This window comes from Fundulus heteroclitus, chromosome 7, assembly GCF_011125445.2.
Source record: "Fundulus heteroclitus isolate FHET01 chromosome 7, MU-UCD_Fhet_4.1, whole genome shotgun sequence".
Lineage (NCBI taxonomy): Eukaryota > Metazoa > Chordata > Actinopteri > Cyprinodontiformes > Fundulidae > Fundulus > Fundulus heteroclitus.
In genome coordinates this window covers 23,153,332-23,225,420 of record NC_046367.1, presented here as the reverse complement: position 1 = coordinate 23,225,420, position 72,089 = coordinate 23,153,332, and the positions used below count along the sequence as shown (strand labels likewise).

The 72,089-nt window shown below is 40.1% G+C and overlaps 2 protein-coding genes across 2 annotated transcripts; both read right to left on the bottom strand.

Moving 5' to 3' along the window:
- Positions 1-4,028: 4,028 nt before the first annotated feature.
- Positions 4,029-10,597, bottom strand: rpe (ribulose-5-phosphate-3-epimerase). Its single transcript, XM_012879965.3, has 6 exons — positions 10,400-10,597; positions 9,993-10,072; positions 9,751-9,890; positions 7,899-8,033; positions 4,839-4,925; positions 4,029-4,754 (listed from the first exon to the last, which is right to left on the bottom strand). Exons 1-6 carry the CDS (start codon positions 10,594-10,596, stop codon positions 4,632-4,634), a joined length of 762 nt encoding a protein of 253 aa, XP_012735419.2. The 5' UTR covers position 10,597; the 3' UTR covers positions 4,029-4,631.
- A 43,503-nt stretch (positions 10,598-54,100) lies between these two features.
- ackr3a (atypical chemokine receptor 3a) lies at positions 54,101-62,548 on the bottom strand. The gene is made up of 2 exons (XM_012879966.3): positions 62,290-62,548; positions 54,101-57,129 (listed from the first exon to the last, which is right to left on the bottom strand). The coding sequence occupies exon 2, from the start codon at positions 57,069-57,071 to the stop codon at positions 55,932-55,934; it is 1,140 nt and encodes a 379-aa protein (XP_012735420.2). The 5' UTR covers positions 57,072-57,129; positions 62,290-62,548; the 3' UTR covers positions 54,101-55,931.
- Positions 62,549-72,089: the final 9,541 nt, after the last annotated feature.

The following is a 72,089-nucleotide window of genomic DNA, read 5'->3' as shown; positions in this document are numbered from 1 at the left end:
GCTTTCAGTGTAAAACATTTGCTCATAGTCACAAATTTATAACAAACCTTCACAGTTTAATCACGATTCCTCACACGGGGCATTCCTCTATCGATATCTGTACAAAGTTGCCATCTAGTGTATGAACGATGAAATGGCTTGAGAATATCTCTGAAGCATTCAGGTGTTATGCTGCATTAAAGTCATAATGAAATTACCTCATTACATGGTAAACTATTAACTGTAGCTGTTGATCAGCTATTTAATGCCTCATCGAATAAAATATATTATTCCTCAACGATCTATGAAAACTCTGCCAAATGGGTGAAATTCTCTGTCAGGGAGGCAAAATTGAAATTGATGAATCGACTGCGGAAACATCTTGTGAGAATATATCAATTTAAATTGAACGGTTTGACTGGATATATTTATCAATGGAATAAATAGTTATAACTGCTATTATATGATAATAGACTTATAACTCTTTCCTGTTGTATATCTTGTTCAATTTAAAATCTCAGTGCTGACTTTTTGAGCCCTACAGTCTCCTGCCTTCATCTGTGACCTAATTAAGCCCCACAGCTCGACTCGGAGTCTGAGGACGTCTGGACAGAACCCGTTATGGTTCCACGGACCTGCTTTAGAACCAGCGGTGATCGTTAATTTAAATGCACCGCTCTTCGACTAACCCCTAACATTAACTTCCTCTTAAGCTGCTCTCTCTGGACTCGGTAGAAAACCTACTTGTTTAGAACCGCGTTCCAGTCCTGACTGACCCAAAGTTGCCTCTTATTGGACTGTTCTGTTTTATTGTGTTTATTTCTGTGAAGCCCTTTGTGACTGTCTGTGAAAAGACATTTGGAAAAGAAGCTTACTTACTTATAAGCAATCATTCTAATATATTTCAGTTATAAAATAAACTTAAATAATCATGAAATCTAACTACTGCCCTGCAGTCTGTGGGGAAGTTTTGGGAAGAATTCAGACAATTCAAACAGAAGAAGGCCGACGAGGTCCTGATGTCAGAAAAGAGGACAACAGGACCTCCAGCCGGGTTCAGTTGCTCGCAGTTATCTCGGGGTTCAGCTTGGGGTCCGTCTGCTCTCGGCCCCTTGGCTGTTTGTCTTGGCCAGGAGGGTTGTCGACATTAGCTCCATAGCTGTTCTGTCGGCTCGGGGAAAGCAGCTTTGAGCCTGGATGTCTGCATTCAGAGCTGAATCGTGAGCGGTTGTAAATCTTGCTTTGTTGTCTCTACGGCAAGCGCACAAAGACAAAAACAAAAACAAAGCTCGGTGGAAGATTAGATCATTACAGCGATTAATACCAACACAAAGGACTGAATTACCACATTCATCCAGTCAACATGGCTATTCACTCTCATTTTCTGTTGTCTTTCTTCAGCTTTCACTGACTCAGTGCCCCCCCAAACCCCCCAACCCCAGTGCTATCATCAGGTGCAGAAGGGTTCAGTGCACTTATGTTTGGAACGCATTCACGTTACTAACGCCACACACAGTCGATTGTTGTTTCAAACCTTTTCTTAGCATTGCTCAGCTGGAAAGTTGCATGATAATGAAGAAAAATATATGTAATATATATTATTATAGATTCAAAAGTCCGTCTGGAGTCTATCCAAAGCCTGAGCCCTAAGCCCAAAAGATGAACGAGTACATTTCGTTCTCAGTTATCCCGCAGCAGTGAGATATTACCTCAGAGAGCATTGTTTGACATGTACTGACATGCGTCTAAATAAACAGATTATCATAAGAGCTTCAGGTCAAAAACAACGTTTTTTTTGGTAATCTTAGGAGCACAGTCCTGTGAAATACAAAAGGATTACTTCAGCTAAACCCGAGGTCATGACTCATGATAAAGGCCTTTCGTGCCGTCTCCACCAGTGTTGTATTCATGTGTGAAGGTCATCGTCTGTGAGTTTCTCAACCCTACAACCTGCTAAGATAGTTTTCTAATACCTTTTGCCTCGGAAAAGCCTTGCTATTAGATGATTTTATTTTCCCAGAAATGCAGTAAATCCTGGCTTCGAATTAGGGTTAATCTGAGGAACAGCAGTGACAGTAAACAATCAAAGTAGGTATATTTAGATTTAGGACACTGAGCTTTCTCTGAATTGGCTCCTAAGAACGGCGCGTTGATCCGTTATCGGACACTGACGCCATTTGCCAGGATTTGCCTCTTCATCCCACAATGCACTCCTTCGAGATTTTCATTCAGGGGTTTTAAAGAATTATTGCAAGGAATGATAAACACTTTCAGTTTTGACACAAATGTGACAGATTGGTAAAACATTATCTGCGGGGGCGGAGTTAGCACACATTCCTTATTAGAAGGAATGTCGTCCAATCTGGGCGTTTAATGATGTATCTGAAACGTTCTTTTTCCAGGGAAAAATTATTTTACAACGAGCATCTTCAGTGAATTAGAACAAGAATTGTGTGTGAAAGCTAATCTTCTCATGCTGGCTCAGAAATATGCATACACCCCAACTAGGAGCTGAATGTTTTAGGGAGATGGATTACATGGTTAAAGAAGACAACATTGGAGCTGCCTGGCCACAATAGTAGTAATTTAGTAACATTTGGAGCAACGGTGATTCATTCAAACTTAGGAACACTGGTCAAACTGTCCTGTAGAGCGGTGGTGGCATCATGCTGAGGGGCTATTTTACTGTCAGTGAAGTTCTTCAACTTTACTTCATACTGACACCTAGATAGCTGAACACTGAAGTTTCATTAGGAAAATGATTGTATACACGTCAAATACTGATTGAAAAGTGGTTTTGGAATGGATATATCATACTACTAAGCTTCTGGAAAGCCACTTCACTCAATCCTGTTGAAAATTTATGAACAATGGTTAAAAGCCTGATCGCTGCCAGGAAACCAACCACTTAAAGGCCCTGTACCATTTTGCAGTAGAGAAGTGGTCAAACAAAAAGCTTTTGGTTTCTCTGCAACTCAATTAAGGGAACGTATCCAAATATTACTAAAAGTGCGTATATGCAAGATAATAATATTGCTTTGTACCAATAAAAAAAATGGGAGTTTAACGAAAAGGTTTAATACCTGCCTGAAGGTAGTTTCTTTTTCAAAAGGTACTTTTGATCTCACAAACGAGCCTCTTAGGAATGCATTTGTAATTTATTGCATATATATATATATATATATATATATATATACACACACACACACACACATATACATAGTGTGCCAATTAAACAACTAAATTAATAAAAATTTGTGCACTCCAGTTTTCAGATTTCCTTGTATGTTGTTTCATCATTCCTCTATGAACAACAAATACATCAAATACATTTCCGAAATTAATGCCGTTCACATCAGTGAAATGATGTAAACCTCTGACCGGCACTATACTCGACTAAATCCCTGACAGCCTTGGACAATTGCACATCAATAAATATCTACGGCTCCTCCTTCAAGACACTCTGTAGCGTTCAGTTGTCATTTGTGGGACCGTCTGCCTGAAAACATCTTAATTTTTTGTGGAATGTGTCCAAATCTTTAAAAATCTTTTTTTACATGATTATGGTTCCAGGTGATTTAATATATCAAAATATTACCTGGAAGCATTCCCTAATGACACAGTAAAGTTTAACCTTTGCCTTTTAGCTCTCTCGTTGATTATCTGTGATTTGTATCTGGGTGTAAACTTTAAATAAAGATAAACAGACGTATTGTAGAGCGGAAGTCCTCCTTCCTTGATTATATGTTGTGAGGGAATATGTTGTATTATCTGCAGTGGACCTAAAACTTCCAGTAGATGTTGTATATGAACAGTCAGAAATATTTTAGGTGTATTCCACAGCCGTTTCTAAATATAATCAGAATAAGTGCAATGATATGCCTTTAATTGTTTTTTTTATAAAAATCAACCCCCCCTCTCTTTTTCAGATACATTCATAAATTATTTGAAACAAGCTGCTTACAAATACATTGAAAGTTTTAGCTTAACAAAGCTACCTGATCATATTTCATGCGATTGCATTTGACTAAGAAATCACAGCAGGTCTATAAACACTTGAAAGTTTTTAATCTGCAAAACAGACCTTGTGGAACCCACCATTGTACAGTTTATGTTTTCAGTAGTACAGTCAGTACCTCATTATATCAACAAAGCAGAGAACAAACCATGGTCCTAGTTTCTTTTCGGGGATCTTTGGAACAATATTTCAAATGGAAAGGACAAGAAAAATAACCTTTGGAGCTGAAGGCAAACCGAAACGGCTTCTGGGGGCATATTTTGTTGTACACAGAATCCTGGAATGTTTACGGAGTTTATTGGCGTAAACGTTTAGCTCGGCTCCTGGAGTTGTTTCCTGTGCCGAGACGGGGCTCGGTTAGGTTTGACCCACTTCTGGCACGAGAGGGTAAAACACATGCGACGCAGCTTCAATCACATTACATCGATTGTGTTTTGGCTGTAGGCAAAAGAAAACTAAAAAAAAAAAAAAACAGAAGCCACTCGCTCTGACCGTGACCCCTCCACCTCAATTTCTCCCCCAAATGTCCACGTCGAGTCGTTTCCTCCGGCTGCTGCGGCTTGTTGCCGTTGTGAGGGGGCAGGTGGAGCGTCTCTACGGGGAGGAGGATGGACTCTCACGAACACGAGACGTATCAGCGGTCCAGCGAGCGTTTCTGGATTGCTTCGGCCACCGCATCGCGCAGCATTTTGATGACAGATCGCGGGTCGTCGCTGCCGATCACAGCGCTGCCCGACACGATCATGTTAGCCCCGGCCTGCGGTGAAGGAGAGCACGCACTAATGCAGAGAACTACACAAAACATGTAACTTAATGAATTTGTAAGGTTTGCATCCTTTACCTCGGCACACTTGTGAATGGTGTCAGGGCCGACGCCTCCATCAACCTCGATGTCTAATGAGGGAAACTGACTCCGCAGCCAGCTCACCTGGATGACACACACACACACACACACACACACACACACACACACACACACACACACACACACACACACACACACACACACACACACACACACACACACACACACACACACACACACACACAGAAGCAAAGATCAGGAACGTCAGTCAGTGCCGAGGGTCAAATCAATCAGGACTGCTTACTGTGAGGAGGTAAACAGACGCTTTAAAGGAAAGTGATTCTGACGTGTGAAGCAACATTTTGTGCAGCAGTATTTTCTACAACCTAATGGTGCGTTCGGTGGATTTACATATTGTCTCTATGCAAATGTGGCAGTGATGAGCGGTGAAGCAGCCAGCGGTGAATTTCACACGGTTAGAGCGGAGCGGTGACTTTTGCTGGAGTTAAAAAAATCTGAACTTTTCAGTCAAATCGCATCGCAGCAACCAACCAATCAGGGGCTGGTTGTGGTTGTTACACACAGTGAAGGAGCACAGTGGAGACAAAACATTTTTTCAATCAAAATAGGAGATCTAAAAATTATGAAGGAAAGCTCTTTAGAGGTTTTTTGGCTGGCTTTAAAAAAAGCCATTTTAATTAAGCCCTTAAAAAGGACTTAAATCATTCATCCTCCTCTCGTAGCTCCAGAACTGGGCGGGCCAGCCGTTGCCTCAGCAGCCGGGTTGGGAGCTCAGTCTGTCGTCCTCTTGCTCTGCTGCTTCTCGCTGCCTCTGTCTGAGCTATATAACAGGGACGCCGGCGCCGTTGTTTGGTTTTCCCCATTAAATGCAGCACGGTGACTTGCTTGGTAAAATCCTGGTCCACCATGTTGAGTTGAACAGACAAGCGAATAGAAGCTCCTCCTATTTGATCACGCGGTGAAGTCGGTGTCCCCCGCTGTGTGTGCGAAATGTACAGCGGTGAACACAGCGCGGTGCAGCCGGAAACTTCGTAGTCAACGTGGTCGGTCCGAACGCACCATAATAAATTAGTTTTTTTAAAATCACACACAGATTTGACCAAATTATACATCTTATACCTCAGCTTTTAGAACGCTTTCTGACCGTTTCTATAAAAGCTTTCAGATATTTCTGCAACACAACCTCCTCAGTAAGAGCTGGGCATCTACGTCATCATCGACAGGCATTGTTTGTATGTCATAACCCCCTCAGGACCTCCTTATCAGGAGAGGATTTCACTGAGTCATCTTCTAGCAATCACGTTTTACACCGTATCAAAGGTTCTGTCCAGCTGCACACGTGGCACTGAAACACATCCCCAGAGCTGTGGCATGGGCTTCAAGAAGCTAAGCTGCTGACTGAAATTAGCATAATCTTTTTTTTTTATTGAAAATCATTTTCATAAGTATGCATAATCATAAGGTAGAAGAAGGGGAAACTTTTGCTTTTGAGCACATATGTTAAAGCCTGAACACAACGAAACTCCCTCAGTCTCATCAGCTGACTGTTGACTAGACCATCTGTCGAGAAAGTGAATGTTTCTTCAGCTGTCGGAGGTTTTACTGATCTGAGAGGATCGAGTCGTTAGTTACACAATCTGTGTTGCTTTTATTCAGTGGTAAAAAAATCTACTTATGTGGCTACAATGTAAATATTTAAAATAACATTTTCATCCAGGTGTAATGAATGCTTTCTCTGCAGCTCATCGTTAACTCCAGAACCACCAAGGAGCCAATTAGACACGTGTTTTCCACTCTGACTAACCGGCTAAAATTTAACCTTCAGTGGCTCGTTCTTCATGACTTTTCCTAAGATATCTTTCTTTATCGTCTCTCCAACTGTGAAATGTCTTGTAACACAAGAATTTGGACCCTGCGGAGAAAAGCTGAGGGGAGTCGTGTTGACCCCACAGAACCTAGATAAAATGGGTAACTCGGGGCTTAAATTTGACCAACTCAGAGTCAATAATGAGCAACGAAAGCAAAGAATTAACAGAACATAAATTTTGGAACGACTCCAGAACATCAGTGTGCAGGATTTGGTTTGGGAAGGATTTGGCCGTTTTGCCGGGAGGAAGTGAAGGAGGTCAGTCATCAGGAACTGCTAGATTAAAACAAAACTAAGACAAATATGATGAGAAACATTTCAGTGAGGCAGCCAACGGAGGAGTCCCCTCCTGCAACTTCCTGCATCTTTTATGACCCAGAATAATTTGATCTACGAGTTCTGCGAATAAATCCGCCACTAGAGCGTCTTCAACCCAACACAGAAGAGACCCGAGATGCAGTGAGCAAAGACTGTGGAGTGAAACGACAGAGAAAAGGAATATAAAACCCACGAATGCAGCGCAGGGACAGCTGCTCACTGTCTGTTGTGGCCAGTTTCAATCTCCAACCCTAGATTAGACGGGGGAACTGTGCCACCGAATGGTTTCTGTGAGGCTGTTTCTGCATTTTTAAACAAATGTCAGCAAAATAATTTAGACTTTGGGTCTTGGCTGACTCAGTCGGCTTCAGGCACGGAGTTACTACCTATTACAGTTCAAAAGCTCTACAAACATGATCTAAAAACAACTAAATCCTATTCTACTATGAGTAAAGTAATAGTGGCAAATGGTGTAAAATTCTATTATTTTATGCCTACAGCTGCAAACTAAATCATTGGGGCTAAAGAAGTTTTTGTGAAATTGATTTCATGCCCCAAGAAGGTTTTATTTGTTGTTGTTTTTGCTGCTTAACTCTTATTCAAATCAGAATTAATTACACAGGAAAAAAGCAAAAGTAAATCTCATTTTTTCCCATAGTTAAGGCAATTCTGACATGGACTCAAAACGACTCCACCTGGAGGCTCTGGTGTTAAATCACTGAATTATCCCTTTTGATTAGTTCATTTTTAATGAGCCTCGCTGTCAGAATGAAACCATTGATAAACAGCCATGTTCATGAACATTCTCCAAGTGCATATTTAAATATCAGAGCATAGATCACCCCTAATTGCTGGTGATGTCTTACTAAATATAACTTTCTATACTTTACCTTGGGCATCATGTCCTCCATGAACTTCTGTCCTCCAAAACCAGGCTCCACGGTCATGATCAGAGCCATGTCGATCTGATTGGCCCAGGGCGCCAGCTCTTCCACGGTAGTACCAGGCTTAATGGCCAATCCCACCTGTGACAACAGCCAACAAATCCAGATTTTTTCCCCTCGATCACAAATGTGAACGGACAAGGTTTTATAAATGCATTTCAAGATTAATTATTTTATTTTTTAAGTGATACCTGCTAAAACAAGATGAATGAAACAGCACCTGAACTTAGACCGGAGACTAAATAAGTATGTTTTTTTTTTCCTTTTATATTTCCACCACAAAAATATTAAACTCCTTTAAGGTAAAGACATTGCTTATAATTCCAACGCATGGCTGCGAATCAACAAAAGAGATGTGAATAATCACAGTTGTCATAAACTCAATACAACTAGAATGATAAGATAAAATCGAAATGCATTTCTTAAAAGCTAATACCCATAAGTGCATTTCATTTCTTCTTAAAAAAAACGGCACACTGGTAATAATTATAGAGCTGGGTAATAAAGGCTGTATTTCCAACCCAAAGTTTCACTAAGCTTGCTTGTTTTGTTTTTGGTAGGGGTTGTTTTTACCTCGATTACATGATTGTCAACAGAACAGCTAAACAAATAGTCAAACCGACAAACAAAACCACCCAGGAAAGTGGCTTTTATGCATTTTACTGAAAATAAAGGCTAGCAGCTTTAGACACCTGACAAAGCTGCAGCACAACCTAAGTGTACAGTCAATGTGAGCAGTTAATCACAGTAAATCACATAACCCTGCACGGTGCAAGAAGGAGAAGGATTTGGCACAGGTGGTGAGGACAGCGCAGGGGATTGTGGGATGCCGTCTGCAGTTATCTGTGGACTCGGTTTATGCTGCACAAGTCCAGAGAAGGGCCAGACGCGTTGCCACAGATCCCTGCCACCCAGGCAAGGCCCTGTTTGACCCACTTCCATCAGGTAAACTCTTCAGAAACATTAAATCAAAAACTAATAGACCCAGAAAAAGCTTCTTCTTCTTCTCTGTGGCTCTACGCTTCATCAGGAGGAGTGAATGCTGCTTGCAAAGACTTTGATGCAATCAACTAGGTTCCCTTTTATAGGACACTTTCTGACCAATCAGTATAATCTGATTGAATCTAACTTTGGAAAGTGCCTTGAGATGTAATGTTTCATGAATTGGCGCTATATAAATAAAATTGAATCGAATTCTTTCCTAAAGCAGTAAGGGCCATCGCCCCCCCTGCTGAGACATTCGTGGTCTGTTACATGTTACAATCACACAACTGGTAATGCCTATTGGCACATTGTCTGACTGCACAGTTCTGTAAATGAAGGCTTAAAATGACTGCTCAGCATTTACTGCAGGCATGAGTGCATAATCGAGTTACAACATAGTAATATATAATATTTTGCGAAGGATCTGATATCAGACTTTTTGGATACGAACGTCATCAGACCCTAAAGACCATTTGCACGCTTTACACTTCTCAGGGGGCATGTTTGGTCAGTGCAACTGATTTAGTTTAAAAACAAAAAAAGTGTTGCAATATTATACCTCGCTGTGTCTGTGTGCCATATGTCATCTGTGGACAATTTCACTACGGCAACACACGGGGACAATAAAGATCCTCTGATACTTCTTGAAGCCATAACTGAGAACATGCAACCTGCAGTAGAGCTCTGTGTGGTGGCACGCATGAACTATTGAAAGTTAACTATTGTAACCAAAAGCAGTATGGGTGGAAGGAGCGCTGCGTTGTTATATGCCTGACCTCGTTTTGCAGACAGGCCTGAGAGTATGTTCTCCCACCTTCATGGCGCTCTCCCTTATCTCCTTGATGAGGTTCCCAGGGTTGGTGGTGGCCTCCAGATGGAAGGTGTACTGGCTGGCTCCCGCTGCGGCCATGGGCTTCACCCACTGCTCCGGCCGGGACACCATCATGTGCATGTCTGCAAACATCAACACAGCCATGTGCAAAGAGCAGCCGCAGACCCCATTCTGGTTCATAATGCGAAGCACATGTTTTGTGTTTGGGAGGGCTCCTTCCTCACCGAAAAAGGGATCCTGGCCCACAGTCTTCCTCAGACACTCCACCATGGGGTGTCCGAACGTGATGTTGGGGACAAAATGCCTTAAAAGGTAAGAAGAAAAAAACAGATGTTGAGCAATTTCCCAATAGTGCGTAATAAGCTGTAAAGTTAAGCAATTCCCCTGTAAAGGTGGACTCTGCTGCTTAAGGTGGAAAATATTTAAGATTTATTTATTTTTGTTAAAAAAAAAAGTCAGCACGATATTCTAAGTATATTTTAACTAAAGAATAAAAAGGCGTGTTTTCACGGCTTAACTTTTGCTGGGCTAGCTTAGCTTTCTGATGGTTAGCCAACTTCTGCTCTCAGAGCTGCTAGCTTGTTAGCTGTTAGCACGCTGGCTAACCGAGCCCCGGCCGGAACCCACTGACCCGTCCATGACGTCCAGGTGCAGGTAGTCCGCCCCGCACTCCATCATCCGCACGCACTCGCTGCCCAGGCACGACAGGTCGCTGCTCAGGATGGACGGACCTATCTTCGCGCTGTACGCCATGCTGTGACTGCTGTTGGTGGGACTCGCATGCAGCCGGGACAGGCTAACTGCCAGCAGTCTACCTGCACGTAACATGCTGGTGCTTCCGGGTGGGAACTTCAAAATAAAAGCAGTCAGTCAAGATAAAAAAATAAAGCAACTACTGTACCCGCGAGAAGGGCCGAACCGATATCAAAACGTTTCCCTAAATTAAATGTTTGACAATTGCATCAGTCAGTTTTTTTGTCCTTATTTAAAATGTAAATATCACATGGGATAAGCTTTAAATAGATTGCAGAAACTAGGTTATTTATTTATTTTCCTCATTTGCTGTTGCTCTCATTATTTATCTAGTGTACCGTATTACAATAAAAATCCAGTAAAACTGGGGAGGACAGACCATATTAATCCGTGTTTCATTATTTCGTGCACATTTAGTAATTTAAATGTGTGTGCAAAATTAGTAGTTACATGTCTGGTTGCATGAAATGTGATGCAAAGTTATTAAACTGCCTTGGAAGCATGAAATTAGGATTTTACAAATATAGCTATAACATAACAATTTATTTTGTAGCTTTACATGTACAAAACAAATTCTTGTGAGACTTCAAGGGCACTTGGGAAGCCCCCTGCTGAAATAGAGACCCTTAGCAGGGGCCAGCACTGTCAGGTTAACAAGTTTGTCCCCTTTTGATTACTATAACCAAAAACGGCGATGCAACATGTCGTCTTTGATTGGATGCACTGCCACCTATGTATTTATAAACTAATAATTCTAAGCTATGAGAATGTTTTCATTTTTGATGCGACTACTATTAGACTTTGACAGAATATGTATTTATAAAAGTAATACTTGATTTTTGCTAATAAAAAGCCAAATTTGTTACACACTGTTCCTGTAAAGAAAATATATTATTTTTTAAAATTGGTCTGTAGCTATAATAGCAAGCAGGTGGAAGAGAGGTGGAGGTATGGGAAGTGTATTAATTATACAGGTGAAAAAAGAGCGTAGGGAGGGCAGAGTGATCAAACACAAAGGGTTAGAAGTGAGTTGTGACAAAAGATAGTGAAGAGTGGTGGTCGGACCTGCTATGAATGTAAAGAAATTCATTGTCATTAAAATTTTGAGACAAAGTTGGAGAGACAAAGCTGAGAGGATTTGGATGCAGGCTGCAGAAATGTAGCAGACACACTGGACAAAGGCTGCTCAGAGAGGATAAAGACAGGAAGGCCGGTGAGAAAGATGATGGGAGTAGAGAAGGGGAATACGCAGACAAAAGGTTCAACAGAGTAGGATGCAAAGAAAACAGTTAGATGAAAGTAGATAAATCGTTGTGGCGAGCCCTAAGGGGTCAGCCGAAAGCAGAAGAACTCTGGTGGGAAACACCCACTACTCTGAGTTAGGTATAAAATAGGAGGATGGATGGATGGATGGATGGATGGATGGATGGATGGATGGATGGATGGATGGATGGATGGATGGATGGATGGATGGATGGATGGATGGCAAATCTTTTGAAACAGCCATTTTAAATAGATATATTTGTCCATCAAACAACTGATACAACTACGTCTTTAACATGTTTCACTTCGCTTTAAAGTCTAGGAGGTTTATTGTCAACCTATCGATTTCTTTCATCTAATTTTCAAGAGTTTTGTTTTAAAATAAAAGTGTAACTTCCGGTTGCACATTGACCGTCATGACTGAAGTTTCTCTGTTCCTTCTGTTTATCACACTTCTCTCAAAATGAGCTGAAGCTCCCATTTGAACACTAGATGGCGCCAAACTCATGTGCCTTCGACTGTCCATCTGTACCTCAGTCAATCTTGATTGTAAATGAACATGACAGTAAACACGTCATTAAAACAACATAAGAAGAAAGAAAAAAAATAAATTTTTAAAAAGATATAAAATTTGATGACAATATTTTCACATATTTTTTTGGATGATGTAACAACCATGAAACTGCTAAGCTTCTCAGTTTTGTCCCAGCTTCTGTTTTCTCTCTGGTTTGGTTTTATTTTGAAATACTATTATACAATGCCAGAATTTCCTCTCGGTGACCACTTTGTCTATAAACCACTGTGTTGTTTCCTTAAATTATAAGGCAAAATGCAACACTTGTCACTTCTCCCAAATCTATTCTCATCTATGTTGCTTTTTATTTTTATTGGTATTTTATGTCACAGAGCAACACAAAGTAGTGCACAGTTTTGAAGCGGGGAAAAAAGCTATACACTGTATTTTATTACAAATATAATTCAAAGAAATACAACACTTTACTGCAATAGCTGCTCGGTGAAGGCTTTTGAGGTCCGTGAACAAATAGTATGATGTAGTTCAAGGAACACAGGAGACAGGTCCAGGATAACACTGTGGAGAACACAACATCCCAAGCTTTGGACATCTGGATGAGCACTTTTTAATTCACTGTGTGGAAATGGAAAAAGTGGAGTACAACTGCCAACTTATCAGGACATGCCCGTCCACCTAAACTGACAGGTAGGAGAGGGCAGTATTTATCTGAGAACCTGCTCAAAGCATGGCAACTCTGGAGGAGCTGCAGAGATTCACAGCTCTGGTGAAAGAAACTGCTAACGTGACAGCTGTTAGTCACGGGTTTCACAGGTGTGGCCTTTGTCTCGAGAAATAAAAACGGTAGATTTGTGTAATTAGTAAGCCGGAATCTCCATGACCTTGTTTAGCAGCTCCACAGCAAATGCTGTGACACCATAGCTCGAAAACGAAGTAGAAAACAGAGGAAGCTGAATGGCTTGAAAAATATGGCCCAAAAAGAATCAAAAGATTTTCATCCAGCACCTGGACATACTCCAACTCGATTCACGTTTTTTCAAGTACACAACAAAATGTAATTAAGGGCTAAAAAAAGGTGAATTATTCATGATATGTCCTGTTTAACATGGGACATAATTAAATACTATGGAAATCTAAGCTATGAAACTTTATATGGAAGACTGTGAGTGACAAATTTAAAGTTCTACACATCATGACAATGTGAAAAATATGTAGAACTATTCTAAAGTGATTTCATATTTCATACTGTGGATTACTGCCAGATTCCTCCACAGTGACTTATATATCAAATCAGCAGTAAATTGGTTTGGACCTGGGTCTTAATAAAATATATGCAAGCTTTAATTAACACCAGGTTTATAATTGATGGGGCTTCACCTCCTATAATCTGCTGTCTTCATTCCTCCTCTTCATGGGATTTTTTTTCCCCCCCTTTCACCTTCCCCAATCTTGGCTGCACCCCCTGTGGAATAGTTTGAATGTTTCTCAGAGGGGAGGTTGCAGTGATTTAAGGGGCAGGGGAGTTAGGGTGTTAACAAACTCTCTGCTGGGAGTCAACCCGCAAAGAGAACCACTCATTTACCCAGGCAGCCGGAACAGATTTGGACGTTTATGGGTTTTCGCTTGCTTCTTGCATTACTGCGGGGACGACGTAGGCACTGGTAGCCTGGAGTGCCTTAGCAGGAGGACAGACATGAAGTATGTCGTCTTTAAGCGGAGCTGAGACAGAGTGGGATGGCGCCACAGAGAATCTGGGCCTCAAGGGACTCTTAGGAAGATAGTAAAAAAAACAAACTCTTTGGTTCTTTGACAGACATATTGTGGTGTGTTGCTATAGCTGCGGTTTTACGGAGCGTTGCTAACAAAAGTCCTTCAAATTGGCTCTGATTGTGCAGAGACAGAGTCGAGGATAGATGATTCACCGCGGCTCATTATGTGAATTTGAACAAAATGAAAAATGAAGGGGCGTTTGAATGACCTGGGTCACGCTCAAAGCCGATGCACTCCCCAGCCCGACTGATTAGAGCGCAGCTCACATTTACTTCAAAACACTTCTAGCACTTCATCCAGTCAGCTCTGTTTACTTCAGGCCATCATTAAAAACACCTCACCCCCCCCCCCTCTTTTTTTTTGTTTACGAAACAGAGACAGACCATGTCAGGAATGTGACTCGCACTCATTTTTCGGATGTTTTCAGGCTGTTCCCCGTTGTTCTCTGTTGACACAGTCTAAAAACACTTTCCTATTCGAATCAGTAGAAGTGATGTCAGGTTTGAAGCATTTCCTGTTCCTGACGACACACGCTACGACATTTTACAGAAATCCAGAGGGACAAATCAATGAGAAAAAAATGTCAACTGTTCCAGAATGCAAAGGGATTATTCAAGATAAAATGTGAGATATGGAAATATTTTATACTTAATCATGCAAAGATTAAGTATAAAACAACAGAAGGAGGGTGGTAGTAGTCCATAGTTGATTTCCCTGCATTGAATTATTAGTTGTACCTGCAGAGGGTGATTTATTTTACTGAAAGCTGATTTAGGACCTTTATGCATGATGAAAAGCCTGAAAATATGCACTTTTCTGTTGGAAATAAATCTTTTCCAGTCATAATGAGCTTGAGGATTAAGGCTTTCACGCTACATGCATTCCTGCAACTCAGTCATCTGTGCGACAGTTAAAAATGTGTCTTTAGCAGCACATCAGGACTATAGTATGTGCTGAAGGGGACAAAATCTACAGAATAATCAATCCCACCCACTTTTTTAAACTCTGCTTGTCAACTATTTGCAGCCATTTTTAGGAATTTGCAGCTATTAAACTGCCGCGGCAGATGGCAGGCTTGTTTATTTCCCTGATCCAGAACTTTTAAATGAATATTTGTTTATTAACCGTAGTCCATCAAGATTCAAGCTCCTGTTCGCTAACCTACTAAATGACATCGTCTAGGTTTTCAGGTTTTCTTTTTTGGATTTTACATGTGACTAATGGCTTTGAGCATCACAGCACCCTTCACACTTATTGGCACCGCTGAGAAAGTTGTGCAAATGCCTCGACTTAAACATATTTTGTATTGAAAAGACGTAACGTCGCTCTACGTTTCATTGTAGAAAATTGCAATATTTGTTTTAAAGAATAAGTATTTATAATTTTCTTTTGTCGTTGTTTATTACCAGAATCTTTGGTGCCTCCGGTAGTGGGACTCCTGCAGTTTTAATGCTGTTTTGGTAACAGGACTGTTTAACCATCTTCTGTAATATTACAGCGTTGACAGAGAGAGAAAGAAATCTTTCTGTGCTCTCTCCTCTTATGCTCACACCACAGCTTTCAATTTCTAATTTCCTAGTAAGTGAAAGAGCCCCCGATGCCGACAAGATGCCAAAGGCCTTTGGGAGCAAATCTGGTCCACATCATGGAACTGCCTCCAAGCTTAAAGCCCAGTACTTGATTAAAATAATTTCTATGGGTCTTAAACATATCATGTTGTGCTCGATGAATAGTACATACTCTGGATATAAAGTTATGTAACACTAAAGAGTAGAAGGTTACTCTCTAGTATGCTTTGTTGCTTCCACAATCACTTCACATGGGTCGGATATAGATAACTTGCTGAATAGTGCAGCAAGTGACATGTGTCAGTGTTCTTCTGTTGCATTCGTCTGTCGCAGCAGCAGTCCACATGGAGCCGATTTAACTTAACTGCCAGATATTTTCTTTCACACCAAAGATTTAGTCTAAAATGGCTGGTAAATGTGAACCTGGCCTAACAGTTCTTAATGTGAGGTTCTTTCCAAGACATTACTTCTTTGTTTTACACCAGACCCACATAGACTGGTGCAGAAAAGCTTGATCATGTTATCTGAAAGGTAAATGCGTGAAAGCTTTAGCAAACTCTCAACATTTGCGTTTTTTGATGGTAGGACAAAACCTCTTGCAGACAAGCAGTTTGTACATGGATATAACGTCTAATGTTGTAATGGAGAACCCCGAGACCTCCCTTCTTTGCCTCCTTCGTCCTCTTCACCGTGTGTTCTGAAAATATGCACTGCAAAAACTAAAATAAAAATAAGTCAAGTTTTCTTGAAATTAGTGTATTTGTCCTTGATTTGAGAAGGTAAATAAGATGATCTGCCAATGGAATGCGTATTTTGACCCCTAAAATAAGATAATTAGACATTCTGCCCTCTAACTAAGATGATGGAGATGAGTTATTCCTATTTTAAGTGGAAAAATCTCATTCCATTGGCAAATCATCTTATTTACGTGCTCAATTCAAGGACATCTACACTACTTTCAAGAAAATTTGACTTATTTTTATTTTAGTTTTTGCAGTGTGGGGGTAGGTGCCTATCCCAGTGGTGACTGAGCGAGAGGCAGGGTTCACCTTGGACACGTGTGTGAGATTTATTTTTCACCAAAATAAAAATCCTCAAATTAAAGGTGGGATTATGTTAAAAATATGTCAGTGCAATATTATGCAGATGCAATACAAGATAAATGATGAGGTTGCTCTATAACTAAATCAGCCGACTGAATTAATGTCATGTTTTAAAATCTGCTTTTTGCCTAGCTACATAAAAGTATGCGTTATATTTTACAGATTTTTTTTCAAAATTTCATTATGGTTAAATAATGACAATAAAGACTCTTTATTCTAAAGCATTTATGGAAAAGGATATTCCTGCCCCTTTTTGTCAGGAGGTTTATTTGATCTTTCACCTGCACATAAAAACACATGAACAATAAAGGCATGGATGCTGCTCCAATCTTTTTCTTTTGCACAGGCGTGGATAATTAGGACATCCGCACAAACCCCTTTTTAGTGTTTTCTTGAAAAATACCTTCCTCTTTTTTTTATTTTTACATCCGTAGTGCAATCTGCACGCCTGAGCAAACAAACAGCGAAGAACGAGACTCAGATGGTCAGATGGAAAGCATGTCTTTGTAGCCTCACCGTGGCAGGATTTTACGTCATTCAGGTCAGGGTCCATGGCTGGAAGAGGATGGGTGGGGTGGCAGATCCCTCCCTTCCAGGTTAATGATCAATTTTATATCTTTTTTGTGCACACCATGTTGTTGACCCTTTGGCATGAAGACACTTACAGGAACCTCCATGGGTCACTGCTTAATGGGGGATATCCGCGATTCGAAACAAGATCAGCATGATTTTCTTTGCTTCCTTTAACTGCTAATCTTCTGGTGGAAAAAAAGGTGGAGCCAATTATGATGTGGAAATGAGCCAAGAAAACAATGAAAGACCTTAGAGTGTAACTATGCACTGGGTTGTGTGCGTTCAGATGACTCCCTTAATTTAAAAATGTAAAAGTTTTCCCACATGTAATTTCTGTTACGATCTCATATAATGGCTTTAAATTCATGTAAATAACAATAAGTGTTTATCATCAAGCTCTAAAGAATGCAGCCGCTGTAAAAAGTCATAAAGGTTTTCTGATGTTTAATGATTACCCACAGAAGTCTTTGCATCAGAACTGACAAAGTTGTCATTTTGTGCTCCCGTTGAATGGGTTTCCTTTGCACGCTCAGTATAAAACAAAGCATGCCTCAGGATATGCTTCTGAAAAACAGGCTAGAGTTTTGCAAAAGTGGAATGCATGAAGTCTTGGTGTTGTATAGATGGAAAAAAAAAAAAAAAAAAAAGAAATAACCTTTTTACTGAACAGCACAATTGTCTAGCTAACATGTATTCTATCTTATTCAATATTTATTCTCTCTCTCTGTCTCTCTCTGTCTCTCTCTCTCCCTCTCTCTCTCTCTCCCTCGCTCTCTCTCTCTCTCTCGCTCGAGAGAGATAGATAGATAGATAGAGAGATAGATATAGAGATATAGATAGATAGATATATATATACCACATATATACATATATACATATATGTATATATATATATATATATATATATATATATATATATATATATATATATATATATATACATATATATATATATATACCCTGTCGAGTCCTACCCTTGCCCTGGGTCTTTCTGCATGGAGTTTGCATGTGAATGCGGAGGTTCTCTCTGGGTACTCCGGCTTCCTCCCACAGTCCAAAAACATGACTGTTGAGTTAATTTGCCTCTATAAATTCTCCTTAGGTGTGAGTGTGTGCAAGAATGGTTGTCTATGTCTGTGTTGCCCTGTGGTAGACTGGCGACCTGTCCAGGGTGTACCCGGCCTCTCGCCCATTGACAGCTGGAGATAGTGTTAGAAAATGTGTGTATATATATACATATATATATATATATATATATATATATATATATATATATATATATATATATATATATATATATATATATATATATATATATATATATATCTGAGTCAATATTTTTAGGGTCACTCTGATTGGCTCAAACTTTAACTTGATCGTTCTCATTCTATGTCATCATAATCTCTCTCACTGTTTAGATAATTATTCACCAACCTACCAGTTCTCTACAGTCTCCTGCTATTGCGCTGCATCATTATACAGTCTGCCAATAGTCAGATATTTAAATATTGTGTATCTACTCAGAGTTCTGGTTGAGCACATTTTCATCCAAAGCCCCAAGGTGTGTGAGTCCTTTAGGCTGCTTGTCCTAATGCAAAGTATTGACTCAGTGGATCTGTGCATACAAATGCGCACCACACTTTTCAGTTTTGTTGTTTTTAGGGATTTTTTTTTTTTTGTAAAAAACATGAGAGCTGCAGCTGGACACTAACTTGCACCGGACAACGTTGCATCGTGTATAAATAGTTTTAAAAGGTATCATATCCTTGATAATATCCAAGGCGGGTAACTGAAAGGAGCAGGTGAAAACTTTCAGATTTTACCTTTCTATAGGTGTTTTTTTATGTGTATTAAATTTACTTTCTTTTATTTTGGTTTTATCGACTGGTCTGTGTTTCCCTCCAGCATCATCTGTAAATGCAAGCAGTTTGTAAAATGGTTCTGGTGCCAGTTTCCCAAAATATGATGGTTCAGCTCCACCTGTTCACAGAGAAAAGGCCTTCTGTTTTTATTGAGTTTCACACAAAAAAAATCCTCCCCTATATTCTCTAGATTTAATCATTCGCTCAGATGTTGCTAGAAATATTTGGTTTCAACACTCCACTGTGCTGATTCTACCCGGGGCGGAGTTTATTTTTTTTCAAACAGGAAATTAATTTTACTTTCTGTCATTGCTGGAGGGAGTATCTCTATGTTTGTAGGACTTTCAGACCATAAGTTTAAAAGATAATAAAAAACAAATGAAGAAGAATGAATTCCTGCTGCAGTAAAACACGGAAAGCTGATTTCTTAGTACAATCTGTCACCCATGTCTACCTCCCAACAAACCCCCATTTGTTGATTTATAATCTCTGTGTTCTTGTGCAGATCTTAACTGAATCTTTTTTTTCTTTTTTGCCGACCAATGAATTATTCCCCATGGGAACACGAAGCATGATGAATCCTTGCAAATATGTGTCTGCTACCAATACTATGACTTACAGAAGAAGGCAAAAGCAATATACTGTCCACATGCGTGAGAAAACATATTTAAATGTTTTTTGTTTTTTTTAAAAAAGCTTAATCTTTAACTTCAACAACAAGATAAATTGCATGTTCTCCCTAAACCTTGCTGTCTGTTGTTGTCATTTGTGTAAATCCTGTAGCTTTCTGTCAGTTATTTCAATGGCAATAATGATATTTTATGTCACGCTGCGTGTTGTTTGCCGTGACCTTAACTTTTAAATCTTTGAGTGGCCAGCATGTAACGGCCTTTGAAACTTTACTCTGGGGAGAAATGAACCACTCTGCCCATTATTATTTACGGCTGCACAGGGGACCAGTTTTCAACTTCAAAGCACCACAAGCGGGAGTAGAAGGTGCGAACTGTAGTGGCATTTCAGAATAATGAAAGAGAGCTATAAAACAGTAACGACACAGATTTATTTAGGGTAGTTATTGGGCTTTAAGATCAGCAGCCCGCTAAGCGCACCCACCACATTCATAAAAGAACCGACTCTTTCCAATTTGAACTCGAACGCGTAGGAAGTAGTGATAAGGAAAGAGAAGGCATGCTGGCAAGTTTATTATTTTTCTTCAATATGAGTTCACAGAGGGTAGAAGTTTGGCTTATGAAATGTCAACATCCAATTTTGATAAGAGGTCTTTGAGATTAGATGGAGTTTTCCCAGCAGTTCTTTATTTGGTACCTTAAAAGTATGAGTTTTAAATTAAACTTGTGTCATCTTTTCAGTATTCCAGCTCAAAGTTTTATTAAAAAATAAAGGCTAAACTAAAACAGGTCATAAATGTAGACGCAGGGAAGCTTTTCTTCCTCTCTAAACAGTCTTTTAGTATGCCTGTGCAAAGTAGGCCTTCATGTACTTAAAAACAGCAGCGCTCCAACTACAGGCTAATCCAGAATTGACAAAGACATCTTGATAGGTGTCAAAACGTTTCATAAAAACTGAGCGAACTCTGATTCAAGCCTGTTTGCAGTCTTATTGTATTTTACAAAATTATTCACGTCTTTCCACATTTTATCACATTATGAACAAAGTCTTAAATGCATTTTTAGGTGGGATGCTAAATTATGGGCAAACACAAACAAGTGCATCATTATGAAGTAAATGGAAAATGATAAATAAATAGTTTTTAAAACTGTTCTCAATAGTAGGAATGGCATTTATTTTCAGCCTCCCCAAGTCTATACTTTGTAGAACTCCTTTTAAAAGCAATTACAGATGCAAGTCTTCAGAAGGCCACGTTTTCACCATGTTAAAAGACTCAAGTTCAGTCTAAACTCTTTGCGGCACCTGAAACGTTTTCTTTGAGGATTGTCTTTTCTTCAGCTTTATCCATCTTCACAAACTCTGACCATCTTCCCCGTTCCTGCTAAAGAAACATTTGTCTGAACCATTGCATCATTGCCTATCCACCTCCATGTTTTACCATATAGGGACGGTCTGTTCTGGGTGATTTGCAGTGTTAGCTTTCTGCCACACATAGCGTTTTGCAAGTAGGAGAGATCTGGCCTGGTCAGCAATCTGGTAACGATGAGTGCACAACTTCCATGTGAGCTGTGGATCTGTGCAGCTTCTCCAGACTAACCATGAACTTCTCGGCTGCTTGTCTGATAAACGGCCTCTGTTCCGCTGCAGCCAGTTTTGGTTGAAAGATTACAATAGTTTGATACGGTTTCTACATTTGAACAATGGGTGAGTTCAAAGCTCAAACGAATAAAATGCCAATAATGTACAAGAAAGGATGTGACTGCTATGTGAGAGCATGTCAAAAGCCTTGAGGTATGAATGCTTTTGCAAAGCCCATCATATCCTGACTTATTTATTTCTTCTCTCTCTGCTGAGAATAAAATGAATTAGTTCACGTCCCAAGAATAAAACAAGAACATCAGCTGCTTAGCATTTCCCAGCAATAATGTGGGAAACCTTTTGCTACTGAGCATGGATCTCCTATGGAGAAGATAAATTTGTTGGGGGGGAAAAAAAGTGAGAACTATGACTATCACTTGATCCAAGGGGGAGTATGGCGCTTGACCCCATCTGGTGTTTCCAACAGCTGCCGGACCCACTGCGGAGAGTGCTAAAGAGTCAGAGACAGTTTCAACAAATACTTCAGAATCCACAGCGTGGAGCCTTTCTGGGGTTTCAGCTGCAGCAACATGAAAGGTGAGTAAATGGGGAAGACATGGATACAGTTACGTGCACATAAACCGATACATATGTACTTCTTGAATGTGCACAAGCTGACCCTCCATGACACAAGTACTCTCTAGTGGAAAAAACAACACTCTGAATGCCATGAATGAATCTGTAATGTAGTTTTTACCTTTCTTTCTCTCTGATTTGTGGCCCTTGGGGCCAAAACTGAGCAAAGTACACACAGTTTCAGATGAACCGTTGTGAGATTCCGACTGTGTGATACTCTTGAGCCAGAATACTAAATATCACAATATCAAAACAAAAATGTAAAAGTGACCTACGTAGGTTTGTATTTATTAAAACAAGCAGAATATATTGTCTCTCTTACTACCACTAAATATTTTAACATGTTGCTTTTTATTGTTATACCTTTAATCTAATTATTTTTTTCTACACATTTTAATATTTATGCACAGAAAATTAAAATGAATTAATTAAAATATGCATTAAATATTTATCCACTTTTAAGTGTGGAGATAACATTTGAATTTACTTAATTCAAACACCAGAGTTCAAATCAGCCACATGTTTAAAAGACATTTTGAGTTGATGTCATCATGTTTGAGCTAAAGTGGTCCGAGTTGAGGGAATGACGGAAGATGCTAAATGCACAGATGTTCTTGAGCAAAATCTTTGTCAGTCTGCCTGTGATTTGAGGCTGGGACGGAGGTTCACCTTTCAGCAGCAACACCTGAGTGGTTTAAGGGGAAACATTTAAATATGTTGGAATGGCCTAGTCAAAGCCCAGTTGAGAATTGATTCAGGTTTAGATGAAAACATTTTTGATTTAGATTTGAAGATCACTGTTCAGAAGCAAACACCATCAAACATGAAGAAACTGGAGCAGTTTATCCTTGAGTACTGGACCAAAGTCCCAGTGGTTAGATGTGACGAGCTCATTGACTCTGATCCCCAGCCAGTTGCAGCTGTAATTGCTGCACAAGGTGCCTCCACAAGGTAAAGAGATGAAACGTGAAAAGCAGAAGCCAGGTCCAGTCTGTTCCAGTTAACTAAACATTTCAGAAAGCACAGCAACACTTGAAGAAATTAAAAAACAAGGAAACTATAACCGGAAAACATGAGTGAAAGGATAAAGAAAAAAAGTTTTGTGTTTGGGCATTCAGAAATGTTTTAGTGAATCTTGTCAGGTTACATAGTGTTGTACAATTTATGTTGTTTTAATGTTGTGTTTTGCATAGCCTTTTCTGAAGTTGTATGTTTTATGTCTTTTATTATTTATTCTTCTTTTTTTGCCATATTCCATTTAATTGTCAAACAATGTTATCTTCTGCAGAGATGTTTACCTATTTTTTGTTTTTTGTTTAATTATTTCCTTTTCAGTCATACAACCTCAGTTAAATTGAGGCAATCAACAAATTATTAATAATATTTGCAAATCCTTGTTCCACTGCAAAAACAATCATTTTAAAGCACACAGTTCTTTATAGCCTATTATGGTAAAAACAAGAATACTTAAAACAACATTACCTTGAAAATTGTTTTAAGTAAAACTATATAACAAGTCTTTGCTTGGAAATTGCCAGGAATCTATCATGTTGCCAATGTGGATTCCAGCTGAAAATGACTATCATTAATTTGGTATATGCACAATCCAAGGCATTAATAGAAAAATATGTAATATCCTTACACCGGAGAGGTTAGATTGGGGAGAGCAGATGTATTGGCACTGCAACAAACAAAGAAAAGCAGGAGGAAAGTCCCACAGACTCAGCCATATAAGAAGACGATATTACGTTTCTCTCATTATCTGAGCACAATCATAAATAAAAAAAAACCACAGATAATACTATTTCATATCCAAGCAATCAACTGCTCATGATTTTTGGTCATCATCATTAAATCTAGGAGTTACAAAATAAAAGAGTGGTGGCTTTCTCCTTGCATTATCTTTTGTTTTATAAAACCTTTTGTTGGTCCTGTAATCTCTTCGGCATTAAAGTGCTTTTTGCACAACAGAGCGTGGCTTAGCCGTCGCACAGGGTGGATTTCAGCAAAGATCAGGCACATGCCTCTTCAAATCCCCAAGTCTTTATATTTCATGGCGCAACTCAAGCATGAGACGTCACGACAGAACGAGACTTGCAGTGTTTAAAGTAAAAAAAAAAAAAAGATACTTCCAGCCATACAAATCTCCACACAAAAAGGGGAAAGAGTCCAAATGTGTTGTGTGTCAGAGCTGGAGGGGCTTGGGTTATATTTCAAGTCTACATGGCAGTGAACCATGTGAGCGCCGTTATCGGGGGACACCTCTTGTTTTATTTGGAAAAGGGCTATATGGGTGTGTGGGACAATAAAGAATTAAGCACACATCCTGACAACGTGCTGTCCTGCTGTCTAATTAAGCTCACACAGAGAGCGGAGGGAAGTGAGCACCGGCAGGTTACGGTCCCCTTGAGGATTTGCACGGTTGTACGAAGGCCTTTAGAAATGCTCCTGCAGTCCAAGTGGTTTCACTCAGTTTGTAGACAACCTCTCAGGTATCTTCCTTATTTTTATTAATATGTTTGTGCTTCAGTTTGGTAGTATAAAGGGATAATATTGACTTTATTTATATGTTTTTGTATAGCATAGGGATGCTTAAGGCACTGGCTGACTCTGGGCTGGTTCAGCGGCTAACCAGAGGGGGCAAGGAGATTATTAGTGTGGAAAGCAGCTAATAATGGACTTTGCTTCACTGTTTTTCTCATTATACAAAATAAAAAATAGGAACAGTTCTATTGATTATTGACTATGAGGGGGAAATAATATCAGAATTATGTAAAACAGTATAAAATCAAGTTAAATTAGTCAATACACTTATAAGACATTAAACAAATATATATAGGTTTGACTTTGGATCTAGCAACAGTTCTGTCCACCAAAGGTCAGGCTGTTCACTTCTTGTACTTGGCTGAGGATGTCCAAAAGTTTGTCTAAAGAAATTACATGATAACCCTGAGGACATTTCTAAGGTAGGGAGGAAAAATATAACAAAATATTGCAAGAACCTTACACAATAATAGACAAATGCAATATAGCTCCATGTATGAACAAAAACAGAACCAAACAAAATCTCAAAAGTTTATTTTTTGAACTCAGCTCTCTGAACAACGCACTTCTGGAGGAGAAGTCATCAGGATGGACTGATCAGCCAATCAGAAAAAGACATAGGGCAAACTGAGTGCCATGTCTCAGTAGACAGCCAATTAAATATGGATTCAAAGAGATTTGTGAAAATCAGACTTCAACGACCTATAACTTCAGTCATATAAAAGATCTAATGACTGAGACTGTTTTTACATTTAAACTTCCAAACATGTTTTCAGTCTATTAAGTAAATTTTTGCTTTAAGGTTTGATACTATCTGAAATCAGCGCTGAAGAGTTTAAATTAGCTGTGAATTATTTTAAATGTCTTTGAATTTCTAAATAAAACCAGATCAGATCATTAACTTTAATGACACTTTTTTTAAGATGCATTAATGAGAAACCTGAACAGGTGCTCCCTGGCATTCAGATAAACAACCCAGCAAATCATATATTTCTCAAATTCTGGAGATCCTAGGCAACAACTTGCAGGAATAAGAAGTTGCTTTGACTAGACCTATGGCACTACAAAGACACTTTGAAGGGAGTTTAGAAAAATCTTCTCTTGTAAGTAGAATTTCAAACCAAGGTAAGCATCACTAGAATACTTACAATAAGTAAATTGATATGTGAATTTGTATTTTTTATGATTAAACAATAAGTTAAATACAAAATGAAATGATTAATGTGACAATAATGCATGTTTTGATTTTATTCATTACATGTTAACTGTATCCTTATTGCCTCGAGTATTTATTTTATTTGGTTATTTTGTAGACTTTTGTTCAGCACATCGGTAATCTGTTTTATCTCTCAGTCTCCCCTTTAAAAGTCAATGGGTTGGGATGGCATCTCTGTCAACAAGGTGATTGGTGTGAAATTGAATAACTGAATGGACTAATAAATCACATATGATAGTCTGTTGAATGAGCTTTAGTGATGGTTTAAACTATTGCATGATGGACTGCAGCAGAAGAAAAAATGGAAATTTCAATATTATTTTACATTAATTTAGATTTTTTTTTATTTAACATAATATTTTTTTAAATATCACATATATAAACAAGAATGAGGCACTTTAGGCCCTTGATATTTGAATGCTTTTAAAAGTGTTTAATAGAATAATAAAGCCTTTAACTGGGGCCCTGTTCTGTTTCCTTAAAGTCTGCTAGGAGGGGGGGGGGATCCCATGAGAATAGCTTTATAGAGTAATAGACCTATTTTTCTCCTATCAAAAAAAAGAAAGGAAAAACAGTGTGGCACTAAGAGGGGAAAAAGAACGATAAAAAATGAATGAAGGATTAACAGCCACTTTGCCAGGGCATGAAGCTACTCTGTCAACAAAAGCACGGAGGCATGCAAGGGTGCAACACAGATCAACCCGAGCCCTAATAAATATTTTTCTCTTGTAGAAATAAACAGAAACGCTGGTAGTTAAGGAGGAGATCCACTCAGCTGTAAATTTCAGCACAGGAACAAATTAATGTTGTTTTTCATCGCTGATGACAAGGGTGTTCCTTCCCCGGGTTACATAACCCTTACTGATAGAAAACGAAAGCTGTTCTCTAGTCGTTTTGGGGAAGATTTTCCCATTGGGAGTAATAGTCGGTCCTGTGAGTGAAACTTGAATCAGCCTGTTTCAACAATCTTTTATCCGAATGCAGAGTCCTGATCAGCAGTGCTCCTCAAGAATGCTGCTAAACACTCCTGCTTTCATCACATAGACCAGTTTTCTACGTGGTTCAGTGATGGCTTCCTAAATCTTTACATCAGTGAAACCAGGGAGTTTTACCTGAGAGGAAAGTAAGGAGAAGCAGGCACTGGGCCTTCTTTTAGACCTGGTTTCGTGAGAGGGCAGGAAGTGGAACAGGTCGCTGAATTCACCAATCATATAAAAAGTGTGTAAAAAGACTGTGTATAAAACAGTCTAGCGTATAAAAAGACTATAGCCAGCATATGTTTCTCCTGAGGAAGCTGAGGGGGTTCAATGCCAGTAAACACACCTTGCAAATTAAATTTAAAGTACTTGTCGAAAGTGTGTTCTCCTTTAATAGAGTTAGCTTGTATGGGAACCTCCTCACCAATGACAGGAACATGATTAACCAGGTAGTCAAATAGGCTGGGGAGATAATCGGTGCACCGGAAAATGTATCCTCTGGATCTACATAAACATGCTTTGAAGAAAAAAGCTATTCAAGTTCCCAATGACCGAACACATCCCCTGCAATCCGACAAATGGAGATAGGCACCAACACCCCTCACGACCCCAACAGGGATAAGCGTGTAGGAAAATGGATGGATGGATGGATGGATGGATGGATGGATGGATGGATGGATGGATGGATGGATGGATGGATGGATGGATGGATGGATGGATGGATGGATCCCCTGCAATCCTTTTTCAAGCTGCTGCCATCCAGTAGGAGACTGATGGTGCCACCAACAAAAACAACCCACTATAAAAACTAATTTACTCCCTCACCTGTGTTCATTCTGAACAAGAGAAGCCTTAAATAGACATACATTGATTATACGTATCAATATAACATGAATGAATGCAGTATCTTGAGTTGATTAAGCTGTTGCTTTTAGCTTTATCACCAGTTTTTATTTTGTCTTATTTAATTTTCATGTGTATGTTGTACGGGTGTTTGTTTTACCAGATGTCAAAGACAAATTCTCCAGCTCAAAAAGGTAATAGACAGTAAAGTTATCTTATCTTATCTCATCATGTGCTTCTGCAAAAGAAAAAGAAAAAAAGCAACATTTATTTTGCTGCTTTTTTGCAATACAAGACAATACAAAAAATTACAATAAATATAAATTGTAAAAAAATATTTGAATTACCAGCATTCCTAAATTTTGTTTCTTTCCCTTTCCTCCCTGGGCTTCTTTTATCAGACCCCTTTTAGCCTATATAAGAGGTCATATATACATGTTGTGCATGCTAATGTAAGGTAACCATTCTCAGAGTACTCTCTTTAGTTTGAGAACTCACTCCCCCCCCCACACACACACACACCTTCATCCATCAAATCCAGGAAGCTTTTTGCTGTTCTATACCAGCTTCACGGATATGTTTCAAAGAATACCTGAGATTGACAGTTCTCCCAGCATGAAGTTCACTTTTCCAAAGGCTGAACACAGAACAAGGAAGACATACCTAGGCCTGGTTTCCATTCAGACCACTAAAGCTGGAGTATGTCTGAAAGGTTGCAGTATTTCCACCACTGACGACAAAATTATATTCAACCCTAACTTCAGCTAGTTAAAAATATAAAATGTATTTTGCAAAACAGAAGGACGTAAAATAAATTGCTGTTTTCTTTTCTTTTCTATTTTTCTTAAAAAAAAAATGTTTACACATGAGGATGTTTAAGGATGGTTGTTGACTCCAGACAAGCCCTTGGGCATATTTTCTCAGCACGGTAAATCTTTTGTGGCAGATCTGCCCTGTAATTGACATGAAATGGGGTTGAAAACATTGTAAAATCTCAAGCATTCTACAAGTTATACCAGCAACAAATCTATAACACATTAACTTGCTGGATTATAAAAAGAAACAGAGAATTTCCTTGTAAATGATCACTTGTGAGTAAACTCACTTTCACGAATGACTACGTGACAGAATGACGACAATTATGCTATTTGTTCAGAACAAACAGCTACAAAACTCTCAGCCGCATAGCCGACAGGGACAACCTTTACTGCTCTATTTCTGTAGCTGTCATGACAGTTCAGTAAATTCCTGTTGTGCATTCCTGTGGTATTAAGAGACTCACGGATCCCTGGCAGGAATTTCCCCCAACCCTCTGCTTTGTTTTGTTTTCTGCCGTGTCCCTGCCCTGCCTTCTAGAGGTAACGAAAAGTTCAGCCGCTGAAAATGTGGAATTTGAGAGTGTCTTTATTTTTTAATTCCTTGGCATTATTCTGCACCTGTGTGGTTGTCTGAGATTTGATTTAAAAAAAAAAAAAAAAAACGTACAACTATTCAAGTATTGACACATGCATCTGATACATTCCACAGATTGTGGATGCACTGAAATGAAATCTGTCTGTGTGAAGGGTTTACAATAACAGATCCTGAACCTTATTAAACAACTGTGCCATGAGAATGAAAAATGGGGGGGGAAATTTGCACATAATATGAGAAACCTGATAGTATTTTTCCAAAACACCTATTGTTAAAAAAGTTGTAATCTTCTTGCATTTCTCATTAAACAATACTTTGTTGCCATCGGGTCAGTAAATTCATCGCTCTGCCCAGAGCTGTCTTAATTTATCAAGCTGCTGGTATAATTTATGGGAAGACGTGAACTTTAATCCATTATTGCTTAGCTCTTTGGATTTATGTAAAACCTTATTTAGACCTGTGACATTTTTCACTGATAGCAAAGATCAGGGGATTGAAGATACAGGATGATAGGGCGGGACCTGGTTTTCTTTACGCGTCATTCCAGAGATGTGGTAGATATCAAGTCCAGATGTTGGACGCTGCAGCATGGGCTACACCTTTCCTGGTCTCTGACCTTTACATGATAGCACAATGGAGAACAATCATTAGATCGTTTGATAACAGTCTGAGTCTTTCAAAGCATTTACAAAATATAAACTTTTGAAAGTGCAGTTAAGCCATAGTTTATTACTTATAAAGCAGTTAGAAATGGCAGTAAAACGTGGCTAAAAAAACAAATGACCCACAATCCAGTTTAACTTCAGCTAAAAAGTGACCTTTCTGACCCAATATCCAGGATAAACCTTTAAAATGATTCCAGGCACGACCTGCATAGCACCAACAGACATTAAGCTGCGTTCACCCTGCAGATCTTGATGCTCGATTCCAATATTTTACTGAAGTCCAATTTTTATGTGTGGTCATTCAAAATACTGTTTAAATGTGACTGCCTCTTGACTTCTATGTGAACAGGTCACAACCCCAAAGCGAACCACATGCGCAGAAGGAGAAAATAGGTGTCACACAGCTGCGCAATGTTCACGGAGGTAACGGATGTGATTCTTAGTGGAAGCATGCAATAAAGCTTTGTTCAAAACAAAAATGTTGCCTCTGTGTTATTATGAAGTTGTTGAGAAATGGGAACCGACGATATTAGGACCACATTGTACCAAGACAAAGAAAGGTAAGAAAAAACAGCACAGCTTTCAACCATAGCCATTTGTGGAGCCGTGACTGCTACTGCTGTAGAGAAATCTGTGTGGATGTGTAAGTGAGACCCAGGACAGTGACGTAAAAGTCAGATGAAATGCGACATGACCACACGGTCAAGCTAACGCAAAGAACTTTTTCTTCCAACAACTTCCAGGCTTGTGGCTCAAGATAGTTTTATTCGTTTGCATGTCTGAGGCTGAGAAATTTGTGAAAAGGTGTGAAAGAAATACAGCAATCCCACGGTGGCTGAGCAGATGGTTGTGTCATTATGAGCACAATTATGTATTTATAACCAGACCTGATTTTCAACGCTACAGAATGAGTGACCAACACTAAAGTAGTGATAGGGAAGCGTCCACCTCGAATATAAGGTGAAGCTTTATATTGTGATTTATCCAGTCAGTAAAAAGAAATCAGAAGAAGTGAGATTTAGCTTGGATATGTAACAAACCAGGTCCTACCCAGAAATTCAAAAGTGTTCTGTATCAAACCCAAATCAATTAGGGAATTTGTCTTCTTTTAAATATGGTGCATTACTTATTAATGATAATTTCCGTGTAAATATGTAAAACTATAGTCAGTTGGTTAATTTATAGTCCGATTGACTGGTGCCAGATACATAAAAATAACAATAAAACAAAACAGAAAGATCACAAATAGATTTTAAATTTGTAAATGTTATTTACATCCAACAAAAACTGCAATATAAATTGATTTCTGGTGGCATTCAGGTGAAAATCTATTCTGCTCCAGCTCTGATCTGCATTACCCTGATTCACACCTGCATACATCCACACTCCCATTCCTGTTAACTACTGAGCCACCAGAATACTTAATATCCGTGAGCTGTGCTGTGGTGTGTGTGTAAAGCACAGTGGTAGTAAAGAGAGGCGGCAGAAAGTCTCACCTTTCTAAAAATAATTAGGTATGAGGGATTTAACTGCAACACAGTCGCTGTTTAAACACAGAGGAGCCCAAGGACACCATCTGTCCCACAACTCAAACTCTATAATTTTGTCTACACTTAATTTTCTTGCAAAAACGAGTTGTTTTGATCCTAAAATGTTACTTCAGACTAATACTCAAGTAAAAGTACAGTGGTTCAGTTTGTCACTACTGCTGCTAATTATTGTTGACCGTGTATGAGGAAGATTTGGATCGGTGGTAACCGATTTTTACAACAAAGCAATGTGTGGATGTCACCTGATATTTTGTACTAACCCATTAAACGTAACTAAACGTAAAAACCTAAAGAGCCATTTTGTTGCATGTAAAGTGCATTTGTAAATTATTTCTCGGTGTAACGATCCTTAGGTAACTGAGTTTTGGATTTCTGTAGATGTCCTGTTTCTTTCGTGGTTTATATTGTCTGAATTCTTGCTCAAGTGCGAGCCACCAAAATTGACAAAGACTCCTGGATGGGTGTCAAAGCGTTTTCAAAAAAATACTCAATCAAGGTCAGAATGTGCCTTCAATTTAAGCCTTGTTTGTGGTTGCCATGATCCTGATAACTAAGGATTTGCACAGGCATATTGTCTGAGTGTTACCATTTAAGTTCATTCATTGCTGATTAGGTTCTTGATTCTTTCTTGTTATTTTTTTTTTTCATTATATTCTGTTAGATTTCCTTCCTGTCTGCCCCTGCTATTATTCTCCCTTAGCTCTTCAGCTCTTATTGGCCTCAGCTGTTTTTCATTCTCTCCTGATTGCCCTGCCTTTCGCTGCACTCTCACCCTGCATATATACTGTCAAATATTCATTGTTTCTTTGCTGGAATCTCCCATAACTCTGCTCCATGCCTCGTGTTTATCTACCGTCTGCCTCCACATTTTGCCTACTTGTCAGTTCCATGTTCTGTTTCTCCCCCTGTCCCTTTTTAAATTTCTCATTATTCCATTTTTCCCTCACCATGCAGCCCTCATGTTCCTGTCTGCATTCTGGTCCAGCTCCAACTTCTTAACTTTGTGCTAATTGTGGCTCTAACATATGATGACACACTGTATACACTTTGAATAAATAATTTAGGTATCTTTGAAGTTGGATTCTGTGGAGGCGTTATCAGCAGTTGATATTTACCTGCTCCGGGAGCGGCCTGAATTGGACTCTTCATTAGCGAAACCCTCCAGGCTCTAGGAATATTTGTTTCTCCAAACTGAAGTTGCTCAGAGGGCTGTTTACTGTGCGTAAGACACTGACTAATGTGTTACAGTAAAACCAACTCTACAGAGCCCCCCTTTGACAATAAAGTCCAAAGCATCCCTTTATGAGCCAAAAGTAAAGGAAGAATCCCTCCCAAGATGGTGAAACCGAAAAGAAAAAAACTCTGCTTGACTTTTTTGTAAGGCACCAGAGGCAACTCCAGTCTTCGACAGAGCATAAATTGAGGGAAGCCGCACAAAGCAGACGCTGCAGAAGAGGACAAAGGCGCGGTCAGGTTTTCTTGACTTTCTCAACAGATTTTAAAGAAAATGTGTAAACAACTGACACATGCAAGTTGTCTTCTCTCTCCACAAAAACCTGCTTGTCCCTTATTTAGTGTAGTAGACTCACAAAACTCAGCAATACTGTATAGTAATTACCGATTGGAAAAAAAGCTCAACGAGGAAAATTACAGCACAGCATAAAGCCAGGAGGGACATGGTCACCTGGGATCCATATTTTAATATAACTTTTTTCCTCTAAGTTTTTTTTTTTTCTGAGAAAACAGATATATATTCTTTTGAAACAGAGAATCTGCCACAGATTTGAGTTGTTGTTTTTTTTTTACACGAGAGAAAAATCAACTCACTCTGGTTAGTGTGTCTACACAACATACCAGAGATTTTAAGCAAATCACAACCGGTTTGGAAACCAAAAATATTTCCTCCTATTGAGAAGTCAGTCCCGGTCAGATCCACATCAGGATCCCCAAAAGGTTGCTGTCAGTGAGGTCAACAGCTACTGTGGTGAAAACAGCCAGCCTCCTTAAGCGGAGAGTGGAGCTCGTGGTGCAGATTGACACGTTTTGTTTCAGCGCTGAGTGACAAATTCTTTGGTGATCGGACAGAAATGCAACACAGATGAGAACCGAACTGGTTCAGATGAGCTGAAGTAAAAGCTGACAGCGTTTCAGTCATCGAGCATCATGGATAAAACAGAATCGTCACAAATCAATGCAAATCAAGAAACGCATGATTGAATGTAACATTATTTCACTTTCACTGGAGGAAAAATGTGTTAATATAGATGGAAAAAACTAATCATACTGATGATCTCTTCTTGCTTTTATTCAAATTATAAAGTGGCAAAAGTTTTCTTCACATTTTGTCACATTAATAAATATGATAATTATGAAGAAGGAATAAAATTATGCATGGTTTTCCAAAACTGTCACGAGTAAAAATCTTAAACTTATAGCAGATGTTCACATCCAGACTCCTTTACTCTAACACTCCCAAATGAATTCCAGTGCAACAACCAGCAGAACTGCAACAAAAGCCCCCTGATTAGATAATCGACTCCACTCATGGGTAGATTACTCTCAAGAGAAATACGGCTTCAAGGAAGCAGCTTTAGGACATTTAGGATTATTAACATGTACAAGATGTCGCTTCAGTGTTCTTTCCTCATGATATAATATTTTAAAGGGCACCAAAGTGATGCTTCCACCCCATGAATTCACATTCGGTAAAGCGCTCTCAGGCTTGCAAACATCTCCCCTTTTCCCCCTTAATTGTAGCAATGGTCATTATGACTAAACATTTCAAGTTTACTTTAATTAATCATGGCTGAAAAAGAATGTTTTGGCCATGAATGCATTTAAAAACTGTAGTCTGGCTTTTTCTTCTGGAGTGATGGCTTCTTCCACTCATGTTGTCAGCTCATGTTGCTCATGTTGTTACTAGACTCCAGTTATTTTGGATAAGGACAGCCTCTCACCAGCTTCAGCTAGCATCTTCTCAAAGTCTTTAGCTTTTGTCCTGATGTTGATCTGGAAAGTGTACCCAAAGACGGACCAGACTGGTGGATCCACAATTCTCTTTCTATAGAGTGTTTCATGATGTCACACAAGGAAGCAGTGTGTTTTAGGTGTTGTCTCAAAACAATTCAACAATTTTCCATGTGACTCAAATGTGAATCCACCTATCAGAAGCTTACAAAGCTATGACATCGCCATCTCGATGTTCACAAATTGTTTAAAGGCTCTTTAATTGTGGTTCATGGCAACCTTGGAGTTTAAAGAAAGTAATAAAAAGTATCCTTAAATAGTCATGTCTCTGCTTATTCTGGCATTTAGCAAATGGAAATATTTGTGGTAATCCTATATGGCCTAAAACATGAGATGTTTAGTCTGATTCAAGGTCAGACGGTGACAAGGTTCGGTGTTTTCTTATACATCTGTTTTTAACTTTACATTTGTTGTCCATGAATGCACACAAGGCGTTTATTCTGATTGAGTTGACATTCTGTTTATGCGACCTGAATAAGGTCTGCGTGACTTCTACTTGGACTGAGGAAGACGTTTGCAGTCTCATATCTTTCCCCTCTGGGTAAGCAGACCAAACTCAGCTCTCTGGTGCTCGTGTAAAAACGCAGTAGAATTAAAATTCTTGCCTCGAGCATCAATTGAAGGTCAAGTGGAAGAAGAAGAATCGCTCCTGTATTTCCTGTGCAGTAACAGCTTAATCTCCACATTTGCATTGTTTTGTGAGAAGAAAAATAAATAATTTGGGAGATATTTTAAGCATTTGTTTTTCTGTTTTTAATCCCGTGGTTTTTTGTGTTCGACCGAGCCAAGTTTTTCCATCTGGTACGGCGGTATAGCCGAACCGAGCTAAACTGAGCGGTTATCTCAGGAGACTTCTGGTAACATCTTGCTTACATTCTCATCATGTTGACTGAATCACTGCCCCCAGGTGGTCAAGAGAAACCCACACGTGAAAATTTTCTGTGTGGGGCTGTGTGCGAGGGCAATGTTATGGCTATCCGTGGACTGCAGGCGTGTCTTTTAAATGTTGACATTATGGTTCTCCGCGGGATGGCTTGGGTCATTTGCACACTTCTGCTTTCAGTTTACAGCTCAGTTGTGTATCCCGGCAGACCCACCGCAATGTCCCAACGCTCTTAGCCCCTCACACAACTTGAATCTGTGATCGTCAATCGCTGGCTTAACTTCTGGGCCTTCCTGAAATTAGGCAGAGAATGTAAAACGTATCCAGGATTGCAAATTATGACATTTACTCTGCCTTGTAGACACATAGTTCTTGTCTCAAACAAAACACATAGACTCTATGAACTTTATTGGAATGGTCTCCTCAGTTGCACATTCTGCCACATAATTACTGTTTCCTACAAGGCTTGTGGCTTCCTTTCACCAATAGAAAATTCCACCCTTCCAGGAAGAACAGATTTTTTTGAGTGCGAATAAAATTATAATTCACTTCTTGATAGACTGAGCAACAAGTCTGTGCAATTCCTCCAGAGTTAATACATACCTCCATCTCTGACTAATGATCTCTGTGCCTGGAGATTATTAATCCTTTTTCAGATGAAGGATTGACCAGTTTTAGAACCTAACCCTGCTTCAAACATCTCCACAACGGTGGAGTGATCCTCCGCCCGCTGTGAGGATGGCCGACAACATGAGCAATTTTAAATCTCTTTTAAAGACTTATCTTTTTAACTTGCCTTTCAACTTCCAGTTCAGCAGGAACATCAGACTGGTTATTTTGATGATTATAGTGTTAACTGTTCTAATTGTGTTAGTTTTTTCTGTAGATGTTGGATAAAGGGGGGTGGGGGAGAGAGACGGGGTCAGCTTCGTTTAGGACTAAAGCCTCCATCCATGGTTGGCGCCACCCCTGCACCATCGGTAAACCCCTACATGTTGTATTTCATTGTTTATTTTATCTTTTTATTTCCTATTTTGCTACTCTTGTACAGCCCTTTGCTCACTTTATAAATAAAGTTTGCTTTGGTTTCACAACTTTTTCTTTGGTTGTTACCAATATTCTCTAACAAACCTCTGAGCTCTTAAAAAAAACAGCTTTATGTTTATTGGGTAGGTATTAGGTATGTATGAAGTAGCTAACATCTGTTGCACTGGATTTCATTTAAGGGTATCAGAGCTGAGGGGGTTGAAAGCAAATACATGCCCTCCTTTTTAGATTTTATTTGCATGGAAATTTGGTGTGAAATAAACCCTGAAATCCTTTTCTTTTTTTTTCTTTTTTTTTTTTTTTTATTAGGCGGATGTTTTAATTTTTTTTGCCAAAGTTATTAAGAGCTAATGCTGAAGGTCCAAAGAGCCCATCTCCGGAGTCGTAGGCTGGAGACACATGTTCTATCCCATAAAATGCAAATAAAACACATCAAACGAGGAAAAGTTGAAAGGATGTAAATACTTTTGGAAGAGAGGGGTCAATTTTATTCATAAAGCATAATTGACAACAACAAAGGTCGACCAAACTGCTAAACAAAGTATGAAGGTATCATAATTTACTGGGATGAGTCCAAAGACACGATTTAATTCAGTCAACATCTGTGGAGTCTTGATATGTGGCTGTGTGGGAGCTCTGCCGACTTCTTGCATTTTCTGAAGCCAAACATCAAGATCTGTCATCACACCGATGTCTCAAGAGGGACATCAATCATTTTCTGCCAAATATTAGTCTTTCACAATCCCTGAAAGTGAGACATTAGAGAGAACTGTAGCAAATCTGGCTTTCATATTGCCAGACCGCACCCCAGCCTTGGGAAAACATAAAACCTAATGAAAAATACACAAGTATTCAGGGAAAACAACACTCACCTCAGTAGCCACTCAAGACTAATCCTCTTAGGACCTTCTAATGAAATGCAACAAGTTCAAAATACTTGTCCCAGAAATGAAAGTTGAACGTATATATCTCATATTTTTTCAGATCATTTTTTTTTTTTTTTTTTGCCAGATAAAGCCTAGAAAAATAATTACAAAAGTTTGTCTCACAGTAAGATTAGACTGTTATTTCAGTAGAAGCAATTCACGTCAATGGGATCAACAATAAGGGACAAAACATGCAGTAAAGATAACATTTGTTAAAATCCACGCCTTTAGCAACTTTGCCACTCTTCTGAATCCTATTCTCATTTTTGTCAGCTTGTGAAATAAAAGATTGAAAGCTGTTGCATAGAAGCTCAAATGCTCGTGCTTATTATATAAACCCCTTTAATCCAGCCTAAGAGTTTTACTGCGCCACCTTCTGTGAAGAAAAAAAAAAAAAAAAGTGTAAACCGAGCTGCCATATGTTCTCACCTGCTGCATGACACGCACACACATTTCCAGACGGACACGCATGGGTGCCCCCGCCGCACATTTACCACCCCAGAAACACAGACACGCATGTGCTGAGACACATCTGCGAAACAGACAAGTCCTGATTAATGTGCAGAGCAACTGAACGAAAGGGGGCTCAGCCTTTGATTCCCGTATATGTATGCGTTTCCATTACAAGGCCACCTACTCAGAGCTATTTATACAGTGCACTGCAAACATAATCTGCATCGCAGGAGAGGAGGTAAGAGTCGGGGAGGGAGCCGGTTAAGAATGGGTGGAAAAATGCGCGAGGGTTTAATTAAGAACGCGGATTAAAGCGTGAAAAAATAATTACACAGTGTGAGAGCCCAGAGGGGGAGGGAGCTGCTTTTGGAGTCTGAGCATGAGAGGGTACCTGTACGCTCCCTTGTAAGTGACCTGCGTTTCACACGTGTTTGTGTTTGTACACCCCCCAGATGTGTTTGTGTGTCCAGTCTGTGACCTGGCGCAGACCGCATTGCGTCTCCAGCTCACAGAAAACCCCACCGGTGGGCCGCGTTGATGGATGACGCCTGGAAGCTGTGCAACTGGATGTGCTTTATGAGCAGCTACCCGATGGTTTACAGGGGGTTGAATTATTTGACTTTGACTGCACAAGCATAGAAGTTTGGGTGTAAAAACTGTGACACGTTACTGACGGCCGCTGTGTTTCAGGTGTTACTCTAACACTACTGGTTACGAGGCGACAGGCACGTGAAGCGGAGCTACTAAATACATTTGCAGAGTGCGGTAAACCACACGCTTGACCATCCTCCTCCATGAAAGTCATGTTTGTCCAAACCCCCCTCTACTCCTATAGAGTTACAAACCATGCAACCATTGTACGAATAGGGAGGAAAGGCCAATTTAGGTGGCTGTCTTTAGTTTAGGTATTACTGCCTCAATGAAAATATTCATCCATCAACATTACAGTCTGACAGGATTGAGTTGAGCAACCTGGCAAAAAAAAAAATTCAGAGCTTGTACTTTAGGTGCATTACATAAACCTTAGAGGTCAAAGACGTGATTGCTGTCAAACCATGTGAGTTTTCGGAAGGAATGTGCATGAAGCTTCAATTTGTAGGTCTTGCCATCATCATTTCTACTGACAAGCCTGAGCAGCTCACTACATTCAGTTTCTTTAGCCAGGGTGGTGAGTGATCAGATCACTCTTGAGGGGGTCATGGCAACAAATGTAATTTTTCTGTGGTTTTGGGGGTATAATATGATCTGTTGTGCACTGATGAGGCCGTGTGAATGTCAAGAGCGGGTACCAAAGGCTCTGCTCATGGGCGGTCAGCTTTGTGTCTTTGCTCAAAAACGGAGAAATCAGAGAACAGTTTATCATTCTATGTATGTTATCTTTCAATGTAATCCATATTCTCCCATTAGAGCTCACAATCAAGCAAACACCCTCGGACATAACAGCTGGTATGTCCGAGGTTGCTCATAATGGATGGAAGTTTCCACTTACTCCCGAAGGATGAGAGAATCGCAGTAGAATGGCAGAAGTTAAAAAAAGAAAAGAAGTTAATTAATGGGTGAAGTACCACCCGATTATAACCCCAATATGGGGCGCTGGTTGTGCAAGACTTATGGAGGTTGTCCTGTAACTGATCCCATGCTCAGTCGTTGTGTCCTTGGGCAAGACACTTGACCCACAGTGCCTGCTGGTGGTGGTCAGAGGGCCCGGTGGAGCCGATGTATAGCAGCCTCGCTTCAGTCAGTCTGTGGCTACTAGCATAGCTCATCACCATCAGGGTGTGAATGTGTGTGTGAATGGATGAATGACTGACTGTAGTGTAAAGCGCTTTTAGGTCGTCGGACTAGATAAAGCCCTATACAAGTACAAGCTATTTGCTATCTACTCAGTGCACTTTACTGTTCCCTGAACATGACTGAATTCAAACTAACTAATTTTGAAAAAATCTTACGTACCAGCACTAAAAATACCGACCACATATTATTACCCATACGTTTAATTCCTCAACGCTGTCTTGTCTGATAAACGTAATGAGCACTGTCTGAAGAGCCCACAATGCTGACATATCAAAGCCTCATATGCTTAAGCGCACTATTGTGAATATATTGAAGATAAAGTCTTTTTATCTGACACCCAGATTTTTACACGGTCGTGTGATTTTGAGAAAGTTTTTCAATAAATTGTGACTGGTTGAGCCTTATATGTGCGCTCAGCAGTGCACAAACAACCACATTTTTGCCTGTTTTTCCAGAAGCACACATGAATGTCAAATATAGGAAAGGTGTGTTTGTAACCAAAAATCCAGGTTGACTAAGTGACCAACTAAAACACTGGCCCTTACTCTGCCAGCTGCATGATGTTTCTGTACCAGCTGTGCAGACAAATCTCCACGGATTACTTCAATTAAAAAAGCTCCTATTTTGCAAGCCCCCTTAAGACCTGTGTAATGATTAATATTGGTGAACCAGATATTCAGCCAAACACAGCGTTATGATTTAAAAGGTTTATTGAAGGGAATGGTGGAGCTGATCTAGAGCAGGGTGGTGGGTGGAGGGAGACTGAGGTGATTGGAGGTGAAGGCTGATTAAGAAAAGTCCAAAGCAAAACAAACAAAAACCTAAATCATGACAATACCCTCTCAAGGGTGGATATTAGACACCCATACATATACACACACACACACATACATACATACATACATACATACATACATATATATATATATATATATCGGTATTCAGCCAAACACAGCGTTACAATTTAAAATGTTTATTGAATGAGTCGTAGCAGGTGAGGCAGGCAAGCAGAACAAGACTTGACACATGAAATAATGGCTGAAGGTGCAGGCAGGCAGGGATGAGCAGGGGACCAGAGGATGCAGGTAGTGACAGACCAGAACAGACAATGTGGACCTGGGTAACCATCACAACGGGCACAGCAAGTGGCTGGAACTCATGGGGAAACAGGCAGAACTGCAGCACGCAGACACAGGCAACCTTTATCTGAAGAGTCCAGCTGGCTGAGCACACAGGAATTGGTAGAGAAAGGGCACATCACAAAAGACGAGATGAGATGAGACGTTCCGGCCGGGATGAGATGGCTGAGGCAGGTAAAAGTAGACAGGTGCACAGGTGAGCCTCGTTGACTGTAATTAGTAGCAACAGGTGGAGCTGATTAAGAGCAGAGTGGTGGCTGGAGGCAGACTGAAGTGATTGGATGATGACTTAGAGATGACGGCTGATTAAGAAAAGTCCAGAAAAGTCCAAAGCAAAACAAACAAAACCCTAAATCTTGACAACCTGAGGTTCAATGTTCCTATTTCCTACAGCTCCTTGCACCTGTCCTCCGTCTTCAGGTAGACATCAGCATGACTGAAAGAAAAATATCTAGTCTTTGTATGTGATGCACCAAAGCCAGAGAAACATCAGGTACCTGTACATCAATATTGCTAAAAGGGGATTGTATCACCTCCCTGCTTGTTTCTTGACCCAGCGAGAATTATTTAAACTGTCTCTCTCATTCTAATGTCTCTTTTCACACTCAGGAGATTCTCAAGGAATGTCTGTCTGGATATCTATGTAAATTGCACAGTTCTGTAACTTGGAGATCTAAATTTTACAGTATTTTACAGCCTGCATGAGTGTATCACATGACAGAGCATTTGTGTGATGCACTCATGCAACTGCACAGTGATCTATATTGTCTGTAAAGGGACTGATACATGCCTTTTTGACACTGAATCTATTAGATGCTAAAAACGATTTGCATGCTTTAAGCATCTCAGAGAGTGAGTTAAATAACATTACTGCTTGGTCTGCTGTAGTTGGGTCTTTTGTGGTGAAAAATAATTGACACAAATGGGAAAGCTACTGATTCACCAGTCCATCTATGCACCAACCCTCAAATATGGATCATGATCTAAAGAATAAGATGGCTTATACAAGCAGTGGAAATGAGTTTCTTTTTCCAGGAGAATCCAGGAGAATCACTTGCTTAAGGGATTTTATGACCTTTCTGGTTGGGATCCTTCAAAATTATCTTAAAAGTGTTGCTGGGCAGAGGGATATCTTGGTTTCCTCCTAGACCTTTAACATATGCTTAATTTAGATAAGTAAAAGTGAACAAAGAAATGAATCAACATTAAAACATAGGGAAAGCTTTTTTTAGACTCCTTTTGTTTTTAAAATCCTAATGCAACAAAAAGTTCTAAAAACACTGCAAATTGCAAAGCACCCACACACATGAACTGCTTAAGCCAGCAAGATTGGCATTTATTACAAATTAACCAGGATAAGAATAAAATCATATTGTGCAGACATATAAAAGAGGCAGAATCAAATCAAAGAACATCAAAGTTAAACATCAGTCAAATTAATTGCTATAATTTTCTTCCCTCCTGTTTTTCAATATTTTTCTTTAAATGGTCTCAATTTTTATCAAGGGGTTTTCCAATGAAATCTGACACATAAGGCTTTATATTGCTCATTCTCTATCTTTCCTGTCATCATTCTGGCACATTTTGCTTCAATCTCCAAATTACAGCCCTTTGATGCTTCATATTACCAGAGGGAGTCAGACATGCAATGCTAGTATCTGAATGGGTTTGTGTTAAGTAAGTCGTTATAGTACAATCCTCAAAAATAAGTAGTACTTTAATTTCCGCATAATTCTTTTTTATAATGATCCGTCTTTTTTGTTTGTTTTAGTAAGTAGGTCATACCAGTACAACAATGAGCCTTTATTTTTATTGCAGCTATGTGAATGACTGCAGCTCAGAGCGCTGCACAAAGAAAACACATTCAATAAAAGCTTCCTTAACCAGTACAATCAGTAAAATAAATCACTTAAAATTGCTAAATATCACAAATATACCAAGAAATAACACGTCATACAATATGAGTATTGTTTTACAAGACCGTAAAAATAATGGCAAAAAAGATAATAGATTTGAGAAAAATGTTTACAATAATTATAAAATAATTTTGTGTCAAGCTAGAATAAAATCTGTTCTCTTTTTAAGTAACAAATTAATTTCTCTAATAACAGTGGGTATTGAGTTCACAGGTTTGGGGCATGATCAACAAATGCAAAACCCGGATCTTCTTGGCGGCCGCCTCGCCAAGATAGCACTGCGGGAAACCCTGATGTTCATACTTTCACTGTGTTAGTCATTGTTTGTACTGCCGTTTTTTCGACTCTTCGTTGCGTTCGCCTGTCTGCTAAGCTCAAAACAACCGCGCCTGGCTTGATGGAGAAACCAGAACAGTTGAGCATCTTTATGACAGTGCACTTTTACTTTCGCCCTCTGGAAGGAGCCACGCTGGAAGATCAACCCTGGTTGCATAGTATACCTTTAGGTGATGGCTGAAGATAATAATAGGACTTTTCTTTATAGAAGTGAATCTCTCAGTACGTGAAACCAAGCACCTGTAGGTGTTTGTGAGAGTGCACTGGTGTACGTAAGGTTTATCCATGAGAAAAATGCTCAATAGTGGTTGTGAGGAGCCAAAGACCCGCCCCCCAGAGCACCAAGGCAGACGCCAGGGGAACCAGAACCCCAGATGCCCAAAGGGACATCGATATCGCAATATTCAGCACCCATATCGCATATTTTCCCAATATCGCCCAGCCGTATGTAGAGAAACATATACATGAAATACTTTATATCACTTAGCATGTAATTTATCTTTGTAATACACATTTGCATTTTTTTTTTCACAGAATTTTTTAATTAATTCTTAGTCATTCAATTTAGCACTTAGCTTCTTTATGCTGATTATTAGTAATTCTAATTATACTGCAGGAAGAGAACTAGAAATAGGTAAAATCTTCTTGAAATGAGTCTATTTGTCCTTGATGTGAGAAGGCAAGTTTAAATGATCTACCAATGGAACAACTCATCTCCATCCTCTTATTTGAAGTGCAGTATCTCTAATCTTGTTCTAGGAGTCAAATACTAATTCCATTGGCAGATAATCTTATTTACCTGCTCAAATTAAGGGCAGATAAACTCATTTCAACAAAATGTTAGTTAATTTTAGTTCCCTTTTTGCAGTGTATTCTAGCATCATTCCCAAAGTTCCTCCTCCAACTCTTCTTCTCAACATCTTTGTATTTTAACAATAAAGTAATAGCAGCTGTGGAAACAATAATGACCTGACGACAAACGAAACCGGCTAAGAGGACAAACCCTCTGTTAGGGCTCTGAAAACGCTCCATTCACAACTGAATGCTGCAGACGGAAACACAATCCGTGGCATGTTTTCATTCGGTCAATTGTGAGAACGAACGCTGAGATTTGGTGTCAGACTGGGTGTGCCCTCTCACCGCTTCCACACCCTTAACTGCCATGACCCCCACATGGAAACTACCACTTCCCTTCATTTATCTCACTCGCCTTGTTTTATTTCTCATGCGCTCTCTCACAAACTCATTCGTCAAGCCACGAAAAAGTTTATCAAGCCTTTGGAAACCACTCTAAGCTGACGTAATTCCTCAATTCAAATGAAAGAATTACAGAAACAGCAATCTGTTGAAGGTGAGAAGTTTCAGTTTCACAGCCAAGTTTTTTTTTTTTTTTTCACGCGAAAAAAGCAGTTAAATGAGGTTGATCTTGTTTTTGCAGGTATGCATTCGGTTGCTTGTTATTTCTTTTTTTTTTTCTTCTTCTTCTTTTCACAGCAGGGTGCTTGGCATAAATCACAGCTTGTTATGAGCCTGAGGGAAGCTGTAACCAAAACAGGGTTGCGCAGACCGGGTTGAGTGAGTCAAGAACGACGCGGCTGAATTTCCTCTCCTGCAGGAGCCAGCAACCACGGCGTGATGGAAGACGCCGAGCTCGCGGCTCAGCCAAGTTTTCTCTAAGGCGGTTGCTGAATGACGTGGAGACATTCATTTTCACCTCGGGGTGTGAATTTTCTTTGTGTGTCAGTGATCACTAGAGAAACTCCCCGTAAAGTGATATCATGCAAAGGCTTTCTGGTCTGGTCGGCTATTGAAACGAGAAGAAAAGTGGAGGCGATATAGGTGAAGTGGCCGGGATATTTTCTTTCCTGTTGGTGTGATTTTTACATAAAGGCGTGACTGCGATACATTTCTAACAATGTTTTTATTGAACACAGGCCATCCAGCAATCAGGTTCTGCTATAAATAACACGACTAATCAACCTAATTAGCGCATGCATTTCTGGAGCACAGTTGGCAGGAGGCTTGGTTCTTCCACCTTGTTTCTTTTTATGTCAGCCTAACCACTGTCAAAGCGTTTTAGCAGTCTTAGATTTCCCTCAAAGCGAGCATGTGATTGCAAAAGCAGGTATGGAGAACACGTTGCGTTCTCGGCCAATTATGGTCAATAATTTCTGCCATCATCTCCTTTTTTTCACTCTAATTAACCAATGTGGGGATATTGCTTTACATGTGGAGCGTACAAGCCTTCAGGTGTAATCGTTCCCAGACAAAAAAGTTAAATAAGCACAACGACGTTCTTTGACAATTGGGACTGACACGTGTTTAAACAATGCATTTCATCAGTGGTTGGAATGCCGTAATGAAAATATCAGAATGCTCACAAACTGAACTGTTGTTGTGTGCAGAGGGGAAAGCTGGAGAGTTTTAGGGGAATTTCCATGTTTTTCCTTTAGATCTGAAACATTATGTTCAGACAGCTCCATACGTGGTGGCCCAAGGGAGCACATGTGCACACATGCAAAAAAACAAAAAAAACCAAATCAAAACATTTTTATCAAAACCTAACAACATAACAGAAAACATGGTTCCTACTCAGAAGGGAATTCTGTACACTGCAACAAGGGAACTAAAAGTAAGTAAAAGGTTCTTGAAATTAATTTATTTGTACTTGATTTGAGCAGGCAAGTTTAAATAATCTGCCAATGGAATAAGATTTTTGCACTTAAAATATGAACAACTCATCTGAATAATCTTTTTTTCAAAGCCAGTATAACGAATTATATTATTTTAGGGGCAAAATACTCATTCCATTGGCAGACCATCTTATTTACCTGCTCAAATCAATGACAAATACCCTGATTCCAAGAAAATGTACTTCATTTTATTTCCCGTTTTGCAGGGTATAAAATCTGCAAGGAAAAAAGAACAACAGTCTTGTTTTGCTGTATTTTTCTTTTGTAGCAGCTCAAAAAATTCTCTTTAAAATTTGCCCAAAGCGAAGTATTAAATTCATAACGTGAGACAAAAATCTTCTCTTTTTTTTGTCCAAAAACTAACTGCACTGAAAGATGTCATGGACATACTTATCAACAAGTCATATCAAAATAGAGACACAATACATTAGCATTAGCCTATCTCTTGAGTAAACTGCTCTGGGTAAAAGACAGCAACAAAAAATACTTTCCTAAGTGATACAAGCCAACAACAGCATGCACTAATGATTGCCCTTGAGACAATAGCATGAGATACAGATTGTCAGACGTACAAAAAAAATATTTTCAGATGTAAATTTATTTATTTTAACTTTAAATTTTATGTCCAGCAGCCATGTTAAATCTGAACTCAGGATTCAGATGTAATTTCTGGATCTTCAACTCTGTAAGTAATTATAACTTCAGGTTGTGGGACACGGGTAGAGCATGTGACCCATGTTCAGTGACCTCAGTGCTCAAAGCGGCCTGCCCAGGTACGAGTCCGGGCCAGTAGGCCTCTGCCCCTCTCTCCTAATCCCATTTCCTGTCAGCCTACTGTCAAATAAAGACTACTACTGCCACAAAATAAAAATAAAGGACTTTCAAATTAAGCGGGAGGTCTATTTGATTTTTTCAAAACTCTAGAAATTTTGACTTGCAGGTACAAATAGAGCAGGGCCATTATTGAAGACTGTTTCTGTATGTGTTGACTCAAATATATTACATTGTACATTGGGCTGTACAGGGGAAAAATTTAAATAAAACGGATGCAGCAGAGTGTGGAATATCATTGGTGGGTGAGTTAAATGGGAAACAATCACAATAGACCGTGTTGGATTTTGTGAATTTACAAAAAGTTACAGTCAAATGCGATCTTCTTGCTAAGGTACAGAATAAGGTTGCTCTGATTTCAGCCTCCCTAACCAAAATACAGACCAGCTGTAGTTAGGAGGTGCAGTGGTAAAGGACCACCTCACAGCTACTGCTTTGTAAGGTTCTTCCCATAAACAAAAAAAGACAAGCCTTACTTCATAAGATACTTCATGTCTTACAAACCGTATATTTCACAGAAGATCCAATGAATGCGTCACGACTTACTAAGCAGACAGAACGAGGAGGCAGCTGGACGTTTACGAGACTTATTAAAACGGCTCTGGTGCTGTAATGCCATGTTGACTTCACCGTGATGCATGTTTTTGTCTGAAAAAAACACAAGGCGTGTTTATTTAGCCGAATGCCACAGTCTGACCCCAGACAGGAACCGAAGGAGGACATTTGGCTGCTCAAACATCGCCACAGACAAAACATCTCATGCAGCTCGCAGTGTTTTTTGTCACTTCACAGAGCCACATAAATCCTGCTTTTAAACATGGCTGTCTCTTTTAACACACACTGACAGCCAAGATAAAGGTAGGTCAGCACCTTTATTCATTCTCAGGAATCTAAATAAGCGCTCATTATCTGCACTTGGTCTCAAAGGGCTGCTGGGAAGTCATTTATTATCCATATAGGGAAAATGGGGGACTTCAACAGGAAACTATAATAAACATGACCACACTGTGCTCTAGAAGTAGATTTCTAAAGATATTGCAACTCATTACACATACCATTCCGAATAAGTTTGTTAAATAAACAGAGGTTGATATAAGTATGTTAAATATTTTAGAAGCTCACCCTGGTAGTAGCTCCAAATGCATTACCGAGTACCTTTAAAACGCCTGACTGATATGACTTTAATAACTCATCCAAGTGCTTTGTATGGACTTGTGCGCACCCCAAAGCTTTTTACCAGCTGTCTCCTGTTCCCTGATGCTCTCTGAAGTTTTGATATTGGTTCCGACATGAGTGTGCCGCCTGGGTGATTGAGTGGAGACTGAACCTGACGCCCAGCATAAGGCTAAACTCTTGAAGCCGACAGGCTGGCGGATGAATTAGGTGACGTCTAAACACTGGAAACAAAGCTCGGGGCACGGATTGCGGTAGGATTCAGCCCCCTCAATATGGGGCCGGAACAGTGACGTCTCCTCAGCTTAAGTCGTCACATTTGTGGATCTTGAAGCGATTAGAGGTTTCCAAAAGAAATGGTTTAAAAAAAAACACCATGGAGTGGTAAGCGATGAAGATGACATGCCATAATTCAGAGTACATGTGAAACTTGTTTAGAAAACCTGCGTCTAAACACAGTTTATGTTGTGAATCAGATTTAGAAATCTAGTCAAGCAATTTCTCCCCCAGGAGCAGGAGCAACCACTGAGCTACTGGAGTCTTTTGTCTTTTAGCCATGCACTTTTATGCGTTTATTGGAATAAAATGCCGGCAGCGTAGTGTTGTGGTTATCCTTGTAACCTCATGGCAACAAGGTCGAAGGATTAAATATCAGCTTCGCAGGGTTTTGTGGAGTTTCTATGTTCCCCCCTTGCTTGGATTTACTTGGGGTACTTGGGTTTCCTCCCACAATCCAGAAATATGCATGTTGGGTGAATTGGGGGTTCTCAGTTGACTCTGTGAGAGTGTGAATGCATGGATGTTTGTCTTTGTGTTACGCTCATGATGGATTGGCAAAGTGTCCAGGGTGAAGATTGCCTCAAACCCAATGCCATCCCTCAACTCTGAGCAGGACAGACTGAGGTTTGGATAATAGATGAAAAAAAAAGGCCTTAGTATTTACTTTTTGATCATCGTGTGAACCCTTTAAAGCCTGATACAGGTAATTGTGAGGAAACTTCACATTTAAAAAAAGAAAAATTGTTTTTTTGGTTGATTTAAAAAAAAAGAATCAGGCTTTGAAAATCTCATTTGCATCGTAATCGATACGTTAGACCAAAAAATACATTTTCCTCATGTTTTCTGCATTTTTGTGTAGGGTGTGTAAAATATATTCATTTGTACGTTGTAAAATCTATGTCGAAAAAAATACTGACTTTGTTGAAGAGGTAGAGGTCTTAGAAATATTTGTATCAAAATGATACGTGTGGCGTTATAGGGTTATAGTCATTTATTGACATTTGCAACAAAACTAACACAATTTCACAATATTATGTAATAATGTAGGCCCTGCTAAATATTTATAGATTATATTAATAATATTTCTTGTGTTTACTTAAACCTTATTTAGATTTAATTTGGCGCTACAGGCTTGAGGTGGTGCTGTAATAGGGGATACTTGCTTGGTGCACTTTGGGTTTGTTAGTATCAAATTTCACCATTTACTGCATCTGATGGGTACTTTCTGCAGAACGCCATGAAGCGGCAACCATCTTAGTTTCTTGAGCCAGTGGCTTCCACAGTAATCCGATCTCAATCCAAAAGAGCATCTTTGGGATGTGATGGAGCAGGAGATTATCATCATGGATGTGCAGCTGACAAGTCCGCAGCATATTTGTAAGAATAAGAATTCCTTTATTGTCCTGCAATGGGGAGATTCAGGTGTGACAGTGGCAAATACACAGACATTTGCACACAAATTTGCAATGAGAAAAAAGAGGAGAAGAAAAAAGAGCAAACCGGTCTAATCTAAAGTTAGCTTTAAAGAAAAACCAAAAGTAGCAGATAAGGGTAAAGCCATTATCCATTATTATATCCATTATCATGACAAAATGGACCAAAATTTTGGAGGGACATTTGCAACATCTTGTTGCATCGATGCCACAAGAAGGTAAAGACAAAAGGTACAAAGTGTGATTAGTTTAATTTGTACAGCAAAAAGAACAAAGACAGTCATACATTCTGTTCTTGGGGTTTGCAAACATTATCATTTAAACTTTGTTGTTCTTATCACAGGATAATGAGACTACCAATGGCATCTATCAAACAATACAGTACTGCTGGCCTCTGGTTGCAACATAGCCAGGTGGACCTGTCTGCCATGCGGTTAAGGGACAACCTATATATTTGACACTTTGATGACTTTGAAACATTTGCTGACTCATTTGCTACATTATATATTCTGATTCGGTTCATAATGACTGATAGTTGTTATTTGTTTGCCTGTGTTCCCAGATGAGCATCGGCATGCCTGTTTTCAGCCACAACCAACAAATAAAAACAGTCTTATATGCATCCCGAAGGACTCCTCCGCTGGGTTCACTGCGTGCAAAGTAAACTTTAATTATCTTCCATTGAATGTTTAGCTATTGTTTCGTGCTGGATGAGATATCTTAAACCTTTTGGAAAATAAATCCCTTTGTGTTGTTTTGGAATTGACCAAAGCTCGGCCCTTCTGAGTCCTTTTGAGATTTGTAATCCATTCCTTACAGTTTGAAGCAGAAAGGGCTCCTAAAGACACTTCATCCTGATCAAAGCAGTGCACACTCCATCCTTAAAGGTCTCTCCTCTGATGTGTCCCAGCTCCCTTAAAGAACCCGTCTTCATCTTAATGAAACCAGGATATGTTAAATAAGGCATGTCTATGTAAATTTCTGGGTACCATTGCGTTGCTTGATCTAAACTCCAGTTCAGTTGCCATTAAACCTTTTCCCCTTCTTCTTTTCCTTTTAGACTAAACATCTGCCCAACATCTGGCCGCAGAGGTTGTCCCTTCCTGCTGACAGTAGTGGAGCGCTAAACTAACCCAGACCATGAGGTTTTCTTCATGTGCACACCAAAAACTCCTTCTGAGCACAAACAGCTGCTGTTTTCGTATTCTGCTTCATTAATTATTTAAAGCCTTATATGTCACCCTGGTCAGTGCCTTACTGCATGCAGAATAGTAAGCTCAGAGCGTAATAGGAATCAAAGCGCTTTACATGCCTGGAAATGGTCCAGAGACAATATTCCGGTTTCATTTTAAACACAGGCGTGTTTGTCTCACCATCATCTGATAGATGTGTGTAGATTTTCAAAGCGGGCTCCTCCTGCAGAAAACGGAGCCATGTGCCGTAAATTACTCTTCACTTCTGCGCCTCCTTTCAGTTTTATAATTCATTCGTTATCTTGTCTCAGTGAAAGATAGAGGCCATTATTGTGAAATGAGAAACAAAAGAACCCCACTCCATTAAAATAATTGATGCTCCATTACCTGAGCTTATTAAATCAAGCCAAAGTAGAAAGCCGGCCGCTAAGTAACTGTTGTTAAATCATAGAAAAGCAAGAACTGAACATGGAGTGATCCAAGTTCCCAGATTTGATACATGGGGCTCTTTGGATGCTACTTTTGTGTTTTCTTTGCTTTGGAGAGGATAATGTGCACAGTCTAAGCTCCAGTAAACAGAAAAACTACAACTGGAGGCAAGACGATAAAAAAGGAGATTTTTTGTTTGCTCCTCTGGGGCTGATTCAACATTTTAATTATGCTGTATCTGGGTTAGGTCAGAAAAGGTTTTCAGTTGTAGGTTTGATACATCTACACGTGCAATATCTGAGAGCAGAAAAATCTAATTAGAGCTGGCAAACTGTGACAGAACACACCGCAGTTCATAACATAAGTGCATTCCATGGGAAATATAAGCCATTTAGCTGCAGAGAAGCCTCACTTTTCACCCTGAGAGACCCAGTCTCTCAGGGTGGCAATGGCAATGGAATTCACAAAAAAATAATAATCTGCAGTATCAAGAGATTTAGAGAAAAGTAACTTCTGCCATATTACACTTATCACAATGAGGACATTATAATTCAAATGCTAGTTACGGATGCAACAATTCCAGTTAGGGTTGAACGAACACCCAACCTTACCAGTTGTACCATCTCAAACATTTAGTTCTTGAACCTTTTTATGATTATGGTTTACGGCCAATGAAAATGTAAATATTACAGAAGAACAATAAATAAAGGATTTTTGATATCGGTACACAAATAGCCAGATCTGAGCCCATTCAACTATCTATGGAGTAATGCCAAGACGAAGGATAGACATGTGCTGATTACCTTAATGCCATGTGGCAATGATGCAATATTTCATGCAAAAGAATAGAATAGAATAGAATAAAATAGTATAGAATAGAAATGCCTTTAGGAAGATTTGTCTGTGACAGCGGCAAAAATAAATAGACAGAGGACACCAGATTGGCCCAAAAAAAAAAGTTAAGGGGAAAAACGTTGTGCAATTATTCATAGATAATAAGGCATATTCAGATAAATATGAAATCTTCAAGTTAAAAAAGAAGAAAAACAGCAGACAATTACAGAACAATGAAAGCTGTTAATTTACATGAGAAGCTAAAAAGCTAAAATAGGCGTCGACCAAATATTGTGATTATAATGTAAAGTAGATAGATAAACCTTTCAGTAGGCTGACATTTCTGTATCCAGAGCCTTTTCCATTGGTCCTAGGTAGGACTCAAATGTGCCTCCTAAATGAATCATCAAAATTAACATTTCACTCCATATAGATTTAACACAATATACTTTTTTATTAAATTATTAAAATCATTTACCTTTTTAATGACATTCTGATGTACTAACATGCAATTGTATTTTGATATATCTAAATTCCTATTTTTGTCAATTCTCCTTAACTATTGAAAAATAACATTGAATCCCAAATTCAAAGAGCCTATATTATCATTTCATCTTTTAAAGGAACTATTGGTAATTGACGGTTGATTGAAAGGTTTTCTAGTAGAACCCTCTATTATCTACCTCTTAAAACTATAAATAACAGGCCAAGGCAAGGAAGTAGGTGCCGAGCCTTTATACCTTCTAGGTGAGTGTCTGTGTGTGGGGCCCGGGGATGATACTTTTTCTTGCCAGCATGCCTGCTGAAACGTATACCTTGATTTCTCTCTGGCTCCAACACAGAGGATTCTTTTGCTTCAATAAGAAAGGGAAAATGCTGTTTAGATCAATCCTGGCAGGGCTCTGTTTCTCGTCTAATTTTTATAGTACTCTGATTGCATTTCACATGCATACCCTGGCGTACTCCGAAGCATGTTTGCATTTAATCACATTGACACACGCCCCATTTTGCCGCACATGGGCTTAATCAGGACCCATAACTTCCTTAAGATCCACTTGCATGGTGATCACTTTCAAAAGCAAACGGGCCTCCAGTACCGCGACTACAAAAGCGCCGTGCATTCATTGCGTATGAGTTAGTAAGTGGAGGATCACTGACCTGTAAAAAGCCTTCGGAAGGCATTGACAGGGTCAGATGGGAAGGTCTTACACGGGGAAAATCATTCACAGCAAGAGGGAGGCTGGTGCACACCAGGAGTCCTGCAAGATCAAGGTTGTGTCAGGGAAAGAAAGGAAGCTGGAGGGGTATCATTAGCAGGTCGCTCGTTTAGTTTGACCTTCGAAATTCCTTGCTCAAGCTTCCTTATCAGTCTGACCTGAAACTGTGTGGCAGGACTGGGCCACTAGCTCTGCGAGCAACATGTGCCTCCCTGGGTTTTCCAGTGCAAAACCTTTAGCACAGTTTGTGAGTGTCTTAAGAGTATGAGAAATGTGACTAAATTGTTTGGCAAAGAGTGAAAAATATGTAGGTAAAGGGTAACAAAACAAAAAAAAAGCATTGCAATGTTTATTGCGTAAGCATTTCTGAGAGCTCTTCCTGAGATTTGACCACAGCCATCATCTGCTAGATTCTTTGACGAGAAGTCAGGAGGCATTAAGAACTCAGATGGAGGGGAGGATTTTTATTCTTGCAATCAGGTCGTGGTCAAGTTATCAATAGCTTGCATTTTATAAAACCCATATCCATTTTTTGCAACCAGCTTAATCCTCACAGGGTCGCAGGGGTGGCTGGTGCCTCCAACAGTGTATGAGTGAGAAGCAGGGCATAACCTGGGCAGGTTGCTAGTCCATCGCAGGGCAATACAGGACGAACAACCATGCGCACACATTCATACCTACAGTCAATTTATAGGGACCCAACAGGCATGTTTTTGGATTGTGGTAGCCAGAGTGGACCTCCACCACCACAGGCCAGGCATTGAACCCAGGACCTTTTTGCTACAAGACGACAGTGCCAACAGCTGTAAGAAAATAAGACGTCATAAACTAAACTTCAATGAACTGAAGAAGCCTTTGTACGGGGAAATTCAAAATAAATTATCATTGTTGTTTTCAAAAGCAGAACAGCATGTTTCTATTATTTTGCTGTCTTGTGCGTCAGTAACTGGATAATGTGTTTTCTCTTTTCCTCTAAATTTCGACAATTGAACCGTGACTGGACTAAAGTTTATTGTACATTTCACATGACAGCTGGAATAAACCATAGAAAGTGATACTTATTTACATTTTTTTCTTTTCTTTTCTTTTTTTTTTTTTTTTTTTTTGTAGCAGAGGCTTGATGCTTTTCGTGTTTATTTTGAATTCCATAGCTCAGGCTGAGTCATTTTGGTGTTAACACAGTATTTTATACATTTAAAGTCAGAAGCATATCAATGTCTATTTTGACAAAAAAAATAAATACTGAGGCAAAATGTTTTTGTTGTTTTTATTATAAAACAAACATATGCTACAAATTACAATGTAAAGGGAATGCTTGTCATCTTGCAAAGCCATGTATGTGTCTCTGCTCTTTCTCTGTCCTACGTACAATCCTTTTTTTTTCATATAACTGTGATGCAAAAAAAAAAAAAGCTATGACATCATATCAAAACAATAGCATGAACAGAATGTGTCTCTCAATACTTATAACACATAAAACATTATCCCTTGGTATCAAGCTTTTGGTTCATGCACACTCACATCTGAGTTCAAACATTGACATTAATGCAGTTTGGTCTAAAAGAGGCACATATGAATGCTGCACGCCACAGCTGCAGCCTCCATCACAGGAAGAAAGCTGCTCGTTCATGTTATTAGCTCATAAAATGTGAGCTATCTGTGGCCTGCGTGCTGACATACAAGGATTATTAGCACACTGACATGTGTAACTGCCACCACTTTCAATTCTATAATTTACTGGCTTAGAAAAATACACTGTATTATGTAATAAAGGAGCATTCAGTAACATCAGGAACTTTGCGTTTTTGCTTTCTAAGATCAGTAGTCTCAGCAGAAGCCTACAGATAAAATTGGGAAACATTTCCATCCAAAAGAAAAAAGAAAGTTCTGATTTTTTTTTTTTCAGTGAGGTTCTGCTAAAAGTTTATGAGTTAAGATCTCAGCTCTCTCAGTGTCTTCATTTAATATTCAGAGCAGTGGATCCCGGAGCATAGAGCTAATGGCTACTATGGGAGGTAACAAGAAAAAAGTGCACCTTTATCATCTTAAAATGTCTTCAGTTTCAAAAGGGTCACAGCGGCTTATGAGTACGCTAGTTTAGAAACTTTTAAACTATTGTCGTGTTTGCATTGATCCTTGTGCAAAAACAGAAAAAGGAAGACCAAAAGGTTTCTGGTGTGAAGAGCAAAAAGATTAAACAGATTTATACAGAGATATTTTTTTAGATTGGAGGGTCTTTTTACATTTTTTCAATCTGCCTTTCTTTCAGTCCCGATTGAACTGGCCTTAGCACCTCCAAGACCAACCAATCTGGATTTGCACTAAATGAGGATACTGATAGAGTTATGTACTGCAACAGCAATAATTAACTCTTTATAACAGAACATTGTGTCAAAAAAAAGAAATGCAATAACTTGAAGCTCAGTTGTTAGGCCAAGGTATAGCAAGCTAACCAGAGCTAAGCTAGCTAGCAGAATCTTGCTTCATAATCAAGTTACAGAGAGAAGAAAGCTATAAATATTTAAGAAAAACGCGAGAAAAGAATTTGGGAGAACAGTGATAGATTGTCTTTAGGATTTGTAAAAGAAACATCCCTTTTCTGAAGGCTTCAGCTGACGCGAAATGAGGTTATGATTCACAATGAGGCAGCAGGACTAAAGCGTAGAGCCAGGCAGTGGCTCAGCTACAAATGATGAGGAAATGTTTTACAATATGAGCAACTGTGCGGAGACTTCGTATTCAAACACAATATAGGCAAACAGTGTAAATGTATATAAATACAAAAGGTAGATACAAAGATATTCTTCTGCTAATAATACACATCTTGCACACTGTCTACAGACACGCTAATGTACAGAGCATACATACATACATAATAAAAACAATGATTTTACACAATTTACACTCGGTTTTGGCTTTACATCTACAATGATTTGTAAGTCAGCTGCTATCATAAACTGCTTTAAGTGCTTTCTGATCAGTCTTCAAGTCTTTCTAGGTCTAAAGCAGATGTCTGTGGAAGGGATGCTGGATTGGTTTGGAGCAGATAAATCAAGTGTGGCACAAGTTCATACTCCACCAGACTCACTGAGACGGGATCAGTGGTGGGTTTTCTACAGCTGAGTATTCAGTCTCTGATATGTTATTCGTCTCGATGAGACGTGCCAAGCCTGTCCGAGTTGAGTATTTAAAAATGAAGGCCTTCATGAGGTCATAGCGGTAGTTTCGATTAATAAAGTTGTAGAGAATGGGGTTGAAACAGCAGTGGAGCAGGGACAGGCACTGAGTGAGGTGCAAGGCCACGTAGAGCACATTCTCCAGGCCACATGTCAGGGGCACCAGGCCCAGTTGTGACAGCGCGTCGACCAGCAGAGCGGCATGATAGGGACCCCAGCAGGCCAGGAAAACCACAATGTAGGCCAGAATCACCCTGCGGCTCACACGGCGCTCCTGCTCCACATGGGAAGACGATGAGGAGGAGGAAGAGGTGCGGCTGAATGCTCTTGCCAGCAGGGCATAAAACACTGCGATGACTGGAAAGGGAAGAGCAAACCCCAGCAGGATGAAACTGAGCTGCACTCCCACCATCCACTCCCTGTGGTTTTCCTCCGGATACTCCGGCCTGCACATCATGGTGTCCCCGTGCGCGGACTTCACGGCACGCAGGTAGTAGGTTTCAGGAGTGGACGCCGCCAGAGCCAGAAGCCACACCCCAAAACACGCGGCGCGGCGGATCAGCTTTCTGCGCGCCCCTCCCTCTTCCCGGTGCTGCATCGCGCTTAGGTAGCGGTCGACGCTCATGCAGGCCAGGAAGAAGATGCTGCCGAAGAGGTTCACAGAGAAGAGCAGGTGCGTGAGCTTACATGCCACTTCGCCAAATGGCCAGTGCCCATGTTGGGCCAGGGAGCTCACCCACACAGGCAGAGTGACACAAACGCATAAATCTGCAACTGCCAGGTGGGCAATGTACATGTGCGTCTCATGGCGAGGGGTGGAGTCCCTTTGGGCACGGAGGTTCACCCAGAGGACCAGAGCATTGGCAGCCAGGCCGACGATGAAGATGAACGTGTAGAGGACACACATGGAGTAGAGCAAAGCATCCCGGTTGAAAGCTGTGCTGCACACCATCACGTCCACTCTTGATATGTTGCTTAAGGTGTCAGAGATGTTCAGGTCGTCGAGGGACTCCCACAGTTCCTCTAGGTCAGTGGCGCTGAGGCTCATTTTGTAACACTGGGGGAAGGCCACAGACCACTGGGACACAAGACTTAGGGGGTGGCACCTGTAACAACATAAACATAGCTTGATCAATTTCCATGACCAGCTGAATGTCAAGATATGCATCAAGACATTGCCCGGCGACTGGAATCTGCCAACTAAATACTGATCGGCCAGAGCCAGTCAAGTTTTAATGCACAAAAGCTGATCACAGCAACAATCTTTGGTGTGAACCCTGTAACTGAGGGAGGAGGACCTGAAGTTATGTATAAGTAAATCATATTCTCTACAACATGTTGAAATATATCTGCAGTTCATTCAGGCTGTGAAGCTGGGAGAGAGAGCAGAACATTTGGCAGATAACAGGAAGGCAGGACATATACTGCATTGATTGATCCTTTTCAGCTTTTAACTTTTGCCTAATCTTGTCACGATTTGGGTTTTGTTTTGGTTTATGTTTGTTCTTTGCTTTAGTTTGACCAGTTTACCCGTCTGTTATCAGCCAGTTCAGTTCAGTTCTCAGTCACCTGCCATTTATCAGCCAATCCACCTCGAAGCCACTAGCCAGTACCCAATCAGTTTGTTTTGTCACTTCCCTGCCACTAGTCTACGACCAGTCAGATCTGTTCACCTTTCAGCCACCAGTCACCATCCAATCAGTTTCGGTTTACTTTCAGTCACCACCTTCCTTTGAGCAGTCACCTGTAATTAGTTTTCAACTCCAGTCACCTGTGCACTCCTCTATTTATACCTGCCTCAATCCTCTGTTCTGGGCCAGATTATTTCGTGCCTATTGGTGAGTCCAGTCCAGCATTCCCTCTACTCTGTTCGTGCGCCCGTTGACCTGACCCAATTAGCCTCCGGATTTCTGAGCCAGCCTGACCCCTGATTTACCTGTTTGTTCTGACTGACTGCCCGTTGCCTGACCGGATCTTACTTTCGTGTATTAGAGCTTGCCTGTCCCCTGTTTTTGATTATTTAGTTTTGCCAGTTATCATCTTTGGACTATTTTTGGTTTTTGGACTCTGTCGTTCCGTTTTTGGCTAGATGCACATTTAAGTTCTGACTGCTCGTTATTTGTTTAATAAATTTCCTTTTACTTTACCTCTGCTTGTCTGGCTGAATACTGGGTCCTGCAAATCCCGTTCATTAGAAATCTGGAACACGGTGAATTTCGAAATATAAATTTTGAAAATCCTGACTTTAAGGTAAGTGTATACAGTCTCTAGGAAACAATGTTTTTGAAATGCTAACCATGCTAATCACTGATATCACTGAAAATAATAAGATGTTAAATTAAGTTTAAAATGCTTATGGAAAATTATCCCAAAACTTTGTGATCATTTCCTTTGACATCATCATTTTAGAATAACAGCAACACTTTGTATTCAAGCAGCTGCTCACTAAAACACATGGTATAAAGTCACCTCTTCACCACACTTGAATCAAATTATTAAAACAGTTCCTAAAGAGTAAGGTCAACCTTTACAAAAAAACTGACATAACAAAATGAGCCACAAAATTCTGATTGGTGTGTTTGTACTTGTAAGTTATTCAGCTGGATAGAACATGTTTTATTCTACTACAGAGGTCCCACTGAACTAATAAAACATGAGATCCTGAAGAATCTAACCCTAATGTGGCTATGTTGTTAAAACACTGCTTTTTTTGAGTTAATAACGCCTCTCTGTTATCCTGTCATAAATGGTGGGGCTTTTTAATGATTGATGTGCACTCTGGGAGAAGCACAATAAATGTTTATATTAGCTCCACTGGCAGAGCGAGCAGAGTGGACACAAGGAAGCGGGATCGAGAAACCCAAACAGGCTGTATTTCCGGAGCATTCTGGGCATTCCAAGATAAATCATTGGCCAGGGAGGGAAACACGATGCCTCTTTAAAGAGATTTCTTCCCTTAGCATGCTTGTTTTTGTAAAACACATCGAATCCCATGTCTCTTCTCTGCTCATGCAGCAGGAAAAGAGAGGGCGAGAGATCAGCTGTCACCACCCAGATGATCAAAGAAAAAGTTGCACATGCTTTCGAATACGTCATTTTTGCAACATCTGATTCTAATAAAGCAGACGCACAACATCAGATTTCAAACCTGGGCTGCATGTAAGCAAACAAAATCGTTGGGGCAGAGAAAAGAAGTAGGCGTCTGGAGCCCTTTGGACACTGAGAGTTTCACCCCTGCATGGCAGCTTTTTTTTCCTGCAATGTCTCTTTCTGTTAACTGTCAGCCCACCACGGTGTGAGAGATCAGAGGTGAGAGGTGATGGATCAAAACCAGAACACGAGCGGCTTAACCCCGCCGTTTGCCCCTTGCTGACTCGTACGCCTACAGAGTGAATTGTGTGCAGAGAGCAGCAGGGGGGCCTGACGGCTGCAAAATGGTTCGGCCTAGGTTAAAAGGAGGGTCACCGACCACTGGTTTGCCCCAGCAAGCCAGAGAGCAGTGAAATGTGACCGTGTCAGACATCTGTCCGTGTGGGAGACTAATGCTGCACACGTGATAATCGGTACAGTCACGCAGGATGAGGAAGGAAAAAGTCTACAGGAAGAAGTTGGAAAAGGACACCTGGAACCTATAGATAAGTAGTTGTTTGGGGACGGTCTGTCAGTTTTTACTCGCTAGTAAGGAAATATGTAAGTTTTTCGCATTTATCAGATTACATACACTCATAAACTCAAAAAAAAAACACATTTAGTTTTAGCAGACTTTTAAATTAATACCAGCCTTCCTACCTACCTTGCTGTTGTGTATGACATTGTTTATCTTTTTAATTGACATAAAAGCTACATCTGATAGTATTTTTTTTCCCCCGGGTACAATTCCTTTTAAAATAACTTTTTCATATTCTGTCATGTTACAGCCACCAATCTCAGTACATTTGTAATGTGATTTTATCTGATAGACCTAAACAATATGGTGCATATCCGTGACGTACAGAGCAAAAGGTGCATAGTTTGAACATAGTTTGTCTGGATAAAATTTTGAACAGAGTGGCATGCGTTTGTATTCAGCAGCTTCGAGGAAAACAGGAAACTTAACTTTTTCTTAAACAGTTTTTTTCTTGTAGTCTTTTTTCTAGCTTAGTAAATCTGGAGAGAGAGAGAGAATCTGAAAACACAGATGTTTAATCTCTTGGTCTTGACTTTGTCTGGGTCATTCAAACACATGAGTATGCATCAGTGCCAATGCGTTGTAGTTCTGTTTGTGTTTTCATGGCTTGTTTTATGTTAAAAGGTAAACCTCTAGCCAAGAGTCAAACGTTTTGCATCCTCTACCAGATTTTTTTTCACCCAGGATTGTCCTATATTTACCTCCACCTTCTCTACTTCTGCAGAAGAAAAGCACCCCTCAGCATGATGCCGTTATGGCCATGTTTCACCTTGGGTGTGGTGTTCTACAAGTAATATGCAGTATTAGTTGTTTTGCATGTAGGCCCAACAGTCATATTTTTGCCTCATCTGACCAGAGCACCGTCTTTCACATCCCTGCTGTGTCAAATGGCTAAAGGGTTTTTGGAAAACTGCTAACTGGATATGTTTCAAAAAGGGCATTTTTTTGTCAATCTTCTATAACGCCAGAAAAATCAGAACTAATAGTTTAACTTTCAACAAACACTACCATCTCAGCTGTAAATCTCTGCAACTCCTGCCGAGCTACAAAGGATCTCTTGGCTGATAAATTATCTGATAAATGCTAGCCTGTAAATTTAGGTGAACACCCACGTCTTGTTAGTTTTGCAGTTGTGTATTTTTGGATGATGAACAGCGCAGCGTGACATGATCAAAGATGGAGATATTGTTTTATAGCCTAAGCCTGTGATAAACTTTTCCCCATTCCCAGACCTGTCTGACGCGTTCCTTGGTCTTCATGGTGTTGTTCACTGACGTGTCTTAGCAAACATCTGAGGCCTTCAGAGAATAACGGTATTCACACTGAGAGTGATTTACACACATGAGGATTCCATTCATTAGACTGCTGAGAGCAATTGTTGGATTTTATTTAGGGTCATCTGAGAAAATAGGTGCTGAACACAATGCATACCACAGTTTTAGGGTCAGTGTTTACAGAATAAATTAAATACCATGGATGATTTTCATGTTACTTCACAATTATAAGCTACTTTGTATAAGTCTGTCACACAAAATCCTAATAAATAATGTAAAAGGGATCAAAACTTTTCCAAGACTCTGGAACTGTGTTGTTATTTTTGCTTTTCATCATTCACTTCATGGGCACACTTTGAGGTAAAAAAAAAAAAAAAAAATACCCCTATCAAGTGAGCTCTCACTGATTGCGAGGCTTTGAACTCATTCATTTGTGATAACTCTGGTTTAAAACATATCTGATGCCCTTTCCTTAAATGATCTCGATAAGATGTGGGGGTCGATTTGTTAATATTGTGCGAGTTTGCGCAGGGATAATCTCACAGTGGTTTTCTAATTCCTGTACATTATATGGAAAATAACTGAAGGTGCCAGCAGCCAGCCCCCCGGGGCATCGAGCGAATTAACCTCCTAACACCCGCAACATCAGATAACAGCAGACTGCACATGATGAAGTCTCCCTCTTCCCAGCTCCATGTTTGCCTCTCCCTTTTTTCTCCACATTTTAACCCACTATCCGGTTACAACGAAGGTCCGAGCGTCCTTCGTTTCGCAATCCACCAATGCCGTTTTCATGTGCAAATGCCACCGACAAGAATAGCGCAGGTGCAGCGTGTTTGTTCAGAAGTCGCTCCTGTCAGTCCCGATCGACTGGCTTTTCGGATAAAATCTCCGGCCTCTTCGCACGGGACCCGATGTTTCCTCGTAGATAACCGCGGCAGCAGCGTGGTTGGGTGCGTTATTACGCATGAGCGCCTAATGGAACGAGCCATCCCAGCCCGCCGCCGCTCACGACGGATACATACAATATGTCATTGTAGTCAGTTGTTGATTTGGATCAGGCTGTCAACAAACTTTTATCAGATCTCAGTCTGCAGTGTGACTTAAGAGCCGAGCCAAACAAACAACGCAACCACAGCAGTGAGTGGTAAGAGACGCGCCAACAATAAGAGATTTCTGGTGACAGGTTTCAGGCAGAGCTAGAAAAGTTGGCTTAATTCCTTGAAAGAGGAAAGCATCGTCAGAACAGCAAGCGGAGGAGCGTCGCAGCATCTCTGTTAAAAACAAAAAAAAAAACGTTTCACTTGTTCTCTCCGAAAGCTTACCTGCTTTCTTTTCTTCTTTCTTCTTCCCCCTTTTTTATCTCAGTTTCTCCTCTGAGGATCAGATTTGTTTGCGATCACTTCTGGTGTTTAAAGGCAGAGAGAAACACTTTGCGTGTGCCTCGGTCCTGCTGCCGCAGTAAATGCGATCCACTCCCTCGACTTGCACTTGCTGATAAGAGAGCTACGCCTCCAAAGGCTGGTCCCAGCAGCGCTGCGTATTGACATGGCATCCCCACAGGCATTCAAAACATCTCACAGCCCAGCCAGTTTCGGCCAAGTGGAGAGAGAGAGAGAGAGAGAGAGAGAGAGAGAGAGAGAGAGAGAGAGAGAGAGAGAGAGAGAGAGAGAGAGAGAGCTCTCTCTCTCTCTCTCCTCTCTCTCCTCTCTCTCTCTCTCTCTCTCTCGGTCTCTCTCTCTTCCGCTCTCTCTCCTCTCTATTTTTCTAAATTTCATTTCTGCCTCTGATCACCTAAATACGTTCAGAAACATTTTACTCAAACTCGTACAGAGGCGTAACCTTTATTAATTACAATATGATTAAAAATGTATTTATTTTAATAATTCAGCTCAAAAAGTGAAAGCCATTATACAGATTAATTACCTGCAGGGTGATCTATTTACATTTTCATTGCTATTAATAGTATTGGTTAAACCTAATGAAAACCCAAAATGTAGTTTCTTAGAACATTGTAAAAATACACACCAGTTATTATTATTATTATTATTATTATTATTATTATTATTATTATTATAAGCAAACAGACATGGACACTCCTAAAAGGAGGCTAAGATATGAAGAATTTCAAGAAGACGGCATGGGCGGTCCCAGACAGAGGCCAACAGGGGCCAGTGCCCCCTGTAGAGCCCCCTGCACAGAAGACATAATACTAAATAAATTTCTTATGATCATATGCGCTGGCACAGAAACCGTAACTGAATGGTCCCTTGGGTCAACTTGATGTTTTACCATTACAGTTTTACTTTAACAATAATTTAATAATAGCTGAGTAGCGATAAGATCACATTTTTCATCTGCCAGATCAAGGGTCTGCAACCTGCAGATCCAGGGCCACAGGTGCCTCTGGAGCTCACATGTGTAAAAAAAAAGATAAAATTGCTGACTTAAGAGCATTGTGAAGCAAAAACCAAATCAGTCAGAGCTTCTGCCACCCACAAACATATTCAGGATATGGACCTTGAACCATTGCTCCTGGACCAGAGACAATGTCAGGAGCTTTTTACCCGGGCTAAGGGGAAACAGGACTCTGGCTCATATCAAATGACAGCTAGGGGGTGAAAAACGCTACTCCAGAGTCCATGTAGAAAGAGTGGAGAGGCACACAATCCGGCATGTTTGTGTCCAGTGTTACGTTTCCACAGTTAGTGATGATCTGGGGATGTCATCTGCTTTTGATGGCCAGGTCCAAAGTCAGCACAGCTGTTTACCAGGTCAAGTCTCCCTAGATTTTATGGAGATACTAATATAATTTTTCATGAGGACTTGGCACCCGCCCTCACTGCCATAAGAACCAGTAACTCTGTCTGTGACCATGGCAATAGGTCGAGATGAAGGCCACAGGCTGGTCTCCATATTGGTGCGCTCAATTCCAGGCCAGACCTGTGCAGCATGTCTTCCCCCCTCCTCTCTCTGCATGTTTGCTGTCTGATAGCTGTGAATCCTGGCATCTAGTGCCCCACAAACCTTTAAGGACTACCTCCTTTTTCCCTTCTTCTTAAGCAATAAAATATTGGAGCCAGCATCCAAGACTGTACGGCAGCTGTGGCGTTTAAGAAAACTCTGGTTACTGTAATAGAAGCCTTCAGCTTGTCTTTATAGCAAAGCAATGTTAAGAAGCTTCTGAGGTCTTTGGTGCAGGAGTGGCTTAACACGAGGAATGTGACAGTTGTGGCCCATATCCTGAACACGTCTGTGTGTGGCGGCTCCCGAAGCGCCGACTCCTGCTGCATTCCACGCATCCACTAAACCCCTAAATGGGGTTTGCTTTTGTTTGTACAACTTTTCTGAACCACACTGTTTTTATTACACTTTCTAAAAAACTGCTTGGATATCGCACTCTGCTACTCCGCGGTGTCACGCGATCCGTTAGCGTTACGAGGTCTCAGGTGTGAACCAGGTGTGTTAAGTTCTCTCGCTCTCACAGCCTCATGCTGGTCACTGGAAGTTCAACATGGCACCTCATGGCGAGCGACTTTCTGAACATCTACCATACATGAAGATGGCGTAGACTTCTAATTTAATGGGTTGTCTTTATTTCATTGCTACCTTTGAGATATCCATCAACACTGTTGGAAAGCCATCTTTGGGGACTACCTCATGAAGCTCACAGAGAGAATGCCAAGAGTGTGAAAAGCAGTCACCAAAACGAAGGGGGGACTACTTTGCAGAACTGAAAATACTTAAAAGAGGTTTTGAGTTATTTTACAATTTTATGTTTGTACCATAATACGATATACTTTTGTGTCATGGGATGATGTCTTCACAATCTATCTACAAAATAGGAAAAAAAAAAAAAAACATGATGTTGAGATTTCTTTGGTAACTAAATGTTGGACTTTACACAGCTGTAAGCCCTTATCCACCAGATAAAGACTAGAAATATATCACTGTGTGAAAATCTTTATAAAACATATCTTTCACTGTTTGAACTAAATTACTAAATAAATATTTTCTGATGATATTTTAAGTTATTTAAAGTATATATGGGTTTAACATTACGTCATTATGTATCCCCTCTCCTTTGGCTGTTTTGTGTAGTGAATAAAAACACATTTTGTTTCAGTTGTTTCACAGAACCTTAAGAGTGGCCGTATTTATTAGTTTTTTAACCATCACAAGCCCACAAACAACAAGGGGCACACATTCACAATACACATTTCCACAATGACTCGACGCGGGCCGTGCTTCGCGCTCCCAGGAGGGCCCCACCCCAATTTGCCTCCATATGAAACCAAAGCTGCAGACATCCAGTGAACCACAGCAATTGTCTTCTGCTTCCACCCAAAACCAACAAACGGGTTCAACCCAACACCCAACCCCACAGAGGTAACTGACAACCTCCCCCTGACTAACGAACAACGCAGAGGATTTATTGCCTCTCTTTATATTTTATAACAAGTTTGAACAACCAGATTCAATTTTTGCGGTCACATCTGTAGTTTTTATTTAACTAGTGCGGTTCTCTACGTATAACCACCAGACGTAACACTGGCTGCAGGCGCATTCAGCCTCGTTTCGTGGCCATTCTTTGCACAGAGAGCCTCTGAGAACTCACCTGCAGCTCCGGCGGCCTCGCAGCTGCTTCCGGCTCTGCAATTAACCCCAAGTTCAGGACAAAGACCGGCTCACAAAAGGAAGCAGAGCTGTGGAATTCCAGCTCGCGGTGCGCTGAGAGACGGTGTTTGTTTGGTCAAATAATGATAATACGCTTTGATCAACTCCTGAAAAATAAATGATATCATGTTCAAAGGGTGAATTATTGATATAACAAAGGCTCAGTGTGTCCACCCTTCTCCTCTTATTAAAAGACAAGTGGCCTGGCCAGGTCAGACAGCTTATGAAGTTTATTATGACTCTCTCCCTTGTATTCAGTGATTAAATACAACCAGCAGGCTACTCTGACCTCATTAAAGAGCAAAGAAGTGAAGTCAGCTTCAATGAGGCTTTAAAGAAAGCTCCCACTACGCACGCATACCCATTGTCTTCCATATCAGAAGCATCGGGGGGGATTTGTAAGCCTCTCTGATAAGCATCCGTGGTCCCGCAGACTGCTGCCAACCTCTGTTCTGTCGTCCTCATTCACAGGGAGGCTGGGAACAGCAGGGGTGTGTGTGTGTGTGTGTGTGTGTGTGTGTGTGTGTGTGTGTGTGTGTGTGTGTGTGTGTGTGTGTGATGCTCTTGGAGAAAAGACAGTGCTGACGATCACGAAGAAGAGACTCTATTGCTTTAGACATAATACGAATCAAATCAAAGCCAAAGATTTTGTCTTTTCTTTGACATTAAAACCCAGAAATGATTAAATCAAACGTCTGTGTTGTGAAACTTTGTTTTGTACGGAGTTCTTTCTTTATGTATAGCCGATAGTAATGATGCTTCTGGTCATTCCTTCTAAAAGCAATCCGTAAAAAAGGAAGAAAAAATATGCTTTAATATTTATTCTGTTAATAATCATCAGACCAACCCATAAAGTACTTCATAACAGAGGTAAAAATCTGGCAGGGTGGGCTCTAGATATGCTGAACTCTGTTCTAGATATATTTTAGAGCAAAATATAATATATCCCCATGTGGACAAGTGGCAAGAGTTCAGATGAAAACACTGAAATACCGATGCTGTGACTGTAGACCCAGATAACATCGACATTATCGATACAAATACACAATGATACATATTAAGTCCTCTAACATAATCAAAGTAAGTGTGCCACTTCATCTCCTTGTCTGAACAGTGAGTGTTTGATGTTTCCTTTTGAATAAATGTTTGCTGTATTCAAATAATGTCAAATTCAGCCAGATGTCTCTTTTAACAGAAGGCTCCTCTTACCCAGATGCACCACTGAGTGCCACAGGAAATCATTCCTGCCTGTGGCCATCAATCTCTACAACGCCTCCCTCAGTTATCCTAACCCCCCCTCTGTAACTGTCATTTATGCATTCTCTGCACTGTTCTTGCACAAGTCACCATCACTTCACTGGGATTCCCAAGGGAAGTGATATGACTATTGTGATATGGTAATACCTTGTGTGGAATGTTGTAAATATATATATAACAATGTGTGTATTCTGGAGCATGTAACAAAAGTAATTTCCCCCTGGGATCATTAAAGTATGGCTGAGTCTGAGTCTGAGTCTGATGTCGAAAAGACGTGTTAAAATTATCTGACTGGGTTTTGTGGTTTAACCGTGTAAAGCAATGGGTACGCAGTAAATTGTCTGTTATGTCACTGTTTCTCAAATTCTTTAGTTCACATAGCCACCATGCAGCCCTGTGCGACACGTATAGGGCCTTTCTGAAAATTGTAGAGCAATTAGTAGACTGCTGCAAAATAATCTTCCTACGGCCCGGGAAAGACAAACAAAAAACAGCAACATGAAAATGGACCAAAGCTGTTGATACTAAGGTGAAAGAACCCCAGCCAACACAGCTACTGTACTATGAGAGGAAAAGTGTGTTTGTGTTTGAACATGTAAAATATGTGTAGCGGGTCTTTCATGAATTGTGCTCAGCGATGGGTGCAGAGGGGACCACCGCCTTTCCGCCCTCCAGAGATCAGAGGCAAGCCGAGAGGATCCCAAGAACCAGGAAGCCCCATGGAGCACGGAGGCCAGGCAGCCCACAACAGGGACACCACGCTTCCACCCAGAGGACAGCAGAGGAGAGTCCGGGACAGGGATACCCTAGTGCCTTGCCCGTTGAGCCCATTTCGGCCACAGGTGGGCAGCGGGAAGAGGCACTGAGGGGGGTGAGCCCAAATCCCTCACCGGCCTGGTATAACATGAACGATCCAGAAGATAAAAGCCCCAGACGCATCTACAGATTACCAAGAGAACTCAGTCATACCTTTGCACAAAAAAAAAACAAGGGATCCACCCGACAGCTACCTCAGCCCTGCAGACCGGCGACAACCACACCTCCCAGCCCCCCCCATCCCCCCACCCACACACTGCAGGCAGCATCCAGGGAACAGTGGGGTGAGAGGACCCTCCCCCTTCCCTTCTGGCCCCACAGTGTTGAGTGCACAGGGAGCTAGAGTGTAATTAAACGGGGAGGGGAGATCAACTTGGTTAAGGATATGTAGCTGGTGGACTATGAACATAATTCACCTGATTTTAGCACGGGGGAACGAGCAACAATTTTAGTTAGGGTTGAATTCTGTTACAATCACAATGCAAAAAAATATTCTCTTCTTAAAATACAAATCCATCTAAACGTGAGGAATGTGCTCACCGCTTGCTGTTGTTCCATTTAATTTGTTTTCTGCTTTACAAACATGCTTGAAGCATTAGCTTTAGGTCAAGAGATTGTTTTATCTCACTAAGAATATGCTTTCAGCGTTGTTATGTGTTTTAAATGTTGGTCAAATATTTGCGTTACTGTTGACATGGTCCAAGTGTTGCGCTTACATATGTTGTTTCTGTTACCCTCAAGCGGTCAAGTATCTACTATACCTCAAACTAGATAATGGCTTTTCCATGTTTTGATACAACTCCCATTGGAACAAACCTTTTTTACACCCTGGATGCCTGCCAGGTCTGGATGACGCCCCTCCTCCGCAGCTTTTGCTCTGACTTTTCTTAACTTTTATTCCTCGTCTAATCTTTTCTCGTTCTCTTTCTGTACCTCCGCCGATTCTGTCAAAAAAAAAAATGGGACTGGTGTTGTAGGCGCTGATAAAACCAGTGCCGCAAACTATAAACAACACTATTCTTCTCCTGAAGGGTTTTCAACGGGGTCAAGTGTATTAAATCTGGGCTTAGCAAAACAAACCAACAGGGACATTGAAAAGGGGTACGCAGCTGTATGAACACCATCAATAATGACAGGCATGTGCGCGTTAAAAAAGGGAGAAAAATAAGTAAGTAAATTTAAGAAAGTTTATTTAAATGGCTGCAGTCGCTATTCTAGTACAGCTCCATACATCATGGTGGTGGGTCTGACAGGCATGTTGTATTTTCGTGCAAATGTCCATTCAGAGGGTCCCTCTCAAACTCTTTCTCCAACACATTGTTCGGCCTCCCCTTCTGCCTTGAGGCCCCCGCTAAGCATGTTGCTACTCCCTCACATTCCTCTGTACCCCCTCCTCAAAAATCACTCATTTTTCACTTAATTACTTATTCATTTATGATCCTTCAAACAGTGCGGGTGAAGCTGAATCTTTTGTGCGCAGTGGATGAAGCTTCTTAAAGAGTCTGTGAACATAAAGAAAACCATCGGACCTTTAAAACGCGCCGAGGAACAAAAAGTTGGCAGGCATTTGGTATTATTGTGGATATTCTTAGTGCCTGCGATAGGAAGAAAGATCTTTTCATGCAGGTGCGTGCTTGGCAGAGAGTGTGTCCCTGTTGAGAAATATAACAAAGGGAAGCAATTCTCACAGACATAGCATCCCTTACACCAAACTGTGAATGTGTGGGAAACACGAGAGCTTCTCAGATTTCAAAAAGGAGAAAAGTAACAAAAGGCTTTGTGTCAAGCTGGTCTGTGAAAAGATTTTTGAATTTGTACTGGCATTTTATGACAACGTTGGCTCGCTGAAAATGGCTGTCCGCTAAATGAAATTGATAACTTAGCATACGACTGATCATTTTACCCCTCCAGAGAAAACATTCATAGTTTAAGTAGTAATTTATATTGCTGACCATCAGGTGAGTATCCGTTTGATTTTTTTGTTGAATAGCAAATCACAGAGAAAACATCCATATGTTTGCTAAAGGTGAAGACATTTTTATACTCGAATCTCTTTAGTTTGAGTTGAAAAAGTGACGCTTTTATACAACATTATTGTTTTTGCTATTGCTAAACCAGCATTTTGCTTTCAGTATGCTAGTTACTGTCAATTTAAAGGGACCCAAGAATGAAAAAGTAGGTTTTCAATGAAACTTCAGGCTTGGGTTTTATTACTAGTTGGATTTATCCATCCATCCATTGTCTTTACCCACTTATCCTGATCTCCAGCGGTCATTGGACGACAGGTAAGGGACAGGTGTGCCTTACCTGTCACGGGGAAACACAGACAGGAAAGACAATCATGCATGCACAAACTCACACCAAGGGCAATTTAGAGTAACCAATTAACCTAACAGTCATGTTTTTTGGACTGTGGGAAGAAGCCGCAGTACACAGAGAGAATCTATGCATCCACAAGGAAAACAACAAAACCTGGAAGTTCATGCAGACCTGTGATGGAGTCGACTGAGTCAGCAATGCCCTGCGGCGGTGCGAAAAGAGAGAGGTAAAGTAACCCTGACCCTGTAGATCTGGTTGGTCTTCAACAACACTGAGCCATCGCTTTACTGCGACGCATTACAGGACGGTCTACTGGCTCGCACAGTAGGTGTCTCAATTGTCGCCATCTTGCTTTCTGCACTGTCTGCTGATCGCGCCCGGTGCAAAATTTCTGTTCAGGCTCAAAATGGACTAAGTAAACACTAGCCGAATGGACCCTTGGTGTATTGTTGTTTTATCTGTAGAACAATAAATGTTTTTTGTGTTTTCTTTTTATGGCCTAAATACATGGGTAGTCCGTTTAATTTAAATCGGTTTAATTTTATCAGTTTTATGTAAAAATATAACTTTAAAGCAATCAGGGTACTTTGCAGTCATCTAAGAGGAATTTAACTTTCACTATTTAATGTTTTAGGACATGTTTAAAAAGTGTTTTTGTCATCCAGTTTTAACGTGCTGAGGAGAGAACAATACTAAACTCCTTTCAGTGCTTGTAAGACACTAAAAGGTATGAAAAGAGGTTTCGCAAACTCTGACCAAGCATGTGCCAAACATCTCCTCCTCACTTGGCGATTTTAAAGTAAATAAATAACTTGGTTTCTTGGCATGTCTTCCCAGACAATACAGTTGGGCAGATTTACAGTAATACTGAAAAACTACCTGCCACACTACGTCTTGTGCAATGACACAAGAATGCGAACAAAGTTCTGCCATGTTGAGATAACATGCAACGTGGCTTGCAGCGTTATTACCATGACATTCTGTCTATCAATGCAACACCAATCCCTTCACATTGCATGTTATTCTATAGTGTAAAATGTATAATAAACTTACAGGGATTTCTACAGGATCAACAAAATCGTTCAATTCAATGATCTCAACTTTAGTCCCTAAAAGGTATTAAGTACACCCAGAGTTTCTCGGACTGACTTACAAATGACCCCCTTCACCTGGAATTTGTTTGATTATTTAGTTCTTTGGTCATCTCGTTTTGAACTAAATTTTATAGGTTTTTAAGAAATGCTGTGGTGGCACTCTTGCTTTTTGTGTGCTGGAGTTTTGGCTGCAGAGGTTGATCTTTGTTACTGTTTTCTAAACTACAAAACTCATGCAACTCAGGGCCACTGGTAGGTACTAAAAGCCAGACGCTGAACCTTGCCCACAAAAGCCTGAATCAGTTCTACTAAAACTGTACAATAGATTTTTATTTATTTAATTTTTTTTTATTTTAACATAAACGTGGAGTTCAACCACCTCCAGTTCCATGTCATGAATAAAGTATAGATGTAACAAGGTTTGACTTGAAAACTAGATTGGCAATAATTGTCCTTGAACTTACTGTATACTGTACATCTGAAGGCATGGTGGGTCAGCTGAACATTTAAAGGGATGGATAAAGTTATCTTTAACTTACCTATGTTGTGAAGTTACAATATTAAGCTACAGCAAGAAGCTATCTTCTTAGGTCTTACCTTTATATTACAATGGAGTATAAAAATTATTGAAAAGGCTTGATTATAATTTCCTGAAACTTGCAAAACCCTCACTATAAATGACGTTGAGTCAACTTTTCTTTTCCATAATGTCTATACTTCATTCTGGCTTTTTTTAAATCTTCACTGTGGAAGGAACAGATCTGTTTTCAGTGATCTGAACCACTGTTTGCAAATGGGCCAAGGGTACATTTTTCTAAAAGGACTTCATAAAAAAAAACAGCAATTTAACTGTTGAAAAAGCTTGTGAGTGATACCTTTAACTGTTTATGAAAGTTTACTCTTGGCTCTCTGTTTTGACTCTCTGTTACATCCGTGAATCTGTCAATGCTTAGCTCTTGGCC

Excerpts from the sequence above, each read along its gene's own strand:
- rpe (XM_012879965.3), bottom strand. The coding sequence starts at position 10,596 with ATGTTACGTGCAGGTAGACTGCTGGCAGTTAGCCTGTCCCGGCTGCAT. Across the intron at positions 8,034-9,750 it reads TAAGGGAGAGCGCCATGAAG|GTGGGATTGGCCATTAAGCC; the intron begins GTGGGAGAACAT and ends CTGTTGTCACAG. Across the intron at positions 4,755-4,838 it reads CCATTCACAAGTGTGCCGAG|GCCGGGGCTAACATGATCGT; the intron begins GTAAAGGATGCA and ends CCTTCACCGCAG.
- ackr3a (XM_012879966.3), bottom strand. The coding sequence starts at position 57,071 with ATGAGCCTCAGCGCCACTGACCTAGAGGAACTGTGGGAGTCCCTCGAC.